The sequence below is a fragment of the Lissotriton vulgaris genome, chromosome 1_1, assembly GCF_964263255.1.
Source record: "Lissotriton vulgaris chromosome 1_1, aLisVul1.2, whole genome shotgun sequence".
Lineage (NCBI taxonomy): Eukaryota > Metazoa > Chordata > Amphibia > Caudata > Salamandridae > Lissotriton > Lissotriton vulgaris.
The window spans coordinates 919,073,958-919,146,046 of NC_141685.1; positions in this window are offsets into that span (position 1 = coordinate 919,073,958).

Below are 72,089 nucleotides of genomic sequence, written 5' to 3' on the forward strand. Positions count from 1 at the left end.
ACGAAACGTGATCTGGACTGATGCCTGTCAAACGGCCTTTGACACCCTGAAAACTGCAATGTGCACCGCACCTATACTCCAGGCACCCGACTTTTCGAAAGAGTTCATTGTTCAGACGGACGCTTCAGAGCATGGCGTGGGGGCTGTTCTAGCTCAGGTGAATGAAGAGGGCCGAGACTTGCCTGTAGCCTTCATCAGTAGGAGGTTACTTCCCAGGGAAACGAGGTGGAGTGCGATAGAGAGAGAAGCATTTGCTGTGGTCTGGGCGCTGAAGAAGCTAAGACCCTACCTGTTTGGGACTCACTTCCGGGTTCAGACAGACCACAGGCCCCTCAGATGGTTGATGCAAATGAGGGGTGAGAATCCAAAACTGTTGAGGTGGTCCATTGCTCTACAGGGGATGGACTTTATGGTGGAACACCGCCCTGGCACAGATCACGCCAATGCTGATGGTCTGTCCAGATTTTTCCGCCTTAGTGATGAGGACTCCCTAGGTTAAGGGTAGTTCTCCCCACATTTCAGCTGGAGGGGACACGTGTTAGACCTGACATCATTGGCTTGAGTCTCTCCTCCATTTTTCTGTTTTGCCTCTACTGTTTTACGATGTTTTGCTGGTATATGCTTTGGGCGCCGTGTCACTGCTGATCAGTGCCATAGCGCAAGTGCTCCCTATGTTAAAATGATGTATCTATTGTATCCATGTTTGGCTTATTTGGTTTACTGTCAGTCCCTAGTCTAGTGCACCAGGAGTGCCGGGGCTTGTAAATACAAATGCCGCTCGTGGGCTTGCAGCACGTGTGGTGCCACCCACAGGAGCGGCTTCGTAAAAGAATGTCTACGGGTCGGTCATTGCGAGACCCACGTGCAGTCCTGTAGTGTCACGCCGGCTGCGCAGGTATACCTACTTGCCAGCCCCTCCAACCTTCCCTTAAACTTCATGTTAGTCACCCCTATGGTAGGCCCCCGGGCAGGGTGCATTGTAAGTGTAAGGTAGGACAAGCCTGACCAAGTTGGCATGTCCTGATAGTGAAGTGCCGCCATCTTGGTGCTTCACTATTGCGAGGTAGCCTGCTCTCCGTTGGATAGAATGGGCCGCCGGGATTATTAACGCTATGATCCTAGCTGGCTCGGAGAGTACGGTGCAATGTCGAGTTTGGTATCCCTGAACTCGGGGTTTAATTACGCATCCGTTGGTGTGGATGGTTTTTGGACTCTGGGTTCGAAAGTAGTACTTTTAGAAAGTGTCTATTTTCTTGTCTAACCATATCTGGTCTCTGCTGGTCTTACGTGTGTGTGACAGGAGCTGGGTGGCTCCACGAGGTCTGGATGAGTCAGTGTGGGATGAGTGGGACATTTACGTTGAGAGTAGGGGGAGAGTAGTTGTTGATAGCCTGCCTTGCCTGATACAATGCTGGCTCCACCTCCTGCCAAGCGACTGATGGCTCTGTGCCTGCCATGGACGATCCTAGCCCCACCTCCTGCCAGGAGGGCGATAGCTCTGCTCCTGCCAGTATCAATGCTGGCTCCACCTCCTGCGGGGCGTCTGAGGACCCGGCCGGCTCAATGAATAGCCCAGGTGCGACTACCTAGCTCCACCCACCGCAGACCCGGGATGTTGGGAAACCCCCGGCATAGACAAAGGGATCAAAGACGAAAAGGGGTATAAGAGAAGGACCCCTGAACTAGGAAATCAGATCACTTCTGACAAGGAACCCTGTAACCAAGGACAAGAAGCCTGCTGATCTAAAGGACTGCCTACCCCTTCTGCCAGTGTGCTGTTGTTGGGGGAATCCTGCAGTGCTTCTTTATTTTTGCCAAGGAACCAGGAGAGAGGAACTGTGTGTGTACTCTCACGCTTGCTAAGAAAATCTCCAAGGACTGGAAGAGTGCCAGTCTCCTGCTGAAGTCACAGGGCTAAAGGACTTCATCTGCTAAGAGTGCTATTTGCTGGAAGTGGGAATCCAGCACCTCTGAAAGGAACAGCAATCACGGCGATCGGACGCTGGGCCCAACCGACGCCAGCAGCAACGCCAGTGAGTAGGAGTACGGCTCTAACTCCAGAGAACCTCGTGTCTGCCCCGCTGCTGATCGCATCAACCGTGTGCCCTTCGACGCCGTGAGCGCTGCTCACTTTGTGCAACTGCATCATCGACAACGCCTGCTGTGGCCTGATCGACACCGAAGACGCGACGCCGGAGTGCTCGACGCCGCTGATCATCGTGTGCTTCAATTTCCTAAGGTACTGTGTTGTTGGGGGTCCGTGTGACTCCAGGCCCGGCGCAGCGCTCCTCGCGGTCGACGCCGAACCTGTGGATTATCTTTGCCCCAGCGTTGTGTAGCTCCCGTGGGAGTTACCCTGTTGCTACGAACTTTGTTTCCAAGAAGAAGATTTGCTTGATACTAAAAGACTTTTGTGCTAAAGAAGAAACTACCTTTGAACTATCCTTTTTCCTTCCCGAACGTATTTATCCGATTGTGTACAGTTTTGCCGTTATTTGGTCTTGTGCTAAGTCTTATATAAAAATACTTATTTTTATAATACTACTGTGTCGTGTCCATTTGTAGTGTATTCACTTTATTACTGTATGTGGTCATAATTGCTTAACACACAGCCTCTGAGATAAGCCTGTCCTGCTCTGCCAAGCTACCAAGGGGGTGAGCAGGGGTTATCGAAGGGTGTGATCCCCTTGCCCTGACTAGAAAAGGAGTGTCCCTATTTGTCAGAAGTGTATACCTCTGCCAACTAGAGACAGCCGGTTCTAACAGGCCCCCTCAGGGGGGCCTTAGGTCCACGGGCACCCTTCCTTTGCATTGCCTAATTTGCGATCAACTAGGTAATCGCAATTTAGGTAATGCAAGACCATTCTCACCTATGGGCCTTGAAGCCCATAGTAAAGAATGGAGTTGAATTTGCAAATAGCGAGTCCTTCATTGCGTTTGCGATTTATAAGAAATCGCAATTAGAGAATCGCTATTTGCTGCTTGTTTAGTTGCATTGCATTTTGCGCTTGCCAAATACGGTTTTCATAAAAATCATTCTTTTGGAATCGCAAAATGCAACTTTGAAGCAAGTGCCCCTAAATCACATGCAAATATTGTTGTTTTGTTCTCTCTACAGATTTGCACCCTCAGATGGCATGCTGGGTAAAACGCTGCATGAAAACAGACCTTGATTTAAAAATTCTGAATGTTACTTCCCTTATTTTCCTTCAATTACTTTTCCCACTTTCCATCCCTGTGTTCTTTCTTTCTTGGAACACAGCCTACCCTGTCACATGTGCGTTTGCCTTAATCACCATTTTGGCCTTTCTAGAAATTGCCCACACCGCCTTTCAAAGATTACAGCAATCTACTTTGTAATACCCCTGCATACCGTCTAGCTATTAATCCATCCAACCATCTGCATGAACTCACATACCCCGACTAATAATCACACCTAAGTCCTGTTAGTACCCTCTTCCGACAAAAGGAAACTTATGTGTATGCATGAAATGGTTTCCTTGAAAGCACAAGATTAATTCAATTAACCAATTATAACCAATACATTCTGGCAAACCAGTAACACTGGGTTCCCAGAGCAGTGTGCCACCCGTCGTAAAGCACTTCAATGTCTCGTCAGGGGTAGTAAGCGCTATATAAATACAATTACAATAAAAATAGACAGAATTGCACATTTACTTCCTAGCGGCAAGTAATACAGACGTCTTTACATTTTAAATATTAATCACCCTCGTCAACGTTTAAAAAAAAAAATGATATTTTGACTTACCACCGCCTTCATTCAAATGATATTTTTAGGAAGGGCTCTGAATGAAAACGTAGGTAAATAGAATATATTTTGCTACATTTTATTGTTAAAATAAAGCTTGCGCTTCAGAACCTCAACATTTTTACTCTCAACTGTTATTTTATTGTTTACCGTAAAGCTAGCTTTACATATATTTAATGTAATTGGTTGTTTCTACGGTAGCAACATTTCTTGCTCTTTTCAAATAATTTTTACTTGGTCCATCATAACATTCAAATGTGCTTTTCACATGGGAAGATGGATTCTCGCTCTGACTGGGTTATCCATTTATGTTCTTGGTGTGACATACCACTTGTGTTTGCAACGTTGTGGAAAGGCTTTAAATGAAAGCTTAGCTGCTTACCTTTTGGTTGTATCAATCATAGACCCCAGTAAAGTGGTATTTTTATTTACCTCGTCCTTGCCCAATGTTCTTTTTCACTGCTCGCGCTTTAGGAGCTACTTTTTTTCTTTTAATTGCAGCACCCCATTAGAATGCATGTGTTTGCAGGCTTTTTCTCCCCCACACCCAGCCTGCCCCATGCTGTTGCTGTTGCCCAGTCTACTTTGCTTCCCCTTCTCTCCCAAACTCCTCCTGCTTTTTGTTACTTAGCCCATCCTTCCACACCTCCTGTGTTGTGTTGATTGTCCCACCCCTCCACCCAGAAAAAAAAATACTATGACGTGACCATACTGAACAGCAGCTGTGCTGCTATACAACATGACTAAAAGACATTGACATTGACCAAGCCAAAAGTTCTCAGATGGGTAAGACCCATTGGCTTTGCCTGTACTTGTTAGTTATGTCCTGGCATTAGAGCTGTCACCTGACCTTATTTGGTCTAAAAACACTTTCAGAGTACTACTGACAGAGGGGTTTAGCTTCCCTCCCTGAGTAGAGGATTTAATTGGGCCAAGGTTGTGCTTTAATTAAAAAGAGTGCTTTCATAGCACTTTTGTGTTGGTTTTTGGCAATCCGACACAACAGGGCTGAGTTAGTTTTGGGTGCAAGCCAATGATAACACCTATAGGCCTGATTGGAGTTCAGGGAAAAAGTTGTGCCAGATGCAGAGGTCTGGCCTGTTTATTATAAAAATGTATGCCAGAGGCAGTGGGCCTGGCATATTTATTGTGAACAACATCTGTGAATGGCAAAAGGCCTTCACCAATGGATCGTTATCACTCTATGTTACAGGCAGTGGACAGGAATTTGGGTATTTGTAATCTAACAAATTACCATAGTAGGCAAGTGTGTTGGTGTTGGTCACCACCTCTGACAAACTCTGGGAAAAGAAGATTTTCACAGTAATGATTCATGTTAGGCCCTATTGAGAGGGTTCTGTCTAATTTGTCCGACTGTATAACTCTATGCATTATGGCTGTCGGTTTATGCTCATACCCGTAAGCCTGGATTGGTTACAGTTAAAGCTCCCAGTTTTCAGTTGTTACTATTTTTTACAGATAAATACAGACCAGACAGAAAACAATCTATTTACTTTTCTATATTTATTTTTTAAATATTTAACCCCTTCGAAGCTAATGACGAGCTGGGCTCGTCATGGTGCTTACCTGCCGTGCGCGGATGACAAGGCCAGCTCGTCGTGGATTATTGTGATTTTCTTTTTTCAGCGCAGGACGGGAAAACGCCTAGCAGCCATGTGGTTAAAAATATAGAAAAGAGGTTGTTTTCTGCCCATTTCTCACTAGTGTCAGACATGCATGCTGGGTCACTAGCTGTGCAGACTAACAGGTATGGGAGTTAAAAAAGGAAAGTATGCCCTAATGAAGCCTAAATAACTGCAGCTGCAAAAACAACAATTGATGGACAGAATGCAGAACAATGTCATACATTCACCCCAGTACAGAGATCTGGGCCTAAATCCATCGTTTTTTGTACTTCACACCACCCCAGTTCCGACATGGCCATATGCAAATCAGCCTTGACCCTGTGCCTCATGGGAACAGTCCAGCCCGAACTGCCAAGCCATGTCTTTCCTGGACCGGAACCAAGCATCCTAGGACCGGTTTCTGGCTATCAGCCGTCTTCAGCCAGGATAGCTTGACTCCAGTGGTGTGGAGAGCATGGGACTCACGTCTGAGCATACCCATCCCACTCGGGGTGACAAATGCAAAAACAACAATTGATGGCCAGAATGCAGAACAATGTCATACATTCACCCCAGTACAGAGATCTGGGCCTAAATCCATCGTTCTTTTGCACTCCACACCACCCTAGTTCAGACATGGCCATATGTAAATCAGCATTGACCCTGTGCCTCATGGGAACAGTACAGCCCGAACTGCCAAGCCATGTCTTTCCTGGACCGGAATGAAGCATCCTAGGACCGGTTTCTGGCTATCAGCCGTCTTGGGACTCACGTCTGAGCATACCCATCCCACTCGGGGTGACAAATGCAAAAACAACAATTGATGGACAGAATGCAGAACAATGTCATGCATTCACCCCAGTACAGAGATCTGGGCCTAAATCCATTGTTTTTTTGCACTCCACACCACCCCAGTTCAGACATGGCCATATGCAAATCAGCCTTGACCCTGTGCCTCATGGGAACAGTCCAGCCCGAACTGCCAAGCTATGTCTTTCCTGGACCGGAATCAAGCATCCTAGGACCGGTTTCTGGCTATCAGCCGTCTTCAGCCAGGATAGCTTGACTCCAGTTGGGTGGAGAGCATGGGACTCACGTCTGAGCATACCCATCCCACTCGGTGTGACAAATGCAAAAACAACAATTGATGGACAGAATGCAGAACAATGTCATACATTCACCCCAGTACAGAGATCTGGGCCTAAATCCATCGTTTTTTTGCCCTCCACACCACCCCAGTTCAGACATGGCCGTATGCAAAGCAGCCTTGACCCTGTGCCTCATGGGAACAGTCCAGCCCGAACTGCCAAGCTATGTCTTTCCTGGTACGGAATCAAGTATCCTAGGACCGGTTTCTTGCTATCAGCCGTCTTCAGCCAGGATAGCTTGACTCCAGTTGTGTGGAGAGCATGGGACTCACGTCTGAGCATACCCATCACTCTCGGGGTGACAAATGCAAAAACAACAATTGATGGACAGAATGCAGAACAATGTCATACATTCACCCCAGTACAGAGATCTGGGCCTAAATCCATCGTTTTTTTGCACTCCACACCACCCCAGTTCAGACATGGCCATATGCAAATCAGCCTTGAACCTGTGCCTCATGGGAACAGTCCAGCCCGAACTGCTAGCAAGACAGCTGTTTACACTGTTCTACAATTCAAAGGATTTCAAGCGACTGTATTGTACTGTAATTAGCTTAAAATTAAATTTGACATTCAAACATGAGTAAACATTTGTTGGTTCAATAAACACAGAAATACACGCATTGCAGCTTCATTTTTTACACTAACCACAAAATAAATGTAAATAAAATACAGATAAAATTTTCAAAAAATATTCATGGATAAATACAGACTGAAATGTCAAAAAATAAAATACCATAAAACTGGGAGCCCTAGTTACAGTGTAAATTCAATGGTAAAGGCTAAAGGTCTCATCAGTTCACTGGGGAAATTTACATCAGGTGCTTTAGGGGGTGATCTGTTTATAATAAAAATGTATGACAAAGCAAGTAGGTCCAACGTACTTATTGTGAAAAGTGTTTGTTAAAAGTATATTGTTACACTAAATTTTGCAAACTACTGTAGTAGGCAAGATTTTTGGAAACCCGCCTGAACAAACCATGTGGATAGTATATTTGAACAATGCCAATATTCAATAGGCTCTATCAGAATGTACTTTATGTTGTTTTGACTACTGTTACTTTGAACATATTTCTAATGTTACTACAGAATATGTAGCAAGCTGGCTCTTTATATGATATATCAAAAGGAGATTTATCGTGCAAAGAGTCCAGGGATTCCCTTATGAGTGGACAGGTGCTTGCTAAGCAATCCCAAACTGCTCTTCTAGGGAGTAGTGTGGTCGAGCAGCTTTAGGCTTATCAGAGGGGAATGTTAGGCATCCGCAATTTATACAATAGCCAATAAATATAAGACACACGACTCAAGAAGGAGATCCACACCAATTTATAACAAGCATTTGCAATGCAATAGGTCTCGCAATCGCGAGATTGTGAGCTCTTGGTATTAAACAATGCATGCATACTATCAGCATAAAGTTTTCTGTGACACAAACAGATCAGACAAACAGATTAGGCCCTTGTGTACCTCAAACCACTCTTTCTACATAGGCAATATCACAAACACACATCTCTCCAAACAACTACCTGTAATCCTTGTGAACAGTTAGCACTATGATGCTACCATTGGTAGATGCACCCTATACAAATGCTAGGTTACATGACATAACTTGTCCTACACATAGAAAGATAGAACAATAACAAACATTTTATGTCAAGACAAAGTTGGGGAAAATCTACATATCCTCTATCTATGTTGAGAATTTGACCCACTATAGGTTTGCTGCTTTTGAGTGCCATCTACTTTTTCTAGGCCTCTGCTGAACAATAGTGCTTCTATTAGCAAGGTAATGTATTATCCACTTAATGTGCTTTTGGTAAGGAACTTTCTCAGAGAGAAAACTATCCATTTGTACACGTATTTCAACTGTAACATCAAAAAGGCATTGTAATTGGGGGGTCGGGATGAGAGGGAACAATGAAATAAAATGACAATGAATATATTTTATTACAAAAAGTGTTGTATGAAAAAGAGATATAAATGCATCTCAAACATCATTGAATTGCACAGTCATAAATGTTGTAAAAGCAATACACTGCTAAATGAATATATTGCACTATTTATCACACATCATGTATCAGGCCTAATTGTCCTTAAACAGAAAACTGATAACCAGTTTGTAGTTTATTGGCCATAGTCGTTATTCCACAACGGATTATTTACCCAATTATTGGTTGGTGTTCTTATGAGTAATAATTAATCTAATAACATTAGTGAATAAAAGAACAGGCAATATAACTAATGAAAAAGCAGCCAACATGTGTTTCGCGTAGTTTGATGCAGTGACACTTCATGGCTATTTATTCCATTCAGAAAGACTCAAAATGTTTGGTATCTTCATTTAAAATTTATCAATATTATAGAAATAGCCATCTTTTACATTGAGTTGCCAAGGGAACCCAAGACATGCCAAGTACTCCTCTTACCTACTATACAGGTATTTTTCTATTTTCAAATGCGACAGTATTCAATGTAAAGGATTAGAGGGTCCGTTACTTTGTCAGAGAGGTGAGAGGTGTACAGGACAGGGTAGAAAGTGGCAAGAGGGTCTCTGTCTCCGCTCTCTAAAGTCACACTCTTCAAAATACAGAGCTTAATACAATCTAAGAAGAAAGCGCTATAAAATGTTCTACTGCAAAAAAAAGTGTGCCAAACAATATCAGCTCGGTATAATTTCACTCTAAACAAATGTATGTGAAAAAATAAGAATTGTACGTGCGCTTACTTTGAAAAGGCTCTGGAGCAAAGACAGACAATGTCACTGTCCTCACTGGACTCATCTGTATGGAGCACAATCTCTGCCCCATGCTCCACCTTTCGCACAACATGCTGGTCCCGTGGAAACCACACGGTTGCTGTGGATTTGCTGAGAGAGTTCTCCCAATTTATTATTGGTTGAATGTTCCCAGAAGACTGCACTCAGCCTCACGATTGGATGGTGGCATGCCCGTTAACTTCTATGCAGCCAGTGTGCTGGTTTGCAGCCCACCTGGCCAGTACTGACGTCACAGGCGTGTCATTTTTGTCTACCTTTCCTACGGCATCTACCTGCCTCTGTACGAGCATCTTTCGTAACTTATGCTGTCGCACCCGCTCTGTGTGCTGTGCCCGTCGCAGCTTTTTACTTGGAATATTCCCTGCAGGATACTGGCGTCCCAACCGGATCAGGTGAGGCTGCTGCAGTAAGTAGTAGCACCTGTTTAAAGGGAGCGTCAGACATCGGACCGGTTTTGATACTGGATGGGGCTAGGCTGCTTGTGATTTAAATCCCTCTCAGATGCCAGTGCAGAGTTGCACAGATACTGTCTGCTAGAAACCGATCGTGCTAAGGACACAATAATTAAAACAAATATATGGCCCCTGCGCCTGCAGATTATGAGGGCATGTCTGGCGTTTCCCTTGCGGGAGCGAGCAGCAAGGGAAACAGATGGTGCAGCTGCTTGCTCCCGCAAGGGAAACGTCACACACGCACGAGAAGACATGGCTTGGCAGTTCGGGCTGGACTGTTCCCATGAGGCACAGGGTCAAGACTGATTTGCATATGGCCATGTCTGAGCTGGGGTGGCTTTGTGAGCAAAATAACGATGGATTAAACCCAGATCTGTGACTGGGGGTGAATGTTTTGCCATAGTGCAACATTCCGTCCATCATCTTGCTTGTTTTGCTGTTCACCCTATGTGGGAAGGGTATGCCCAAACGTGAGTCCCATGCTCACTACGCCACTGGAGTCAAGCTATCCTGGCTGAAGACGGCTGATAGCCAGAAACCGGTCCTAGGATGCTTGATTCCAGTCCAGGGAAGACATGGCTTGGCAGTTCGGGCTTGACTGCTCCCAATTGGCACAGAGTCAAGACTGATTTGCATATGGCCATGTCTGAACTGGGGTGGCTTGGTGAGCAAAATAACGATGGATTAAACCCAGATCTGTGACTGGGGGTGAACCTTTTGCCATTGTACAACATTCCGTCCATCATCTTGTGTGTTTTGCTGTTTACCCTATGTGGGAAGGGTATGCCCAGATGTGGGTCCCATGCTCACTACGCCACTGGAGTCAAGCTATCCTGGCTGAAGACGGCTGATAGCCAGAAACCAGTCCTAGGATGCTTGATTCCGGTCCAGGGAATACATGGCTTGGCAGTTCGGGCTGGACTGTTCCCATGATGCACAGGGTCAAGACTGATTTGCACATGGCCATGTCTGAACTGGGGTGGCTTGGTGAGCAAAATAACGATGGATTAAACCCAGATCTGTGACTGGGGGTGAATGTTTTGCCATTGTGCAACATTCCGCCCATCATCTTGTGTATTTTGCTGTAGATTTTGAGGGCATGTCTGGCGATTCCCTTGCGGGAGCGAGCAGCAAGGCGCTATAATTGCTAACAAATGGTGCCGCTGCTTGTTCCCGCAGGGAAATGCCAAAAGTGCACGAGTTGCAATACAAAGCAATGGAAAACGTGCACGTGTTCAACCAAAAGTGGTCATTGATTGAAAAAGGTCACCTCCTAAGCAGCGATGCGTAGGCGAGACCTAAAAATAATATGTATCTTTCTGCATATTTAGGCACCAGAACCCATTCGATCAGATAAGTACGTTTTGCAATAGAAATTCTTTTGTATTCAATAAGTTAGCACAGTGCAATTTTTAGAAGCTGCAATGTTATCCTATGGGAGTAAGAACAGGTATGACATTCACTTAGAGTACAGCGACTTACAGGACCAGTAACCAGGAGTTAAGGTCAAGGTCCAAGGCAGCACCAGCAGAACATCACCAGCAACACTAGGGCAGCCGGGTGCAGGGGTGCAAAACAGACGTGGGTGCGTCATGCAAGTCTAGGTAGAATGGTCTTCGCATAAGGAGGATGGAAGCTTTGAATGGGGGGCCAGTCGGACTGAACCAACGGTGTGGCTCAGGCCTCACGAAGCTTAGGGAAATAGGGAGAAGGTTGGTCCTCTTCTCCGCGGCACAGGGGTGACAGGTGCAGAGGTGTCTTTAGGCATTGGTTTTTCCTTACCGGGAGCAGTCGCAGTAGAGTGCACCTGCGTACAGAGGCTGCAGGCACTGTCGGGGAGTCCACAAGAGGTGAAACCACATTGGACTTGGACTCTGGAGGACTGGGGGACCACGCTGATATCATTGGCCCATTTCATCTCAGGCATGGACCGATGGGTACAGTGGGGGCTTTAGGCATCAGGTTTTTGCATTTTTGAAGTCCTCTCAGGTCTCTCGGGTTGCATGCAAAGTGCAGGGAAGCAGGTCCGCTGATTAACAGGAGTTCTTGGTCCCTGGGTGAAGTGCTGGCATGTCTCCCATGCTTGGGAGACACAGCAGCTGCAGGACAAGTCATTTTTTGGTGCAACTGTTGAAGTCAGAAGGCATGCCAGCAGGGTTGGCGCCAAGTCAGTTGCTGGGTCTTTGGTTCATGCCCATTGGGACTCTTCACATCCATCTTCTTCTTTCAGATTGGCAGGATCTGCTTTTCTGGTGCCAGGGGCTGGTGTCAGTACTGAATTTTGGGGCGTTTGGCGGATAGTAGCCAATAGTCTATTGACACTCGGGGTGACTAAGCCTCTTATATGACCACCTACTGTGGGAAGAGGGCATATTCCTGTCTCAGAGTTCCTAAGTTTGCCAACACAAAGTTGGCTAACCCTGAAAATAAGAGTGCACCTCAAATTATGCCACAGTAGGGGTGGTACTACCCTGGGGTTGGGCACAACTACCTTGCTTGCTAATATTCACACCTGTCCAGGTGCCACAGGGGTCTGGGCTTCCGCTACTGTAAAGGCTGTACCTTCTTTGAATCTTCACTGCCTTGACATGCTAATCAGCAGGTCATCCTGCAGGAGGGTGTGTGAACACCCTCTTCCAGAGCAGGCTTTGTTTCTGACCTCCTGAGAGCAACGGTTCTCACTCTTGGGGTAAGACACTTGTTTCTGGTGGCAGGTTGGCAGAATCCAGTCAGCCAACACACCAGGGGCTGGTAGGTTTTCAGGGGTCACCTCTAAGGTGCCCTCTGGGTGCGTGTATTGATAAATCCAAGTGTGGGTTTATTAATATGAGATGTTTGATGCCAGACATCCCTATTTTCAGTGAAGCCATCATGTAGCTGGGGAATTCATCCAACATATGTTTTAAAATGGCTTCCCTGTTCACTTGCACTGGCAGTAATGGAACTGACCAGCACAGGTATGCCCTCACGTGTAATATAAACACCCTGCCTTAGAGCTGTAAGACCTGCTATAGGGGTGACTTACAAATATACTGCATGCATTGTTAGGGGGCATGGCACACAGGGATGTGTGTTATGTTGTGTTTTTAGTTTGGTCTGCATCAAAACACACAGCCTGCAATGGCTGTCTTGATTACATTTGGTGAGGGGACTGTTAGGGTGGCACAGTTTGTGCTGTAGCCCTGAGAGACCTTTCATTAGTACCTCATGCCCTAGGAACCAGGGGTACCAATTACTAGGGACTTGGAGAGACTGCTAAAGGTATTGCCTATTGGCAGGGAACAACTATACAGTTTTGGGAAAGAGATCTGGCACTGGGTACCTGGTTAGCAGGAACCCAGTGCACTTCTAGTCGAAATTACATCAAATAACAGGTATAAAGTTGGGGTGACCATGTAAAAAAGGGGCTCTTTCCTACAGTATACCTGATCATTTATTTTTGGGGAAGTTTAATGCTAACACAGTATGACTGAGTTGGTTACAGTGACAAGCCAATGTTAGAGGTTATTGGCCTGATGGTTTTGTTGCATCCAATGAATAATTAGAAGAAGTCCAGTTAATGTTGAAAGGGAAAATTTATTCTTAAAAGAGATACAGCGCTCCTGATCCTACAGAGTGTCTCTCTAGTTAAGCCTCCAGTCTCCAACTGCAGCAAGGAAGCTTACAAGAGATAAACATTCTACATTGCTAGGTAACAGGTAGAATGAAAAGATGCATACTTAGCCAATACAACAAATAACTATACTTAAATATACAAGGAATGTAACAGGTTTATTATGAAAAGTTACGACAAAAGCTGCAGGCGTGACATATTGATCGTGAAAAGCATATGTTAAAGTCAATAAACATTTAATGATGGATTGTTATTAGTCTGCATTAGAGTCTACTAAAAGGTCTTTCTTTCACGGAATCAATCAATCAGTAGATTTATAAAGAACAGCTATTCACCCTGGAGGGTATCCAGTTGCTGACGGCTGTGCTGTTTCAGGTAGAATCAGTTGAACAGCCAGGGCTTGAGTGCCTTCCGGATTTCTAGAAGAGAGGTGGAGGTCCATAGGTGCAGAGGGAGGTCGTTCCAGTTTTTCTCTGCGAAGTAGGAGAAGAAATGTCCTTCACAGTTGCCTCAGAGAATGCTGGGGGTGTGAGCAAGGAAGGGGGAAGCAGACTCTGAAGAGGTGGTGGAAGTTCAGGCGGTGGTTGATGTATGCTGGTCCTTCGTTGTGCAGGGCCTTGTATGCGAGGATCATCAACCTGAATTGTCATCTCTTCTCTATGGAAAGCCAGTGGAGACTCCTGAGGTGAGGGATTATTTATTTTATTATTTATTATTTTATTTTAGAAACGTATAAAGCGCACAGATACCCCCAACGGGGGTGTCCCGGGGCTAAGACAGGCGGCAGATGCAGGTACCAATAGGGGGCTAAGGGCTGAAAAATAGCCAGTTTTTCAGAACACGTCAGAAAATTGTTTCAGATTCAGCCATGCACAGGGACAATGGCAGGCTATTCCAAGTTTTGCAGTAATCACTGCGAAAGCTCTGCCACCCTTACTGGATCGGCGGAAACGGGGAGTCATCAAGAGGCGTAGATGATCCGATCTAACTAAACGGTTGGAGTGAGAGTGCTTAAGTCGAACTCTAAGGAAGGCTGAACCCCGGTCCTGAATTGCTCTAAAAGCCAAAACAAGAGACTTGAACTAGATACGTTTGATCATTGGAAGCCAGTGGAGCTTCTTCAAGCAGGGTGATATTGAATCGCGATATTGGATGTTACAAAGCAGCGTTTTGAACGATCTGCAAGCATTTTATCACGGAGGTTGTTGTCCCGCATACAGACTATTTGCATAGTCGAGATGTGAGGTGATCAGGGCATGAATAATGGTCTGGCGAGACTCCAGAGGGAGAAAGGGAAGGATTTTACAGAGCATGTGCAATTTACCAAAACAGGCAGAGGAGACCTGGTTTATTTAGGATTTGCAGGATAACTCATTGTCAAACCGGAACCCAAGATTCCTAGCCGAGTCCACCGGTTTCGGACGGGGATTCAACTCAGATGGCCACCAAAGTAGTAGCAGAGGTTTTTTTTTCAAAACAACCCCTCGGTTTTGCTAAAGCGTGTTTAATGACATCCAGGTGGAGATATTACACAGATAGCGACTGAAATTGGAAAATGCTGCTTCACAGTGATCTTTAAATGAGAACACCAATTGTGTGTCATCAGCATAAGAGATCACTCTGACTCCGCAGGATTCAACCAATGTATCCAAAGGAGAGAGATATACATTGAAGAAGAGTGGTCTCCGAGCAGAGCCCTGGGGAACCCCACAACTCAGGGGTTTCTCCTTGGAGTTAAATGGCTGAAGGTAGACTTGTTGAGTGCGGCCGCTAAGGTAGGATCGTATTCAGGACAGATGGATGTCCTGCATCCCAAGACTGCAGAGTCTCTCAAGCAAAATAGCATGAGAGACCGTGTTAAATGCAGCAAACAGGTCGAGAAGAACCAACTGACTTGCGGCAGAGTTCAGTATGGGTTGGAGCCTCTGCAGGAGGTGAGTGGTGTTTCCTTATAGAGTGCATTGCCATAGTATAGTCAACTGGTGTCTAGGGTCTGAATGACTGTACATCTAGTGTTGATGGGAAGCTGTATGAAGATCTTTCGAAGCATGAAAAGTGTGAGAAAGCAGGCGAGGAGACGGTGCTGATCTGGGATTCCATGGTTAGTTTAATGTCCACGAATATGCAGAAGTTTCTAGCATGTCAGAGGGTTTGGGTGAGGGTCCTAGTTCTAAGGGCCATCAGGAGCCATTCCAAGGGGAGGTGTTGTTGCAGAAGATCAGCGCTTCTGTTTTGTTCATGTTGAGTTTCAGGCAGTTGTTTTTCTTCTAGTCGGCCACGCTAGTTATGCAACTCTGGCAGTTGGTTCTTGTGGTTGTAGGATCTTCTGAGAGTGCGAGGGTGATCTGGGTGTTGTCTGTGTAGGATATAATATTTAGTCGTTAGAGATCTGAATATGTTGGCCAAGCAGGCCATGTAGGTGTTGAACAGTGCAGGACTGAGGGCGAGCCTTGAGGGATGCAGCAGATGATGTCTTTGGGTTTTGAGGTGAACTGAGGTAGGTGGACTCTCTGGGTTCCTCCGATGAGGAAGGAGCCAATTCACTTGAGGGTGTTTCCTTGAACTCTAATGTGATGTAGCCTCTTGATCAGAGTGTGGTGGGAAACTGCATTAAAAGCTGCTGAGAGGTCGGGGAGGGTCACATCGACCATTTCTCCCCGGTTGAAGAATGTGCTGATGTCGTTGGTGGCTGCGATCAAAACGGTTTTAGAGCTGTGGTTGGTGGGGAATCCAGATTGGGAGGTTTCTAGAAGAAGGTTCTTCTCCGGGTGCTCCAAGTGAGCCACCTAGATCACCACCATAGGCAAGAATTATTGTATTGGCTGTGTCGTGGGGAGGCTGAAGGACGGGACAGTTCTCTTATGTATTGCAATGAGACAAGATTGTGCTATGAACCGCACCACACAAACTGACACTAATCCGGACGATGTGTGCTGTTACTGTGTATAATATAACACTTGCTGATAAGTCTGCTGAGGAATAGCTAAACTGTGATTGTTACCCTCTTGTGCTAACCTGTAAAGTTGCGGAAATGTGTCATGCCTCTTGGTAATGATGAAAAGGCCAATAAAGATCTTAAAAAAATAAAATAATAATTCTTGTATTGGTTACCCGCTCAGAGTCCAAAATGTGAGCATAGAAGATTTGCACTTTAAGAATTCTTTTTAGGTTGAGCCTAGAGCATCGCGTATATGCTGCACTAAGAGATGACCTTTAGAAATCGGTCAACTTTTTTCAAGCACTCGTGCTTGTGGTGTCATCCACCTTGCTGGAGCGAGCAGCGGTGCGTAGGGGCCATCTGTTTGTAATTAGCAAGCCCACGTTGTTGGCAGCGCTTGTTTATATTTGCCTGTCTCTTTCCCTCTCCTCCCTCGCCCCCTGTGTAGTTTTGCCGTTTCCGACAGCACGTGCAGCTCACGTGCACCACTCGTTTTCTCATACAGTCGATAACACACAAGGGGATGCAGCGCGCGGGCACCACTCGCGGGCTTGTTCAGCAGAGCTAGCACGTAAAACGTCTTTGAAGTGACCCGGCTGCTGGAAGCGAGGCCCTGTCCCTTGAGTAGAAGAACAATTACCAACATGTCTCTGAAAATTGCGTACTATTCCGGAACGCACAGCTCGTGCTGTTATTGAAGTTACTGGCTGACATCACTGCAATCACTCCAGGTTGTGTGTTGGGCGCCCAAATGCTGCCATTTCATGTATTGCATGATAAATAGCCGGCCAGAGTTGCTAAATGTATTACCTTCCAAAGCCAACCTCCGGTAACATTTCTGACATGCAATCTCCCATCGCATGAATATTTCACAGGCTGCTTCCCTGGGGCTCTGGCCTTATCTCTGGGGCTGGAGATGCAATGTTCTGCTATTCAGCCTTTTTGACATATTGGAGGAAATGTCATTATCCTCGAGCTCGTTTAACTTTAATGAGCGGGTGCCCGCTTCACGGACACCGCGCTCTGAACGAAGCTTGCGGTACGTTTTTGTGAATGAAGCTTAAAACGCAGCTGCACATCTAGTCGTTTATACACTAGGCTGGCCTCGTTGCTGAGTATATGTGCGCTGGCCCCTCCCATTGTGCCCTTGTTGATTAATGTCCATATCTGCTTTGGGGGCACAGGAAGTGAATACCTCTGGTGACAAAAGGCAGAGGGTTGCTTATCAGTTCACAGGCATCATTTACAAAGTCACTCATTCACAAATATTGTTTTCCTGAGTCAATATGGGTTAGAAATTGCTAAAGAAGTGCACAGTTGATTGAGGGTAAAACACCCGGAAAGAAACATTTGTAGTAAACATCTACTCATTTCCAATTGCTAGTGTGCACTGCCTGGCGCTATAAAATAGTCTTCCTTGACGCTAGCCTAGAAATGTGTAGTAAAGATGCTTTATCTATGCCTGTCAAGCTGGCTCTGAATAATATGGGTGGCTTTTGGCTTCCTTGGCGAGTACAACCCACTTCTCCAGGACTGTTTATAGAACGTGCTATATAGCCACTTTTTATGGACCCGTGTGAGCATTGCTCTTGCTTTCAGTCGCGCTGGGGAAAATACGTAGCCCGGCTTCATCCTCCCCACACCCCCAGCAGACATTTTACCTTTTGCACTTTGAACTCCGCACGTCCCAAGAGGCCAGGAAGGGGTAGTACCTACCGTATCAGACGCAGGAGCTCACCCACCCGATAGACTGTAACCTCGGCCTCGCCCTCCCTCTTTCATGAAACTCGACTTATTTACCACCCCTTCCTACAGATCTGAAGTATTCTGAGTAACAAGTATGGGGTTTTAAATCATAAATAGATACACAAATGCTATATGTCACTCAGCGCTGTTCCTTCGGTCGCTCTTTTCTTTTCTACCTCGCTTTCTTTTCCCCTCGCCTCTTTCCTGATGCGCCCTTCCTCCTCTCACCCGTCTCCCTGTAGTTCCTTCCTCCCACCCCTTGCCTGCCACTCAAACTCGGGAAATTACAGCCTGATTCATGTAGGTAAATTGCACTCGCAAAGGGCCAGATTCTCAGAATCTGGCCCTTAGCGAGTGCGATTTTTGCATTTGGTATTCATGATACCAAATGCAAAAATCGCTATGTAAGAATTCGCATATTTGCGTGGAATGGCATTTAAGGAATCTCTAATAGAGATTCCTCAAATGCTATTCATGACACACAACAAAATTGCGATTTTGGACTTTTGGGGCCGCTATTTACCGACAGGTCAGACCTGTCGGTAAATAACAAAAACTCAGAAAAATGCTTTTAAAAGCATCATTCAAAGTTGCATGTAGCACACACACATGTCCTTTGGACATGTGTGTGCGCAACACCTGTCCAAAAGTGCATTTTAGGGGTGCTACAGGGCGTCCTTTGGACACCCCTGGCACCCTTAAAATCGCTATCTCAGTTGCGAGTAGCAAATTGCTACTCGCAAATCCCCATTCATTCCAATGGGCCTCTTGGCCCATAGGAATGATTGGGGAGTATTTGCGAGTAGCAAATTGCTACTCGCAAATAAAGAACATGTAGGAATCGCTATTTAAGTAGCAATTCCTACATGAATGCCGTTTTGCGTGTCCTCAATAGCGATTCGCTATGATTCGCTATTAGGGACACGCAAAACGGCATGTACATGAATCAGGCTGTTAGTGCTTTACTTGAGCCAGCTCTGCATGAGATGCCCGCCTCCCCAATCGCAATCGGCTTTATTAAAGTGAATTAAAAGAATGTGGGGCACCTGATTCCTGAAGTGTACTTCAGACCATTTTTATTCCATAAGAGCAATTTCATTTTTATTCTGACTCAATGGAACATACCAGAGAGCTTGTGCATGGTATCATTTCTTTTCGGAATTCCGACCCTAATGAATTCTAACTGTTCATAAAATGGTTTTTAAAATCGTAATGAACTCAAAGACATAAGAAATGTCGTTGTCGGAGGAGCTGCAGTGTCTACGCACTTACCAACCATTTTTAGGTTTTTGCGAGAGTTTAAGATATTGCATTGTAAATGACAAAGGGCCATATGTATCAAACACTAATGCGTTCGCAAACACCGAAATTCGCATTAGTGCAAAATGGTATGTATGAAAGAAATCTACGTGCAAAATAAGCTGTATGAAAGAAATCTGCGTGCAAAATAAGTTATTTGCGATTACATTTAAGGAATCACAAACTTTGCGATTCCTTAAATGCAAAGTAAGAAGCATTAAAAAAATGCAAATTGGCCTTAAGGAATCGCAAATTACCACCAACTTCAAGTTGGTGGTAATTTGTAAATTCCTTGAAAAATGCACTTTGTTGCATTTTTCAAAGTGCAATGTGAAGCACATACATGCCCTTTGGGCATATATGTGCGCCACATGTGCACCCATTCTAATTTCAGGGGTGCAACAGGGTGTCCTTTGGACACCCCTGCACCCTTGAAATTATTCTCAATTTGCGATTCTCAAATTGCGAATCGCAAATTGAGATTGTTATGTTATATATATTCTTATATAGCGCACGGCTGCCCCAGCTAAGGGGCGTCCCGGCGCACTGAGAGAAGTAGAAGAGTCGGCCACAGCAGATGAGGACATGTGGTAATAACATTACAAAGCAGTTTAGCGGAAAAGATGTGTCTTGATGGCCTTCCTAAATGACAGAAGGTCATTTAAGTTACGAATTTGGAGTGGAAGGGCATTCCAGAGTTTTGCCGAGAGATACCGGAAGGAGCGTCCTCCCATCCGAGCTTGCTTTATACGAGGGACCACTACAAGGTTCTGGCCTTCTGAACGTAGTGTCCGCAGAGGGATGTACGCGGTCAAGAGGGGACAGAGCATGGGTGGCGAGGCAGTTTTCAAGATTTTGAATACAAGGCATAGAGTCTTAAATTGGATCCTATTTTCCACCGGAAGCCAGTGGAGTTTGGTGAGGGTGCTTGCAACCGCGTGACAGCGGGGGAGCCCCGTCAAGGCTCTAGCCGCTGCATTTTACACATGTTGCAACCTTCCCCTCTCTGTCTGATTAACCCCCAAAAGTAGGGAGTTCGCTTAGTCCAGCCGCGAAAGAATGGCAGACTGTACCACGAGCTGCCGAGTGCGGGGATCAAAGAACTTTAAAATCGGCTTCAGGTTCGAAGGATCCCGAAACATGTGGCGGCAACCTTTTTAGTGTGATGGATAAAATTAAGAGATGAATCAATCCAAACTCTGAGATTTTTTACCTCATTTTTGGGCTCAGGGGGATTGCCGAGAATCTCAGGCCACCAATTGTCTCCCCATGCCGTGGCCTCCTTCCCTACCAGCAAGACTTCGGTCTTGCCAGCATTTATCGGAAGGTAGTTAGCTGTCATCCAGTTGGTTTCTGCTGTTAGGCCCTGTTTAAAGTTATGCGCGTTTAGTCCGGACTCGTCGCTCAACAGCACCACTAACTGAGTGTTGTCCGCGTATGAGACTATCAATAGTTTCCATTGTTTGGCGACCTCAGCCAGTGGTTGGACGTATATATTGAATAACGTCGGACTGAGCGCAGATCCCTGAGGCACTCAGGGATCTGCGAATTTGAGAATAATCTGCGAATCTGAGAATAACTTCCCATTCATTCCTATGGGCCTCCTGGCCCATAGAAATGAATGGGAAAGTATTCCCTAATTGCGATTCGCAATTTGCTAATCGCAATTAAGGAATACTAAGAAATCGCAAAAAATTGCGATTTTGTACATAGATCCCTATTTGCGATTCTCAAATAGCGATTTCTAAAAAATCGCTATTTGAGAATCGCAGATCAGGTTGTTGATACATATGGCCAAATACCTTTTATTTATCTGTTTTAAAAACAACACATAAATAAAAGGCATTGTCATTTACGATGCCAATAGCTCAAACTCTCATAAATGCAAGACCTATTGTATTGCAAATGCTTGTTAAGCTCTCTTAGGAGATATAGTATTTTGCTTAGCTAACTGTAATTTATATACATTTGTAATTTTATGACTGTATAACTGATGCTTGCCTTGTGCAAAAGCTTATGCTCAGTACAGTATGCCTGAGTTGGTTATGGTGATAAGCCAATGATAACACCTACAGGCCTGATTGGTGTGCAGTGAAAAGCTATGCCAGATGCCAGAGGCCTGGTCTGTTTATTAGGCAGTTTATGACGAAGGCAGTAGGCCTAGCTTATTTATTATGAAAAGCATATGTAAAAAGACAGTATGCCTTTAACACTGGAATGTTATCACTCCATTTTATAGGCCATAGAGAGGTATTTTGTTAAATGTAGTCTCAAAGACTGCTGTAGTAGACGCATGTTTTGGTGATGATCGCCCTCTGATAAAACCTGGGAGCAGAAGATTTAGACTGTGATGATTCTTGTTAGGTCCTATGGAGGGATGTTATATATTGTGTTACCAGCTGTAATTCTATGCCTATTCGTAATCTTGTAACTGTAAGCGTTTTGGTTGCCAGATTATGCAGACTTCACTGGACCTCTATTAGTTATACTGTCAGGCCAATGGTAAACGTTATAGGCCTTATCGGTACTCAGAATTATTATGTCAGAGTCTGTTGCGTGTTTATCTAGGGTCCTGATCGATACTGTGACCTTATGCCCCTATTCGGCTATAAATCCATTTTATTCCCTATATTGGCATAACCGTTCAAGTGCGATATTCAGAAAGTCATCTCTGACCTCACACGAACAGAGCCACGTTCAAGGATATCTCTCTCTGCCACTTCCTTTGCGACCAATTAGTGCAATGACAGAGCAGAAGTCACTATCTGATATTCCTAGATTAACACTCCGAGTTCTTCAACAAGATAAAAACTCAGCAAACTGGGAAATCCCCCTTGCTATGTTTTGATTAGTAATAGAACTCTAATGAGCAACTGATAGCTATCACTTCCTAGTGATATCTTTAATTGACGTCTTATGTCCAGCAAACTTGCGTCAAACCCGGCACCTGTCAGGTATAAATACTACCAACGTTGCCTTAAGCAATTGTGGTCGAGAGCTGTTGTGCACCCTGTTGTGCATACCGTTGCTGTTGCCGAGCACTGTAGCACTCTGTCGCTGCAGCCTGCTATCCCTGTGGTGGTGAAGCTACTGATACCATTATCGCTGCTAAAGCGCGAACGATGGTGCAGTACGCTTAGGAGCCGAACAGACGTCCCTCTGCGAAGAGCCTAGCAGATCCAGCTGCCCGCGGACGCTGTCCCCCGCCTCCTCCTCTCGACGCGCTGAAGAAGAGCCGCTGCCTTTCTCGTGCAGAGAAATCCAGCTCCGGCTTTCCCGGTTTACCCTCGCGGGTGACAGGGAAATCGAGCTTCCCCTGAAGGAGATACCAAACCTCCATCATTCTATTCAGAGGTATGGTGCTGACTAAACCCTTAAATGAGAATTCTTGAAACAAACCTTGGCAAAACCAACTTAACTTAAAGCTACTTACTTACTCCCCTCTCACGTGTTAGGCTTAGGTCAGGCACACTGGGGTAGGCTTAGTTAGAAGCACCAGTTGAGTATTTTAGCCTATTGTATATATGACTGTATATATGTTTTATTACTTTTAACCATTGTATGGCTAAGAAACCATATCAATGATTTTACAGTATTATTTCGCAATCCTTATCTTACTGTACGTACTTTTTATCATAACAAGTCTTGCAATTGTGGCAATACATTTCTCTTGTACGAGAAGAAAGACTGTTCAATAAATGTTAACCCTTTATTGACAAACGCCCGTCTCTCTATTCTCTACATCTCGTGAAAGTAAACTGCACTAGACTGACTGAGTGAAATACATGTCTATTGTTTCACACGACCCTAGAGATCGACTCTTGATCTGAGGAGCAAAGTTGTCATGTTGCACGGTTGTTGGAAAGCTGAATCCCTTCTTGTCTGTGCCAAGGAAGCTGATCACTTCCTATGCAGAGAAGAAAGTTTCCAGTGACCTCTGAGCTAGTTGGTAACACAACCCAATTAAGTTTAGCATAGTCAGTGGAGGCCTGGAATATCCGCAGTTCCACGTCGATACTACTGTTTATGTTATTCCAATGCGCAGGGCCTAGTGGGAAACTAGGAACTACACTACATGGCGCCCAACGTTTGGTAAGGCGATAAACTAACGCAAGACAGTTAGAGTAACTCAGTCGTGCATATTTCACACAGACCCCTTTCTCCCGTAAATACTCCAATAGACGTCTGGAGTGGGTGAAAGGTTAAAATCCGCCCGACCTTAGTAGGAAGAGATTCCTATGTAAAGCTCTGGTTTATTCAACGTTGAAGGATACAGTGTTCCAAAATATTGTGCACCTAATCTTTGTCTCCTTGGAGACCTACTCTGCAAACTTCGCATTTTAACAAATGTCGGTAGAAAATAACGGAACCTCTGGGGCCGCAGTAGATGCGACTCAGCAAGGTCCCGAACAGGCTGACCCGGATGCTATCGACATCCCGGTCCACTTAAGAAGATCTATAACTTTAAAACTTATAGAAAACGGACTGACACCTCAAGGTGGTACAGTAATTTTCGTGATAGAGGCTCACGAGTATCGGCAGACAGAGGTATTCTATTCATGGATAAACTTTCCAGCGGTAAACGCTAGAACAAAAGAGTTTCACTATTACAAAATAGAGAAACCTCCGGAAGAGTACGCTCCTTTCGAGGAGATTGAAATTCCACTTAAATTTCAAGAGCACTTGCTCTGGTTTAATGGCGCCCTAAAACACAATGATCACATAACTAGGCTCGGTCCTCTAGGTAGACCAGGAGCCACGTGGCCGGTTCTAGCCAGCTACACACCACATCCTGACATTGCAAGAATGTCTAAGGAAGAGCTGTTAGCACAGCTCAAAACACTAATAAAAATACATAGGCAATTAGTCCAATATGTAATGCGGACTGCAACAGTCCAGCCAGCTGTTAATTCACACCAGCTGACCCCTCACCAGGGGAACACAAATAAAATTACACCACAGAACATACAATCATGTCTTGGTAAAACACCCGTAAAACGGGAACAAATTCCTTTCTGGTTAGCACAGAAAATCACTCAAATAGAGGCAGTATTTTCTGATACTACCCCTATTGAGAAACACAGAATCTTGACCATCTGCCTTCCTATGGGAATCGCACCACACGTGGAGGACTGTGACACTTGAGGTACAGTCTTTGCTTCCATTTATACAAAAACACACGGTGTTCCATCTATGGCGGTAATACCAGAAGTGCTAAAACAGATTCAAAATGAATTTGGTCCAGAGCCCGCTTTAAATCTAGGTATGAAATTACTGAAAGACTTCAAGCAGGTCTCGGCTATATTATTAGCCAACATAAAAGGAGAAGCAGCATCTGTGGCGATTCGCCAGAAGATGAGGGAAACAGATATAAAAGATCCTGTTGAGCTTGCAAAAATCATAGAAAAATGCTATGAAGAATTAGGTAGAGACAGCTTGGGTGGGAAACCAGTAAAGCCCCAACTGCTCGAAAGTCCTGAAAAATTATTTATTAAAAATAATTCAAACACTCCTAAAAAGAGCTGGGATGGAAATAAACAATCCACTCCCAAGGAAAAAGTTTTCCAGTCCAGAGGAAGGTCTCCTCGACGGAGGGAAAGAACTCCGACTCGAGAACGCCAGTCTCCCCAGAGGGAGCCCTCTGAGAAAAGATATAACCTTAGAAATAGGGATAATCTGAAAAAACCTGATAGATATCAAAGTATTGATACACGTCCCTCTCGATCTTCTCCACAGAATTCGGAAAGAAGAGGACGATCAGACCCAGGAGAGCACACCAAGTCCAAAGACAAGGAACCTGCTCAAAATAAGAAATCTCAATTTCAGAAAAAGAAGGTAGCCAGTATTAGAGTAATCAACCATGCCGAGAATACTGAGGACACAGTTGAAAAACGGGGAGTGGGCATTGACAATGTTGGACAGTGCAGCAGAGATCAGTATAGCACGCAAGATCTTGATGAGTCATCTGGAGACAGTGGACACGAATGAATACATTCAGGTTGAAACTGCCGACACCAGACTTAGCGAGCCCCATAAAATATACGAAATAACATTGCGTATGGAGGGTGATAAGACTAGGAAAATTAAGGGTCTATTTTGGGATAAGCTCTCAAAAGGCTATGATATTCTGTTAGCTGAAAAAGATTGGCCCCCGGAGTTTGTCAGGGAGTGCCCTCGTGGCGAAGAAGTGATTATGCCTGCCTTCTCGAATCACATTCCGATTCACAAAAAATACACATATGCAAGGAAATGGGCAGTAGCCCAGGCACCTGCATTATATAAAAATCATGTAGGATGGGATGAGGACTCTCCTCCTCACAAAATCCAGTTAAAAAGTGAACCAACTGCCCAAAGGCAGTATCCCATAAAGCAAGAAGCTAAAAAACAGGTCAGGGAGATCTTAGATCAACTTGAGTACCAGGGGGTGATTGAAACATGCACCTCTCAAATGAACAATCCTTTGTTTCCTGTCTCCAAGCCAGACAATTCATATCGTCTAGTTTTGGACTACAGACATCTTAATACATGTTGTAAAACTTTTGCAGTACAAAACTCGCATAGTGCAGCCCTAATGAATAATATAGTTAGGAAAAAATATAAAACGACATTAGACATATCTAATGGTTTCTTTTGTCAAAATATTGCACCAGAAAGCAGATATTTGACCGCTTTCTCCGCATTTGGGTCGCAGAAAAAATTCTGTCGACTCCCACAGGGGTTCAAGAACAGCCCAGGACTATTCTCAGCTAGGGTAACAGAGTTACTACAAATCTATGATGATGAAGCATTATCTTACGTAGATGATATTTATCTCACAGACGACAACTTGGATACTCACTTGAAAAGAGTGAACACCATTATACTTGGGTTTGCAGCAGAAGGTTACAAATTCAACTTTAAAAAGTCCCGAATTGCCCATCTGACAGTACTGTTTTTAGGGTACGAATTATCAAGTGAAGGGAAAAGCCTAGCGGACAACTTCTTAGAGAAGTGTGCTGTATTCCAAGCTCCAAAAACGCTGAAGAATTTACAATCCATTCTAGGTTTTCTGAATTTCGGAAGAACTTACATCCTAAATTACGCAGAGAGGGTTAAACCTCTCTACGAACTAATTAAACCCGATTTTAAACAAATAAATTGGACTCAAAAACACACAGAAATTTTGAGATCACTGCAAACAGACATGTTAGCAAAAACAAAATTAGATACACGTGACAACACACGTGATCTTGTAATCCGAGTCATCCCAGGAAGATGCGGATTCACATACCTAACCTCTAATGAGGGAGAAAAGGTACCGATTTCAATTAAATCTCACTTGTACACACAAGCAGAAAAAACATTCAGTCACACAGAAAGAACTGTGAACGCAGTGCAAATCGCATTAGCAAATGAACGAGAACTAGCACACGGCAAAAGGATTAACATCCTCACAGCGGAATCCGCCTTCGAAGCGCTATTCAGCCCAGTAAACCTGCCTACAGTGTCACTGGATCCGAAATGGATACAGTGCATAGATTCTCTAGGAGCGGAAGACGTGAAATACTATTTCGCCCCAAAATACGAAGAACTGAATGATTTAGAGTATGAAGAAGAATATCCTCTGCCAATCGAAATTCTGCCTCTCCCACAATATGCCTGTATAATCTATACAGATAGCTCTGTACAGCATTTCAACGTAGAGAGAAAATCCTACGATACAGCATGTGCGATCATTAAATGTCATTGGCTGTGCGGTAAAATCAGACCAAAAGTAACAAAAACCGAATCAGTAAAGTACTGTTCGGTTCAGAGAACTGAAATTAGATGTTTAAAGATGGCGCTTGAAAATGCAGAACGTGAATTCCCGACACTTATCGTGTGCGATTCTCATTTTTGCGTCAACTCTTACAATAACAAACTGCAGAGTTGGATTGAAAACGACTACAAAGATAACACAGGTGCCACAATAAAGCTTAAATTGCTCTGGAACGAGGTAGCTCTTTTAAGTAAAGAACTGCAAAAGACTCACGTGATTCACGCACAGAGTCTTCAACGTGATGGCGTTCACGTTGCAGGGAATTCATTGGCTAATACAGCCACCGCGGAAGCAACTAAACCAGCTTCCGTAGCCACAAAAAAGCGTACAGATAAATATATTGACGGGGAAACCATGCTGGCAGTAAAAACGACCGTAAAAGGCGACTGTGCAGCACTACCCGTAAACTATCCACTCAATTATGCATACATAATCGATGCAAACTCCGTTCCTTTTGCTCGAATCCCTGGAGTGGGGGATAGAGTAATTCCAAACAGGAGCAGGAGGGGCTTCCTCTTACTGGAAGCACACATGGGGTTGGGTCTGAGACACCAAATAATCAAAGCCTCTCTGAAAGAATTACAATCAGAGTACTGGTGGTCAGGAATGAGTATAGACATTCAATGTTTTGCTCAAAATTGTGAAGACTGCAACAGAGATCACAGTAATGAACAGGCCAGTGTAGTTTCAGGATCCCTGCTAGACAGCATAAGGCGGTCTATCTGCGCAATCAAAGAAGAGAAGCGCGTCCCAGTGTACACCATTAAGACGAAAAGCACTTAAAAAATGAGGCCCCAAGCGCTCGGCTGACGCTAGAACGGTTATAAAAGATCTGCGAGTCTTTATCGGCACATACGCAATTACCACGTTCCATTCTGACCAGGGTCCTGCTTTCAGCTCTCGAGCTTATAAGGAGGCCATGGCCAGCATGGGAATTGGGTTGCGGTATTCTTGTCCGTCGCACCCCGAAGGGAATAGTGTGGTAGAAAGAAAAAACCGTGACATAAAGCAATCTATAACAGCGAAGGTATTAGGTTCAGGCGCTGGGTGGGTCAAACATTTAACAAGTGTCCAGACTAGTCTTAATAACATGCCAAGAAATTCTCTAAAAGGTTTCAGCCCATACGAACTATTGTTCGGAATTAGAATGCGCGTTCAGGACCTCGATAGTCAGATGTCAGTGGTACAAGAAGAAACAACGCACTTTGATGTAAAGGATCGTTTGGCTGTTTTACAGGAACTGAACGAAACAAGAAAATCCTTAAGCAACACAAAGTTAAAGCAACAGCCACCTACCACTGACGAGGCACCACCAGCAACAGCACCAGCAAGGCCTGTCTGGATTCCAAAGATTGGGGATCTAGTCAGAGAAAAGATCGCGGTTAAGAAGGAATTTGGGCCTTCTTACAGAAAAGCAGTACCTGTCTTGGCAGTCACCGGAACAAGATCAGTTGTGCTACCGCCCCTTGCTGGTAAAAAGGAGAACAGAGTCGTGTCAATCGAACTGGTAAAACCACAAGCATGTGGCCTATAATCAACAGTAGGCCCAGTGGACTCCCAAGAAATAACAGAATACCCAAACTTGCAACAATCCAAGAGGTTCAAACTGAAAGACTCATCACATTCGATCAGCCTGCAGTGCACAATGAAGGACTATGCAATAATACCCTGGAACTCATGCCTCTTGAAACACAGATTGAAACAGTTCGTCAAGATACAACACCAGTCTACACTAATGTGGCATCAGAAAGTGCTACCGAGAGACAGATTGAAAGAACAATCCCATCAATTGACAGAACTGCCTCTGGTTATTTCATCAACTTTGACAACTTCTCTGAAGATTTAAACGACCCCGAAGTGATGCCAGAAACAAAAAAGTATTCTAAAGAAAATACAACAGGACTCCTTCAACAAATCAAAGAATTATATCTGGATTCACCGTTAATTGAGCATTGGATTATCTCAGGGGTATTCATACTCCTACTATGCCTAATTTTAGTTTTAATTTTAGGAAAGTTTATTACAATTGAATGGACACAGCAAGTCAGAACATCAACCTAGTCCTGAAACCACACAGATCATCACACGTGAAGAAAAGAGAACTGTCAACAGTAAATGTCACAGCAATTCCAATACCTGGTGGGGTTGTTTGGGAGAAAACAGACTATGAGATCTATGGTCCGGTCGAAATCCTGAAGTATCCTCATCAACTAAAGGTTTCCTTAAGTGACTTTGTGACACCTAGTACATTCTCTGAGGATTGGGACTTTAACAGTATTAATGACATGATGTCTGATTTAGTAATGTCAGCCAGATTCACAGATCATGATTATTTACAAGGTTCATCTAGTTATGAGCAGTTATTCTGTTACACCCACTATGGGGATCATTATTTGTACAAATCTGCACAGCCTAGAAATGTTTTTATGTATAATCAATGGGAGCATTGTTCTACACCACCTAAAAGCAGTTCTAAAGCATTTTTTGAGAAATTCAAATACTTCTCAGGGTTTAACACCAGTAATGCAGAAACGTTTTATTACAAACTATTAGATAAAACAGGAATGAAAACAATGCTGACAAATTCTAAATTGACATATTCAGAAGCATTTTATGACAAAATGATGACATTTGGTTTTGATTATTGGAAAAATAATATTGAAACGAAAACAATCTGGGGTACAAAAGATTGGCAGGTACAAGGCATTGAAGCACTATTTAGAACCTGCATGATACCAGAACAAATGTTGTTTTTAAATGACACAATACACCAAACATCTTGTCTTGGCCTAGCTAAGATCAAAGACCTTAAAACACCGTCTATACCAAAGCCAATACCTGAAAATGCAACTGCAGATATTGAGTTAGACGTAACACAAATTTTAAATTTGAACAGAACACATCCTGATTGGAAAAAGTGGTTAATCTGGCCTACTGACACAAACAGCTGTCAAGATAGATTCCTGAATAAAACACAGGGGTTAAAAATGACCAGATTAGACTCGAGATATTCCCAGAGCCAACATCCAGGGATTATAACAACATACAGTGTAGGGAAACTCTGCCTCGAATGGCTAACAATATCCACACTGGCTGAAATTAAGCAACACTTATCTTTACTAAAAGAAGGTGCTGATTTGCGCGATTTCATTCTTGGACCACGCAAACAGCGTCAAAAGCGTTTCATAGCGACCAGTATCTATGCTGCTTACAACGAGGCTTGGAAAGTCAAACAAATTGAAACTGCTGAAAAAATACGAGAAATTGATCGTATTAATTTGGAGAAATCACTTTCTGTAGTAGACAATGGGTTAATGACTCTGTCTTCCAGAATATATTCGTTGGACAATATTGTATCCTATGCCTTTGATGTGATAGACAGAGATTTGCTTATGTTACAACATGGCCAGTCTCAATTACGCTCTATTATAGAATTAGGCTGGACGCTGCAAAATCTTCGTTCAGGCTATGTGCCTTGGCGTTTAATCAACACAACGTCATTATTTTCCAGTTTTAACCTTACTGATAAACAGATCAGTTTGGCACAGAAAGGAGCAGACTATACAATCCTGAGCATCGAAAAACTCGAGAGATTACCATTGACAATGTCAGAGAGTCCTGTCATTGAATGGATAATACACGGAATTATCACAATTCCGATAACAACTTTCCGATTTAAAAAGTGCCTTGAGTACATACCTGCTGGCCAGTATGAACAATTGGGTAAAGGATATGTAAAATCTGAATGGAAATTACCATACACTCATTCTTGCTATAGTGACAGCGACAAAAATGTATTTCTTAGTGGTAATAACTGTAAACATTCACTAAGCGGTATACTTTTGTGTCAGGGTATTAATTTACACGGAGCATGTGATGGAAATTCTAACAACCTTTCATGCCACCAGCTAGTCACACCTGCAACTCAGATAGAGCCCTTCTTTATGCAACTCGCAAACGGGAGTTACATTCTTAGAACGGATCACAGATGTTGTGGCCTCGTGCCAGGGAAAAGTTATCTAGTAGAAGTAACATCCATGGTCAAATGCTGTATGCAAGCATTGTTTCCGAGTGGGGCTGCAGACTCAGTGACTCCCATCTGGCCTCGTCTGAATCTCTATTCTATACGAATTGATACTTTAAGCAAAGTTAAATCTGTACTTTTACAGACAACAGTGCCTATAACGTCATCAAAAGAGACGTATGATCTTCTAGTTGCAAGGACAGCTACTGAAGTTCATGACCTTTTATCAACAAATTGCCCCGTGCATTTCGTACAAATGCTAAGCCAACTCCTTAACATGTCTAGTGCCACTAGCGTCCCAGGCATATTCAAGACAGTCTTTACGGGACTGCTAACGCCTTTTCAAGCAATTTTGGGAATCGTTCCTAATTTTGTGCACTCTGTTTTTGGCGGCATACCATTATTTTTGGGACTTGTAGCAGGGATTTTATTTTTGACCCTCCTACTTCGTTATGGCAAGCCTCAGCTCAGACATAGCTCCCATGGGAATGGAAGAGACAATCCTAGCAATGCGCTACCGGGACAGGATAACTAACGTCCTCGGATTGGCCAGGCTGAGAGATCTAAACATGACCTGGTTCCTTTCATTCAGACCTGTATGGCAAAATTGCATTTTACCTGTGCTACGATGTATGCTTTGCGGCGATGAATGCGTGTTGGACATCTGTCTTTCACTTCCATCAGCAGTACCAATGGACGTCGATACTTTGCTCAGTCCAATAACGGCTCACGCATTGTGTTGTCCCCAGCGGCTACCAATCCTGATGACGGCATTTGTGGAGACTCCTGTGCTACAACCAAGTGGTAACAGTGGAGCGAGTGACAAAAGCAACATCATCCAGGTACAACGTTCAGTGAGCATTACTGATCCTGCCTTCGATGACAGCAATCATTCTCACACTTGCCAAGTTACAGCGCTATCAAATTTGGTTGAACTGTCACCTGAATTTGTAGACCAATTCTTTGCGAGCCTGTCTGATATGATGTTCCCACCTATACAGAAACAATAACTTTGAGAAGCTTTCCGACACACAGCGTTCCCATTAAACTCTGAATTCGGCCTTCACTTCTAGTCAACAAACACTGCTAGCAGCGTTGGAACTCTGTTTCCCCGTTCAAGCATTAATTCTCTTTGGATTGGATATTTTTCAAATATTGACCTTTTTTTGGCACGAACAAATCTTTGCTTGAGGTAAAATCTATTCTTAAAGAACAGAAGTTCATACTTCTATTTTTTACACACACCTAGAGACATAACAACTTACATTAGCCTCTAGCACACATTTTGCAAATGCATTTATATGTGATGATTTATCTCGCCCTTCTTCTGTCAGAGATACTTCATGTGTAATTTTAATGCATAATCGTTCATTGATTTCACATGCCATAATTTTTGAATGATTTCTATGCTTCAAAAACGTACAGTACCTAAAATCCATGTATTACAAGTACGCCTATTTCGAATGCATTTATGTATTTTGGGGTGGGCAATGTTACACATGCATCCTATTGCTTTAGTTTTAGTAATTTGATGGACATGTAAACGTGGAGTGGGTGTTGCGTGTTTATCTAGGGTCCTGATCGATACTGTGACCTTATGCCCCTATTCGGCTATAAATCCATTTTATTCCCTATATTGGCATAACCGTTCAAGTGCGATATTCAGAAAGTCATCTCTGACCTCACACGAACAGAGCCACGTTCAAGGATATCTCTCTCTGCCACTTCCTTTGCGACCAATTAGTGCAATGACAGAGCAGAAGTCACTATCTGATATTCCTAGATTAACACTCCGAGTTCTTCAACAAGATAAAAACTCTGTTGTGCATACCGTTGCTGTTGCCGAGCACTGTAGCACTATGTCGCTGCAGCCTGCTATCCCTGTGGTGGTGAAGCTACTGATACCATTATCGCTGCTAAAGCGCGAACGATGGTGCAGTACGCTTAGGAGCCGAACAGACGTCCCTCTGCGAAGAGCCTAGCAGATCCAGCTGCCCGCGGACGCTGTCCCCCGCCTCCTCCTCTCGACGCGCTGAAGAAGAGCTGCTGCTCCGGCGTTCCCGGTTTACCTCGCGGGTGACAGGGATATCGAGCTTCCCCTGAAGGAGATACCAAACCTCCATCATTCTATTCAGAGTTATGGTGCTGACTAAACCCTTAAATGAGAATTCTTGAAACAAACCTTGGCAAAACCAACTTAACTTAAAGCTACTTACTTACTCCCCTTTCACGTGTTAGGCTTAGGTCAGGCACACTGGGGTAGGCTTAGTTAGAAGCACCAGTTGAGTATTTTAGCCTATTGTATATATGACTGTATATATGTTTTATTACTTTTAACCATTGTATGGCTAAGAAACCATATCAATGATTTTACAGTATTATTTCGCAATCCTTATCTTACTGTACGTACTTTTTATCATAACAAGTCTTGCAATTGTGGCAATACATTTCTCTTGTACGAGAAGAAAGACTGTTCAATAAATGTTAACCCTTTATTGACAAACGCCCGTCTCCCTATTCTCTACATCTCGTGAAAGTAAACTGCACTAGACTGACTGAGTGAAATACATGTCTATTGTTTCACACGACCCTAGAGATCGACTCTTGCTCTGAGGAGCAAAGTTGTCATGTTGCACGGTTGTTGGAAAGCTGAATCCCTTCTTGTCTGTGCCAAGGAAGCTGATCACTTCCTATGCAGAGAAGAAAGTTTCCAGTGACCTCTGAGCTAGTTGGTAACACAACCCAATTAAGTTTAGCATAGTCAGTGGAGGCCTGGAATATCCGCAGTTCCACGTCGATACTACTGTTTATGTTATTCCAATGCGCAGGGCCTAGTGGGAAACTAGGAACTACACTACAAGTCCTTAGTAGGGATCTGCTTATATTTCAAAGTTATAAGAAAGCAAGAAGGCTTGACTTACTTATTGTGAAAAACTTATGTTAAAGGCAATGGGCTTTTTATAGGTGGGTTGCTATTACACTGTGCTAAAGCCGGTCTACAGGCTTTTTGTATCTTTGAATCTCACAAATTACTGTATAAAGAAAGGGTTTTGTTGTTGACCCACTCAAACAAACCTGATGACTAGACCATTTACACTGTGGTAATCTTTATTAGGCTCTTTTAGAAGGGAATTTATATTCTTTAGCCAACTGTAATTTTGCAAATTTTTGAAATTGTATGATGGAATACCTAATGGATGCCTTGCGTGAAAGCTCATGATCACCGCAGTTGGTCTGAGTGATAATGGTGACAAACCAATAGTAAAGGTTCTAGGCCTAACTTTTTATAATGAAAAGTTAGGAGAAATGTAGTAGGTCTGGCATACTGATCATGATAAGCATAAGCTAAATTCATTAGGCATCTAAGGGCAGATTACCTTTTAATGAACTTGGGATATTCCATAGGGGGTAGGTACCCGCCTCAGGTATTAACCACAGTCCTTCTCAGGGTGAAACCTCAAAGTCACTAAATTAACCTCAGCTCAACCCTGTGGCTATGGCACAGAGCAGGAAGGATTACCTTAGAGCATTTATATGAAGTACTAAAAAAGAAGAAATGCAAAACATTAAAAATCCCAAAATGAAATAGAATAACAGAGTAAAGTGTAATAAACAAAAAGACAAAAATGTAATGAGGGGAACTGGAGATATTAATTTTTATTTTTTTGTGTACAACTAGCATGAAGAAGCGCAAAGTGCCAATTGTAGTCAATAGTTGTGGTGGACTGGGACACAGGTGCAATTTGTCACTGACAGCTGTGGAGGGCGGGTCAGGTACACTAAGCAGGTTGTTTTCAGGGATTGTTTAAGGAGGATTTAAAGGGTTGGGATGGGTTGCTGTAACATTTGCCTGGTTGGCAGTTGTTTCTACTGTTGTCTGCAACAGATACTTCCATTTTTTCAAGTATTGTGAGTGAAGGGGATTTACAAACTGTCCAGCAAGATTCCATTCCCCCAGACACAGACCCCTGAATCAAGATGTTGGGATGCCACTGATCCCCTTTATCAGTTTGCTAGTCACTTCACATCTTTGGCACTCCCCCCCTAGGGATCCAGGGACTCTCCTATTGACAGAGGCCAACTCAAGCTCCTCACCTAGAATGTTGATAAGCGTGGCTCAAATCCACCTGAGTGACTTACTGCACTCACCTATAATTACCAAGTAAGAAGTCAGCCGGACTGTGGAGAAGAATAAACAAAGTATTTTATTAGGCCACAAACTCCCATATGAGAGGGCCCTGTCCGACCTCACCCCTAGGAGTGCGCCGAGAGGCCTGACTCATCTCATCACAGCAATACATTATAACATGGTACAGCAAAGTAAAACACGCCCATACTGGAAAAGTACTGGACCCCGAGAGGGTGAACAATGGCCTCACACAAGAGGCATCTGCACCTGCAATAGCAACATTTGGTTATCTCTGCCCAAGCCCGCGGAGCCGGGCCTCAGCATCTCCAGCGCATGAGAACATTACTGATTAGTTTTTTGTTATTAGTTTCGGTCACAGTTAGCTAAGAAACGAAAACTGCTGCGTTCAGGGTTTTTCCTATTCCTACGGGAGGAGGGAATGAGCGAGTGCGACTCGCACGCAGAGAGAAGCACCCCAAAATGGTGGCACAAAAGCTAAGCTAAGAAAACTGAATAACATCACACGCATAAATGAATAATGAGATGGAGAATATAAACGTAAATGCATAAATGAATACATCATTAGTTAGACACATTATGCTAACTCATAAATGTAAATGTAAGTGGGCCGGGCATCGGAAAATTAAACCTATCAGACCCTCCTTTTAGCATTGTGTGGCTAACATGGGCGTAGCCTTTATTAGCTAAAAGATAAGGTCTTTACACATCATGCTAGTGACGGGGGAAACATATCAATCAAAAACATCATCATCAATAAGCATCAACCAGTGAACATCATGGAGCTCCATGTCATTAGAAACTGGATAGTGGCGGGTCGGTCTTTTAGGAGATTGCAAATTACTGGCACACATGGAGCAACAAGGGGGAAGGCAATAAACTCATAGGCAACAAGTCAGTAATATACCCACTACTCCTACAACACCCATCAAAATCTTCCACCCCAAGAGGAGAAAACACCCCACAGCCATTTCTGTAGTGACCAAGTACCAGTGTCCTGATGAAGTTCAGTCGCTAATCTATGAAGTTTCTGTACAGCTAATTTAACAGTGGGGGCCGAGTCAGGAATGTGCACACAGCAAGACGTCCCAATGACACGACAGGCTCCACCCCTATCAGCAAGAATGACGTCAAGCACCATCCTATTCTGAATCGTAAATAATCTCATAGCCTGCATCTCAACAGACATATTAGCTGTAATGTCTGCCTCAGTATTCACTACTTTCTCCATCACCCTTGACAGTCTCCGAATAGCCCTACTGTTAAATATGGGACCCCAGAAAGGCAGTAGACCCTTAGAAAAGCCTGTCCATTACTGCAAAGAAGTATCAGTCTGATCCACATCCTCAACTTGGAGTGCACTCCTTTGACGCTGTCCAGGCATTATAGCAAACCAACGATGAGTCTTATGATAGTCTGAGGGTGCTACATAGACAGGAGGAAGCAGGTAAGCCAGATAGCAGACCCCACCCCAACCCTCAGGCAACCACAGGTATCCATTATCTCCACAAACAAAGTAAATATTCGGGGGAGTGACAAAAAAGGACTAAGGAGCAAGCAAATGGAAGCAGTCACATTGCAAGAACTGTTCCCAACCTTTATAGGGCCTCTCCCCAGGATACAGAAGAATGGTGAGGGCCCAACAAATGCCAGGGGCACCAAAGAATGACTACTACCATTTGTCACAGGAGGGTGTCTATAAGCCAGAGAAGAGTTCAACGGTAGAAAACTCTCCCTAACTTTGTCAGTGTCGTTAGGAGTCACAAATCGTCCCACTTTCTTCGAGCATGTTTCCAGAAATGTCTGATCGAAACGTCCGTCAGTAAACAACTGTCCAAGAGAAGAGGTGGGCATAGGGCGTACTCGCATTGTCAAAGTAGATCCTTTACTAGGTAATCGAGGATCTAGAAAATCAGGTTGTTGAAAGAATTTCACCATGCCAATTAAAGTGTACCATCCCACACAACTATTCTTAGGTGTTAAAGGGAGTGCCAGCAATCTATCCTTTTTATAGGCAGCAGAAGGTAGCAACCCACAAACCCAACAATCTGTCACATTATACACAGCATGGGCATGATGTAGAGTCTTGATAAAAACATTATCACGGTAACCTTTTCGCAAACATTGTTCACCATAATCAACAGTAACCATATTGTGCTCGGGAAGGGCAGAAGGAGTAGGGATAAACATATGAACAGGATAGGCTTCATCTAGGAAAAAACAGTATTCCAAGAATTATTAGAAATACAATGATGAATATCACAATGGCTACAATTTTTCCTTTTCGTGACAGAGCGAGCCATGGAGAGTCGTGTTCTGGTCTACGAGGAAATGCAAAAGGCTGCTCCTCCTCAGGAATGGGACGGCAAAGGGGTACATGTTCCCTAACTAAAAGTCTAAAATTAAACTAAAAAAAGTAATCAAACAGTCACAGTCACACCGAAGCTGGCCAGGAGGTTCTTCACCCTCAGAAGGGATCTTCTCCCTGTGTCCTTTAAAGCCTCACAGGCAGGCTTCTATTGTTCGTTCCCTAATCCCACGACGGAGTCGCACAGCTTTTGCAACTCAGAAGCACCTAATTCGGGTCCAGGCGCAATCCTAGTGTCCCATCTGACAATGTCTCGACAGTGCACCAGGGCTCTTACCAGCAGTCCGTCCCTAACACTTAACTATTCTTCAGCACAGTTCTCTTCTAAGTCCCTATCTCAGCCCTTCTTCCAGTGCTCAGTTCTCCTTCCTTCCCTTCCTGGGCCGCAGATTATAACGAGTGCTCCCTCGCACCTCTGGATCTGTATACAGAATGGGGGCTCAATGGCAGGGGACTTATCCGCTGATGTTTGCTCACTGTGATCAGGAGAGGCCTCACCACTTGCAATCAGAGCTGGCCTCTCCTCTCTTTGATCCGGCTCCTCACCCCTCAACAAAGCATCCGAGAAGGGTATGTACCGAGGAACTACTTCACATTCGTCACCAGCTACGCCGTTTCTCACCCATTCGTCATATGGCAGTGGCAGTGGGACGCACTTGACGTGGGACGCATGTGTCCACGCCTTGCGGCCCTGGATCCGGGGTACGGTACGGGTGTTGAGGAGAACTTGCATTGGCTCCGACCACCTTGGATCCAAGCAGGACTTCCGCTGGTACTTCTTAACCACAACCCAGTCCCCGGGTTGTATAGTGTGTCCTTTCCCCTCCGGCCGTGGCTTCAGGGTGTCTGCTACCTGCTGATGAACAGAACGGAGATCTTTAGTCAAAGCATACAGGTAATCTATCAACAAAGGGTATTCTATTTCCGAGAAACATTTAGGTCTAGGGACACCCCGCACGTTGGCCGAACCGCCGAAAATGACCTCGTGGGGTGAGACACCTGTCGTGGAATTGACTGTCACTCGAGTGGAAAGCAAAGCCAGGGGGAGTGCGTCTGGCAACGTAACCCTGTACTCTCTTGTATCTTGGCCAACTTTAACTTCAGAGTCCCATTGAACCTCTCCACCAAACCCTCAGCCTGGGGGTGTCGTGCTGCATGAAATTTCTGTGATATCTGTATTCCCTTACATATCTGTGTCATCAATTCGGCATTAAAAGATGTGCATTTGTCACTCCAGATCACCCGGGGCAATCCGTAGCGAGAGAAATATTCCTTTATCAACATCTTAGCTGTTGAGATAGCCGTACAATCCTTAGTTGGGAAAGTCTCCACCCACCTACTAAAGGAGCATACCACCACCAGGACGTACTTAAGGTTATTGACTCTCTCCATTTCAATATAATCCATTTGGATCACTTCAAAAGGAAAAGAAGGAGGAGCAAAATTGCCAACCGGAACAGGTGTTCCCTTTCCAGGATTATGTCTTAAACAAACCATGCACTGCTGCACTAAATGGGTTTCCATCTTGAAAATGTTCTTATTACTCCACACTAGGTCTAGTAATTTACATATTCCTTTTGCACTAATATGAGCTGGCCCATGAGCCATTGTCACCGCTGGGAGGACCGGGAGTAACCATCGTCTTTTGTCTGACACATCCGTCCAACACTCATTCAAGTCCAACCGTCCCCCACCATCCTTCCATGTCCTCAACTCATCCTCAGTTGCTTTTTCTTGTATGTTCCATACACTTTGTACAGTATTCATGAACATGTCAATGTCCGGTACCCACCTAGCTGGTCCTGCCACAAACATTCGTGGGAATTTTGTCCTAGCTGTCTCCTTAGCTGTCTGATCTGCAAATGCATTGCCCCGTCCTACATCATCCACCACCACTTTGTGTGCACTACATTTGATCACAGCCAGTCGTCTGGGAAGCGTCAATGCTGTCAATAGTCGTAATATCAACAGACCATTCTGGATCCTTTGTCCGTGTGATGTCAAAAACCCTCTCTCTGCCCACAGTCGCCCATAGCTATGAGCCACGCCGAAGGCGTATTGGCTGTCAGTGTAAATATTCACGTCCAGTCCTTCACTCAATTCACACACTCGCATCAATGCTATTATTTCTGCAGCTTGGGCTGAGTGGTACGGGACCCTAGAAGTCTCACCACTGTTTTCAATGTTGTGACTGCGTATGCTGCAGTTGAGGTACCATCTGCAAGTTTAAAACAGGAACCATCAACATACAGCTAAGCATGAGCGGATTTTGCGGATTGGCAATCCGCGAATTTTGCGGATTTGCGGATTCGCAATCTGCAAAATCCGCGAATTCCCGCGAATTTGCGGATTTTTTTTTTTGTGTTCGCCCGTGTTTCTGCCAGTTCGCGAGGGTTTTTACAATTTCGCAATTTGCGAACTTACCTGTCGGGTCGCAAGTTTTGCGAACTTGTTGTTTCTACGTGTCCAGCCTGTTTGGGACACTCTTCTTCATCACTGCCACTCTCTGTCACCACTGCCACTCTCTGACTACTCATGCCACCCTCTGGCCCACCCATGCCACCCTCTGTTTCATCACCACACCCTCTGGTTGTCCAGTGTACATTATTTTCGGCAAAGCAAAGCACACCTTCCCTGCCTCAAGTGACCTGAATTAATTTGGGGCTGATTAATGTGTCACAGAATATTTTTTTAGCTGGCACCTGCTTCCTTAGTGCGCCCTGATTAGTGATCTTTTGCACTTGCTAAGTGCTTTCATTGTTGCAAAATTAGTTACAACACCTGCCCTGCCCCAACTGACAATAATGAATTAGGGGCTGATTAATGGATTTTAACTTCCAGCCTGGCTCCTGCTTGTCTCCCTTAGCTGTAATTCAGGACCTTTGTGGCATATGTGTAACTATTCTGAGGTTCAGAGCAGGGTCACATAATAGTTTCAACTGGCAACTGAACTCTGGAGGGGCCCCTCAGGAAGCACTACAGGAAATGGCTACTAATGATGTGCCTGAACTTTTGAACCTGGTAAGTAGTTACTTTCAGTTTTGCTAAGATCGTATTTCTGCAATTTTGCACTTATTCGCGGGGCGCGAACTCACGCGAACAGTGCGAGCAGCGCGAGCAAAATCCGCTGCTCGCGGATTTGCGGATTTGCGGGAAATTCGCAAATCTCGCGGATTGCGGATTTCCCGAAAATCCGCAAAATCCGCGAGCGTAACGGATTTTCCGCCCATGCTTACATACAGCTCCCCGTCGGGATCATTTAGGGGGATGTCCGTTAAATCTATCCTTCCCCACGTCTCCTCCTCTGTCCGAAACAAACAATCATGGACTTCATCGTCCTTTTCATCTGACGTGGCACATCTTTTATTCGTAACATGGGGTGCGAATAATGTGAGCTCATAACCAGTAAGACGAACACTAGTTAAATGCTGCGTCTGCGTTCTGTTCAATAAAGTGTCCACAGCATGCGGTACCATTACTGTGAGATCAGAACCCAGCACGAGCCCCGCCGATTGTCTAATTGAGACCGCAGCAGCCGCTGTAGCCATTACACAGCTTGGCATTGCTCTCGCCACATTGTCAAGCATAGCAGAAAAATAAGCGCAAGGTCTCTGTTTCCCTCCAAAACATTGAGTTAGGACAGACAACGCGCAACCTTCCTTCTCATGTACATAAAGCACAAAAGGCTTCTGGTAATCAGGAGTTCCCAAAACAGGTGCAGAACACAAAGCAGTTTTTAGTGACTCAAAAGCTTCGTGACATGCTGGAGTCCAGGGTAGGGGTTTTCGCACCTCCTTAGTAGTCAGATACAGAAGGGGTTTGGTTAGTAAGGCATAATTGGGTATCCACTGGCGACAATACGTGGTTATGCCCAAAAACGCGCGCACCTCTCGCTGCGTGTTAGGTACAACCATGTTAGTTATCGCCTTGATGCGCTCCGGTGTCAACCTCCTCCCCTCCTTCGATAGGAGATGACCTAAGTAGGTAACCTCCTGTCGACAGTATTGAAATTTAGAAAGGGATACTTTGTGTCCATTTCGAACCAAATGGTGCAACAATTTAACCGTGGCATCTCGACACCCATCTTCGGTGTCAGACGCTATTAAAAGATCATCTACATATTGCAATAAAACATTGCCCTCGGGGAGTTCCAAATCATCCAATTGAGCCTTCAAAGCCTGACTATAAATGCTGGGGCTCTCGGTATAGCCTTGAGGAATTCACCAAATCTGAAGCTGCGGCCAGCCAATGAGAATCCGAAAAGATGACGGCTGTCAGGGTGTATCGGGATACTAAAGAAAGCATTTTTCAAATCCAAAACAGAGAAATATCTGGCGGTGGGAGGGATCATTGTAAAAATCGTTGTAATGTCAGAGACCACCGGATATTGGGGTTCAACCACCTTATTAATGTGGCGTAAATCAATCATGAAACGATAAACATCAGGTGCACCATCACCTGCATCAGCAGAGGGTCTTTTAAGAATCGGGAGAATGGGGCTATTACAAATGTTAGAGGCCGTCTACTCCACTACACCCGACCGCATCAAATCCTGTATTATTTGTAGCAAAGCCGTTTCACCATCCCTAGATATTTTATACTGCGGTATACGGGGCATTCGAGCTCCCACCTTAACCTTGATGGACACGGGGCAATATCCACCTTTCCCACATCAGTATCACCACTGGCCTACAAAATCTCCGGGATCCCCACAAACTCAGCTGGAAGAGGCTTGTCTTTTGAGAAGCACTGTTGCGCACGCGCGACAGTAGGACCCAAAGTGACGTACACACCGTCTGGAGAACAGTAAATGGTGGAATGCAATCTCTTCAACAAATCCAAACCCAGCAAATTCTTGCCACAATTCGAAATCAAAAGGAAAGGAGAGTCAACGGTGAAAGGACCAATCGTAAATGTAAGAGGCTTAGAAATGGGGCTAATTACCGGAGTACCTGAGAACCCAACGGAAACATTATTCCTGCCAGACAGAGCCGCCCCTGGGACCTGAGAACGTGCTACAGAACTTTTCATAGCACCCATTTCCACCAAAAATTTCTGAGGAGACCCCAACAAATCCGCAGTCACATAGGGTCCTCGTTGATCAACATCCACAGAAACTGGTCCCATGCTCTGTCCTATGCTGTCCTAGTTATGGGAGAAGCCAGTCATGTCATCCAATGCGTATGCGTCGTGGTAGTACTGTCTGTCTCTGTCATGGTCACCCTCAGTTTGAAAATGTTGTCGATCCCTCTCTCCGTCAAAGCAATTTCTCCCTAGTCGCCTTCCTTCATCAAACTGTCTCTCATCCCTGCGAAATTCACCACAACCTCTACCTCTGCCTGGTCCAGCATTGGACTGAGGCTCCGGACAATCTCTCCACCAGTGCCCCTCCTTTTTGAAGTTCGCACACTGATTTGGCCCCAGACTCTCTCTCCTCTCCCCTTCCATAACTACTTCCACCTCGACCCGCTACCATAGGCGGGGCTCCACGTCCCCGACCCTTCGACACCTGCTGCAGCAGCACCCTTGTCTTCAAGTCTTTGGCTTTCTTTTCCTGTCTGTCTTTGTTCTCGTTCTTGCTATGTTCATAATACTGAGCCATACTCAGAATACCAGAGGGGGTGGACGTCGTCCACGTACTCTCCGATGCTTGCAATCTAGCCGCTATTTCTGGTAACAAGTTAGTTACAAACCTATTCACGAAAAGTCACAAGCCCCCATCCTGAGAGAGATCCTGACCACTAAAATCCAAAAAGGCTTCCTCGAAACGAGTGAAGAAATCCGAAACCGCTTCATCCTTCTTTTGTCTACATGCAGTCAACTTATCCCAATCCACCTTCTTTAGAGGAATAAGAGAGTGCATACATTTTATTATTCGCCCCGGTAATGCTCTCAGGTTTCGTTTTTTCCCCTGGCTTCCGTTCCTTATCCCAGTCCTTAAATTCCTCCCAAGTACCTCCCAATTCCTCCGCATGACCTGTACCCTTCACCTGCCTCCACACATCCACCGGAACCAGTAATCCTAAGAACAATTCTATCTCAGCTAAAGTCATGACCGTCGAGGAAGCTGCTTCCATCAATTCTTTGTAATAAGCAGTCTGGTTTTTTCTAGAGTCGGGCAACTGCGCCTTCAGCGCCAACCCCTCGCTCCGTTTCCAAGGCGTGTATACCCACTGTTCCTGGTAACGAGTCTCTACACGAGCTCTGGTCACATTATTAGTTACTGGGTCTACCACTTCAGGCACTTCAGGATGGAAAATAGGGTGAACTTCGCGCATTGGATGCGCTCCAAAAAAAAGGGCCCTCCTGCTGACGGCAATTCATTTCTATATTCCAGCAAAGTCCGCAGATTCTGTAACACATACCTCATACTAGTATTAGCCCTATAGGCTCTGTCCTTAATGTCATAAAGAACCTGGGGCGCCGTTCCACCATAACCCTGCTCCCACAACGATATCAGCGTCGTTGACATATGCCATAAAGCATGCTGCTGCATCAGAGGCTCATAATCCTTCATTGTGGACCAGATGTCTTCCAGTACATAAATAGGACTTCTAGCCCACTGACAAGCCTGATTACTCACTATCGTTTTTTCATCCAACCCAACAGTAGAGCGTGTAAGCAATTTACGTACTTGGGTAAGTATCCCACTTCCGGCACCTCGAGTCGGGGTCGTCAACTCGCCTTGGGGGGTAGCGCTAGCAGAAACAGTGGGAAGTGCAGAAGAGATAACAGAGGGGGGCAGGTGAGCTCGCCGCAAAGAAAGAAACCAAGGGCGCGGTCACGGAAGAGGTGACAGAAGACAATGCTTGTTCAACATCTCTCAACAAAGTAGGGGCCGAAACAGAGGAAGTGGGGGTGCCGAACAAGGGAGGAGCAACCGTTTGTGGAACTGAAACCACCGCAGGGGAAGCAGAACCTGTCAACACGGGGTACAATGATTGCGGAGCATACGGGGGAGGGGGCAGAACATTCAAAATGTCCTCCATCTCATCTTGCTCTTCCTCTCTTACTACATAGCTTTTATCTGTCTGTAACCTATGAAGTCTGTCTGCGCACCCAATCTGTATCTCATTCTCTTTCTTAGTATGTTCTCTCGCCTTTTGTGCCATCGTCTGCGCTGCTCTCTTCTGAGCCACATTCTCCTCTCTCATCTGTCGTTCCCTTACTTCTTTTTGCCACATCCTCAAGGAATCGAACATACTCTGCTGGCTACGCATAGCAAATAATCTGTCCTGCAAATAATCTAGTTTTGCCACATCGAAAGAACCAGTCAATGGCCATTACAAATCTACGTTACCCTTGGTATACTTGTGCCACAAAGTATTAAACAAAATTGGAGTCAATCCATGCTTAACATACATCTCGAAATTAGGTGAGCCCTCCACTGGGGTGGGTTGGCTCTCAGCCAATCTAGTGTCCGAGGCGCCGCAGCAGCACCCGAGGCACCGTAGCTTACTGAAACACGGCATCTTCACCCACTCAATCACACACCAACACAAAATTCACACTCACCCTCTCACCAACACCCAGACCGCACAATCACTACTAAACACACACACATATATTCACATTTCCTATGCGTCAAATCCCTGCCAAACACGTGTTACCAAAATGGGACAAGGCCCGTCGACCAAGTCCTGGGGAACCTGGACCCTACCGCAGACCAAACAGTACACTCACTGTTCCGAGATTGGGGAACACATCCGCCACCCGGGTGGCACTACAGATCGCTGCGCACTTTACCACGGGAGACCCGGGACCCACTCTCAACAAACCACACAAACTAGGGGTTCGGGGTGAGTCCCAGAATCCGCCTTCAATGAGCATCGCCTCGACCGCACTACCACCCGGTCGGATGACCACAAACAAACGTCCACCCAACCTCCGCCAAGTCTGTCAGAGCACCACTCGCACTCTGAGTTCCCCGGAGCACACTAGACCCAGGCGCACACGGGCTCCTCCAACCACTAGAGACACGCCGGTCTCGAAGACACACCAGTCTCTTGGAGCGTCCCAGCTCCCTCAATCAACAGTCGGACCACTCACCTTCTATACGCGGTACCGACCTCTACCATTCTCCACCGCCGGCTGCTGGGACCAACACGGTCAGCTCCAAAGTTCCGCCTTCCGGACCCCGGCGCAGGATCATGAACCGGGACCTCTCCCGATCAGTAGGGTGGGGCAGCGCTGCGAGAACCAAGCTCGGCATCAAATGGGTACCCAGACCCACCGTGCCGACCAGAGGGTCCCCGGCCTTCTGCTACCCACTTACGGGTGAGAAAGATCCTTATCGCGGAGTTCCTGTTCGGGCGCCATCTGATAAGCGTGGCTCAAATCCACCCGAGTGACTTACCGCACTCACCTATAATTACCAAGTAAGAAGTCAGCTGAACAGTGGAGAAGAATAAACAAAGTATTTTATTAGGCCACAAACTCCCATATGAGAGGGCCCTGTCCGACCTCACCCCTAGGAGTGCGCCGAGAGGACTGACTCATCTCATCACAGCAATACATTATAACATGGTACAGCAAAGTAAAACACGCCCATACTGGAAAAGTACTGGACCCCGGAGAGGGTGAACAATGGCCTCACACAAGAGGCATCTGCACCTGCAATAGCAACATTTGGTTATCTCTGCCCAAGGCCGCGGAGCCGGGCCTCGGCATCTCCAGCGCATGAGAACATTACGGATTAGGTTTTTGTTATTAGTTTCAGTCACAGTTAGCTAAGAAATGAAAACTGCTGCGTTCAGAGTTTTTCCTATTCCTACGGGAGGGGGGAATGAGCAAGTGCGACTCGCACGCAGAGAGAAGCACCCCAAAATGGTGGCACACAAGCTAAGCTAAGAAAACTGAATAACATCACACGCATAAATGAATATTGAGATGGAGAATATGGGCCCGATTCACAGAATGAACTTACTACTTTTGGCATTCACAGAATGCACTTACTACTTTTGGTATTCACAGAATGAACTTACTCATTTCGGTATTCACAGAAGTTAGGACTACTAACTTTAGGACTCCTAAATGCCTTCTGTGAATACCGAAAGTCTTAAAAGTAGGATTTTTCTCAATTTAGTAGTAGTAAAGTTAGGACTCCTAACTTTAGGACTCCTAAATGCCTTCTGTGAATACCGAAAGTCTTAAAATTAGGATTTTTCTCAATTTAGTAGTAGTAAAGTTAGGACTCCTAACTTTACTACTACTAAATTGAGAAAAATCGTAATTTTAAGACTTTCGGTATTCACAGAAGGCATTTAGGCATCCTAAAGTTAGTAGTCCTAACTTTACTACTACTAAATTTAGAAAAATCGTAATTTTAGGACTTTCGGTATTCACAGAAGGCATTTAGGAGTCCTAAAGTTAGGAGTCCTAACTTTACTACTACTAAATTGAGAAAAATCCTACTTTTAAGACTTTCGGTATTCACAGAAGGCATTTAGGAGTCCTAAAGTTAGTAGTCCTAACTTCTGTGAATACCGAAATGAGTAAGTTCATTCTGTGAATACCAAAAGTAGTAAGTGCATTCTGTGAATGCCAAAAGTAGTAAGTTCATTCTGTGAATCGGGCCCTATAAACGTAAATGCAAAATGAATACATCATTAGTTAGACACATTATGCTAACTCATAAATGTAAATGTAAGTGGGCAGGGCATCGGAAAATGAAACCTATCAATGTGAATGGCCTACTAGATAAGATCAAGAGAGGGCAGTCCTGAAGACTGCCAGACACATCTGGCTTGAGATACTCCTGTGCAAGAGACCCGCCAGGCAGGTCAGGTTTCGGGTACTCACAGGTTTACCATGCCCGATTCACCAGGGGCTCTACAGGAGTTACTATTCTGATCCACACCACAACTCCGTTTCAGAAGTCATGGGACTTGGGGGACAAATGGGGTAGAAACGTAGCTGTATCCAGACTACCATGGGGAAACCATGCTATTTCAGAGTTCCTTAAAATTTTGGGGGGTGTCTTGTTGTAGCTTCCCAGGATGTCCTGGGTGCTGGGGGGGAGATCTTAACAGAATGGGTGATCTCTTTCTTGTCATTTGCGAGGAAGTATGTTCATTGAGGAGATGTGTATTTGCGACTCAGTACCTCAGTAAAGTAAATGTGAAAAAAGAAAATCATCATCACAGTGTTCACTTTTTGTGAATACCACAGATACCTCTAAGCAGGATGGAGGATTTCCACACCTAAAGAGGAAAAACATAATTATGTGTGTGAATTAGTCATGAATTCATGACTAATTCAAAGACACTGTGATGATGATTTTCTTTTTTCACATTTACTTTATTGTTTCGTGTGTTGCAGTAGCGAACATATAAGCAAGGTCCTGAAGAAAGCCAGGGCAGGGTGCCCTATTGGCTGAAACTAGTCGACCTAAGACCTGTGGCACATTTGTTGGAAGCCGCACCTGCATCATCTTTTTAATAGGCATGGGAGTGGACATTAATAAAATTGTTGGGTTTACTGCCATGTCCTTTTTAAATTCTTTCACTAATACTGCACTGCAATCTTTTTTGATTTAGTCTGAGTACTTGGGACTATAGGCTTTCAGTCATCTAACACTGTTTTGTAAGGTGTTCTGGCTTTCTGGTTCACAATCCTAAATCACGGTATCATCCCCTGAGTTAATGGGGTGATGTGACAGGGAAGCTAGGATTCCAAATGATGACACTGGCCAAGAAGGGCAGTTGATGGAAATCCTTCTTTCATCTTCCCTGAACAGGGCTATATTTTTTTCTCAGGGTGTTTAAATTAGAACTTAACTTGTCTGTAAGTAACCACGTTTTTCTTTCACTCTCTTCTTTAATTACATTTCTTTGATTTCATAGACCACCAGATTGCTTTGTTGATATTGAGTATAGGATTTGGGGATTCAATCTGTTGTAGGTCTTTAAATATGTTCCCTTTGACCCTCACTTCCTAGTGGTGCTATTTTCGTGTTACCTCCTCACTTCACAGCAGTTGTAGTCACTAGAATATCTTCATAGGATCCATACTACCAAGGCTCCAAGCACGACTTCTTTACATGGTTTTTCTTCAAGAGGCAGTCTCCGGGACTAAGGGAATGGCACTGCTCCTGGTGTGGGGGGATGTAGCAGCTTCAAACTTTTGAGACACAGGCATCACGTCTGCAAGTCCTTTACAGTGGTCCAATTTCAAGTCATCTATGCTAGTAACTAATGCATTGGCAGGCACAGCTGGCAATCTCATTGCCCTTCCTTTGAGGATCTCATGAGGAGGCAGTCCTGTTCTATGATCAGGTATGCTGTGCAAACCTATCAACAAATGCATTTCAATGACATTGGAGCACACACTTTGACAAGTCTGGATTTCAGGGTTTCATTTACTTATTCTACCAGGCCTGAAGCCTCAGGTCAGTAACTACAATGTACCCTTTGGTCAATTTGTAGAGCAGAATACAACATCTTCAACACTTCGCTATTGAAGTGTGTCCCTCTGTCAGATTCCTTTTTTTTTTTTAAATTTTTTTTTTCCATCAACATCAGAATTACATATTCATAATACATTGCCAGAGAAACAGAAACAACAAAAAAAAATATATATATATTCTTGCAATTCAGAAAGCATTATCGCCAAATTTAAAACTAATAAAGCATTTTTTTCCAAATACACAAAGAACTTTAGACACAATAGAAGACCATCATTAATAGATATCACATATTCTTAATTGCGTCTGACTTTCCACCTATTTCATCTTAAGTCTCTCCCAGCCTCCTTTTCCATTCAATTATTGGGGCCCATATCCTCCGTCCAGCCTCTTTTTTTCCCTACCTCTTTTTTCATATAGAGCCATTTCTAATATATATATGGCCAGTACACGAGAGATCCATTGTTGTAATGTTGGGGGGTTTGGGTCTTTCCAGAGTGTTGCTATACATAGTCTGCTGAGAGTCATAGCTAAGTACAGAAACTCATGGTGAAGAACGTCTACACCCGCCCTCACTACACCCAAAATCATGACTTCATCTGTCAGAGTTAAATGTATCCCCAGAGAGTCGGAGAAAAATTGTTCCAAAGATTTTTTATATATATGCAGAGAGGAGCATGATGCAAACATATGGATTGTATCTGCTTGTGTGGATTGGCATCTCGGACAGATGCCCCCGTTATTTCCCCCCCACTGCGCTATTTTATGAGGGGTGTAATAAAGTTCAAACATAGTCTTATATTGCTGAGATTGTAAATTTGCCACTCTTAAGACCGAATTTGACAGTTTTAATGACTTCTCTGCCTCATTTCCTGTTAGACCTAGTTTGACTCTCCACTTCACATACATTCTATCACAATCATCCTTTTTATATTTACAGATTTCCTCGTATAATTGCGAGATGGAGGATCCCCCTTCTTCCCTTACACATTCCAGCAGTTCGATCCTCTGAAAATTCATATCTCCTCCCTGTTTCTTTACCAGAACTGACCTCACTTGTAAGTACTTAAAAAAGTCTCTGCGTCCTAAGTTATATAAGCGTTGTGCTTGCTCAAACGAGATCAGACCGGTTGCCCCTATAAGGTCCCCGATAGTTTTAACCCCTAATGCATCCCATCCCCTCATAACTGGGTCGTGAAATACCCCCGGCAGTGATGGGTTCCCATACAGAGGGGTATAATAATTCATTCTCCCTAGTTTTAATTTTCTCCTTATCCCAGACCAGACTGATCTTGCGGCCACCAAGGTCTTAAACCTTATTTTTTTGTGATAGCTCCTCTCCTCATAAGTGAGTAACCATTGATTAGAGTTTTTTACTACAAGTTCATATATGTCTGGGATCCCATCTCTGCCTCTCCATCTGTCTATAACACTCCCCCCCAGCATGCCTCTGGTATATTGCAAGACCGTTACCCAATAATATGCCTTAAAGTCTGGAAGCGCCAGCCCACCTCTCTCTCTTGGGAGTGACAGAAATTTTTGGCTGCGACGTGTTTTTCCCTTGGCCCAAATAAATCTGTTTGTTACCTTTTCTAGCTCCCTGAACCAGCTATTGTTAAAAATTAATGGTATGGTCCTAAATAAATAAAGCACTTTAGGCATAAACACCATTTTGATAACATTGCAGCGACCAATTGTTGTTAGATGTAGGTTATTCAGTTTGTCAAAATCAATTTTGGCCTTATCTATAATAGGGCTTAAATTCTTCGATACCACTTTCGAAAGGTCTGAGGTTATGCGAACCCCCAGATATACTGCTGTCTCTACCACTCTTGGATCGACCAAATATATATTCTGATTTATTACTACTTGGGTCTTATTTACATTTAATTTGTACCCAGACAGTCTTCCAGATGTAGCCGCTTCCTGTTCTATTTCTGTTAGGGCTGACATTGGTTCGCTTGATGTTATGGCCAAGTCATCCGCATATCCTAGTATTTTAGTTTCATACCTGTTCAATGCTATGGGCAAGATGTTTCTGTTCTGCTCTATCCTCCTAATGAATGTATCTATGTATAGAGCGAAGAGTAGCGGGGAGCAGGGGCACCCTTGCCTAGTTCCTCGTCCAATAACTATTGTACCACTCAGCTCCCCCATGGTTCTAACTCTTATTCTTGGATTGTGGTATAAGGCTTTCAGAGCTCCCACATAGCCCTCCCCCAGATTCAGCTCCTCCAACGCAGCCTAGAGGAATCCCCACGAGACCCTATCAAAAGCCTTCTCAGCATCTAAAAGGATCAGTGCCATAGGGTCTCGTGAGGATGCCGTACCATCAAATAACGTGAGCACTCTTCTGACATGTTCCGCTGTTCCTCTCCCAGGGATAAATCCGTGCTGCCATTGGGAAACAATCTTGCCAATTACTGCACCTAGCCTATTTGCCAACATCTTTGAGTAAATTTTCACATCGCTGTTCATTAGGCTTATCGGCCTATACGACCCAGGATTGGTTGCAGGTTTATCTTTTTTCAGAAAGACAATCATAGTTGCCTCTCCCCATGACTCCGGAGGTATCGCACCCTCTTGTATATTTACAGCCAACTCATATAGTTCTTCTTCTATCTCGGGCAAAAATGTTTTGTAAAACTCCAAGGGTATAGAGTCCGGGCTTACTGCTTTGCCAGATGGTAAGTCATGAATTGCCCTCTGTATTTCTACTTTATTAAATGCCGTCTCCAATGTCCCTCTGTCCTCGGTCGTTAGTTTCTCTAATCTGACACTCCCAAGATAATTATCTATATCCTCGCTAGATGCCATATAGTCAGCTTCATATAGCTTCTGATAGTAGTCTCGAAAGCTAGCACATATACTCTCGGGTGTTGTTGCGGCACTTCCATTCTCAGACCTGATCTCAGATATATCCCCCTTTGTAGCAGCCTGCCTTGTTCGAACAGCTAGCGTGCGGCCTATCTGCTCACTATACTCATATTGATCTTTCCTCCAAGCCAAATATTTCCCTGCTGCTTTAGACGCAAATAGTTCCCCAACCGCTGCCTTAGCCATAGCAAGCTCGTATGTTATTCTAACAATATCCTGATTCGCCCTAATTGCGCTACTGAGTTCATGTTCTAGTCTAGCAACTGTCCTTATTCTCGTTTCTACTTCCTCCCTCTCTGCCTTATTCCGCCTAATCGAGTATCTGATTGTCTCCCCCCTTATACCTGCTTTTAGGGTGTCCCATACTACTGCAGGGGGAGCAGAACCTTTGTTTAGTACCAAAAAATTTCTTATCCATTCTTTCATTAGGGCAGTGTATTCTGAGTCCTGTAACAAAGCTCTCTCAAAAGTCCAATTTGTCATCTTCTTTTGTTGGGCAGCGGTTGTTATATCTAAGATAAGCGGGTTATGGTCGGACATTACCCGGGGTAGTATACTAATCTTTGCGGTGGATGCTCCTGCTGGTGATACCAGAAAATAGTCTAGCCTTGCTAAAACCTTATGAGGGGCAGAGTAATATGTACTACTGGTCCCTAAATTATTTTGCAGGTCCCATATATCTACTAAGCCATTGTCACACATCAATTGAATCAATGCTCTGTGACTTCTCTTCTTCCGACCGGAGAATTTCCCCGGATCATTCTTCCACAGGCCATTCAATCCATTCACATTTAAGTCTCCACAGACTATTTTTTTTTTTTTTTTTTTTTTTTTTTTGTAAGACCTTTATTGGTAAATACGCTCACATACACAGCAATGTGCCTACAACCCATATAGGGCCGGCTGCCAATATGACAACAGTGTGGATCTGCAAGCATATATTGAGGATAACAGGTAGGGACAAGTCTAGTCTGTGGAGAGCAACAAATGTCCGTAGTCCAGATAGAGATGAGCCTCCACAAGCGTTCCCCACTTAAGTCCTGTAGGTCTTATTTTGTATTATTTGCAAAGAACAGTAACAAACCCCCCACCCCCAAACAAACTATCCCGGTCTCAGATCATGTAAAGTGCTCAGTAGTAGTGCAGAAGTAAAAACATTGCAAAAGGTACGCATGTGACTGCTGATAGGCAGATAGGTGGTGGCATCTCAGAGGCACGAGAAATCTCATGCCACCAGTCGGTGTGCAGGACCGGGGAGATTCTAAACCCAAACCGCCCCCCAGGAGCACATTCATATCCAAACCAGACATCCCAGTGCAGCATTCATCAACAATCAAGCATACAGGCTAACCCACAGGTATTTCGTCCACAAGCAAGCATCCCCCATCCTCATCGTCAGAGCTGTCGGTGTCTTCCAATCCAAGCATATAGGCAGAGTACGAGGCCCAAATGTCCCGGGGCCGGGACTTCGCCGGTAGCGTTTCTGCATAACATGTCAATTGGTCCCTGCAATAAGCCATATCTTTCAACCACAACTGTACATCCGGCGCCCTCCTACCTCCCCATCCCACAGCCACTCTCCGCTTAGCAAGCTGTAAAGCCAGCACAATCAGTTTCCGCTCCTTACTCGGCACTCCCGAAGCAATCCCCAGTAAACATAGGCGTACATCCATCGGCACCTCCGTGGCCGCCATCTTAGTGAGGGCGTCCGTCACAGCCAGCCAAAAATCATACACCTTAGGACATCCCCACGCTAAGTGCACAAAGTCCGCATCATGCGCTCCGCACCGAACGCAAGTCGCAGTATCTCTAAGGCCGTACCGAACCAACTGTTTGGGAGTGTAGTACCACTGATGGAGAAATTTATAATGAAGCAGGCGGAAATTGCCGTTGGCCACATAGCCGCCGGTCATGGAGCAAGATTCAGACCACTCCTCATCCGTCAAAGGTTCAGGCAAGTCCCTGTCCCACCTGGCCTTGGCCAGCGACGCCCCTCCCCCTTCATCCTCCTGGGCAGCCCTGTATAGTCTGGAGAGCAATTTTACCCTGTCCGTCGTGGTGTAGAGCAGCTGCAATGCGCTCAATGTTGGGGGTTCGTCCGGGAATGTAGGGTATAAGGAGCGCACGGCCGCACGGAGCCGAACATATAGGAAGGTGGCCATGACCTCATTGGTGGACTGGTCCGCCAGTGCTCGTTGCGGCAGGAACTTAGCCCCGGGGAAAAGAGCCCCCACAGTGTGGAGTCCGGCTCCCTGGAGAACTTGTAGGCCACCGATCTCGCTCGTCACCGAAATATCGGAATGATACAGCAGCGGCATGTCGGGGGCATAGAGCGGCAGTCTATCGGCCCTCCTGCCAAGTTCATGCCACGCCGCCGCCGTGGAGCGGACTGTGTCCACCTCCCCTTTTTCAAACACCGAGTGGGTATTGCCCAGCATGGCTCTTAAAGGAAAAGGCAGAACGGCACTGGCTTCAAGCGCCACATGGGGGGTGTACGGGGGGGCAGATATCCAATAGGAGGCGAAATGCGCCTGTGCACAGAGGTAGTACAGTTTCATATCCGGTACAGCATAACCGCCAAGTGCATAAGGCTTAGTTAGCACCTCCCACGTCACCCTAGGTTTCTTACCCGCCCAGACCAGAGAGATCAGCAGTGAGCGCAGCTGTGCAAAAAAGTGAGAAGTCAGCCGAAGGGGAATGTTAACGAAAAGATACAAAAATTTCGGCAGCACAACCATTTTGATTAAGGACACACGATCCGCTAGTGTGAGAGGGAGCTTGACCCATCGGGCCACTTGATCCTCCAGCTTGGACACAGCCACCCCATAGTTGGCCCTGATAACTTCCTGACTATTCCGGTGGATTTGGATCCCAAGATACCGTACCGAGTCCTCAGCCCACTCCAGAGGGAACTCCAGGGGGAACGGCACAGTTATATCCGTAAGGGGCAGTAGGATAGATTTATCCCAGTTAATAGTTAAGCCGGAATGGTGCCCAAACCAAATAAATTCCCGTAGGATAGGTTCCAGATATAGGGCAGGTTCACGCACATACAGCACCATATCGTCAGCGTACATAGAAACAGCCAACGAGCGGAGGGGGAATTTCAGGGCCGCCGCAGCATACCTCTGCCTCAAAACGCAAGCCAATGGTTCCATAACAAGTGCAAATAGTAGAGGGGAGAGGGGGCAGCCCTGTCGGGTGCCCCTCCTCACCGGGAACGCGGCCGAAACATGGCCATTAACTCGGACTCGCGCCATAGGGTCAGCATACAGAAGAGCCACCAGCGAAGTGAAAAAAAAAGGAACACCCATACGATGCAAGATAGCTATCATGTAGCACCATGCCACCGAGTCAAACGCTTTTGCAGCATCTAACAACACCGCCACTGCAGCCAGGTCTGGTTTGAGGAGATGCAACACAGCGAAAAGGGCCCTGAGATTGTGTGTGGTCGAGCGAAGTGGTATAAACCCCGACTGGTCCGGTAAGACCATTACCGGGAGTAGTAGCCGTAGCCGGGTGGCCAGTACCTTAGCAATAATTTTAACGTCAGTATTCATGAGCGAAAGGGGGCGATATGACTCACAGCGATCCGGAGGTTTCCCAGGTTTCGGCAACGCAACCAACAAGGCTTCCCTCATTGTGGACGGGAACCGGCCCCGTTCCACAGATTCCTCCAGTACCATCGCCAAGTGCGGGAGCAGAAGATCAGCATATTCTTTGTAAAATTCAGCCGGTAAACCGTCAGTGCCGGCAGCCTTCCCGTTAGGTAGAGCTGCTATCGCCTCCCGCAATTCTGCCTCGGTGACGTGATGCATCAAGAATTCCTGCTGCCCCCGCGAGAGCCACACTAAAGCTATGTCAGCAAAGTAGTCAGCAATTTCAGCCTCCGACGCCGTCTCAGCATACCCATATACGCCTTCATAGTACCTGGTAAAGCATTGCAAGATGCCAGGAGTGTCAGTGACGACCTCTCCACCCTCCACAATCTCCTGAACCGAACAGTGCTTGGCCCACGGCTGCCGTATGCGGTCCGCAAGCCCCTTGCCCGGTCTTCCCCCCTCGCCATAGTAGCGTGCCCTGGTATGCTTAGACAAGAATTTAACCTCCTGATCTGCCAAGTCATTGTATTCGGTCACTTTTGACCGTACATCAGCCAGAAGTGCATCCCCAGAACATTCCTCCAAGCGCCTTTCCAGCCCTTTCAACTCCCTCTCCAACCGGGACATGGAGTCACGCAGAGACGTGAGCACACCAGAGCGCAGGCCGATACATGCCCCTCGAATAGTCACCTTGAAGGCCTCCCACACTGTACATGCGTCATCAACCGAGCCGACATTTTTATCAAAAAACTCCTCGATAATCGTCCTGAGCCTTTCACAGAGCACTGGATCAGTCAGGGTACCCGGCGATAATCGCCAAGTGAACGGAGCAGGCGTGCATAACGGCATCTGCAATAGCAGGCGGACCGGCGCATGATCGGACAGTGTACGTGGCAGATGCGCAACATCCAACACCCATCCACTCACATCTCGAGTCACCAGCCAATAATCTAGACGCGACCAAGTGTCATGGGCAGAAGTATAGCAAGTACCCTCTCTCCTCCCGGGGTGTCTCATACGCCACACGTCAACCAGTCCCAGTTCATGCATACCCCCTACAATCTCAGCTGCCGCCCTCTTTCGCACACTTGGCCTGTCCTGCTTCCTGTCCAGCTCCCCATCCAGGACCACATTGAAATCACCCCCGCAAATCACAGCCGACTGAGGTAAACTATGCACCTTATTCCAGAGCGTGACATAAAAATCTGGGTCATCGATATTAGGTCCATACACATTGACGAGCGTAATCGGTGAGCCACATAAACTGCCTTGCACAACAATATATCGTCCCCCCAAATCCACTTCTGCATGTTGAACAAGAAAAGGCACAGATTTTTTGACCAGAATCATTACCCCGCGTGCATATGAGGAATAACTGGAAGCAAGACGAACTCCCGCCCATTTCTTACCCACAGTGTCCGCTGCTGCACCCCACAAGTGCGTTTCCTGCAAAAAGGCAACGTGCGTGCCATGTCTATTAAGAAAGGCCAGCACCTGTCGCGATTTTTGCGGGCGATTCAACCCCCTGACATTCCATGTAACACAAACGAGTTTACCCCCCCCCCGTCATGTAACCATCCCAGGAACCCAAGCTGAAGGAGATCAATCCACCCCCCAAATGCAGAGCAAGCACCTCTGACAGAACCCACCAGTGCAATCAAAACAGCACACCCTTTGGAAAAATACCAGGCCTCACCCACCCCCCGCCAAGGCCTATTCCACACGTACCTCCCAGCACATTGAATGTAATACCATGATCAAACCCAGGACATGAACACCCCTTCCATTCTCCCACCACCCACTTCAGCATCCCCAACCTGCCAAAGCCGACCCCCTCCCCCGTCCCCCAACAATCCCAACTGTGAATTCAAAACTGTGTGGGGATCTCCCATACTCGGGGACGTAGCGACGCACTTCTCCCGCCAGAAACCTGACGAGAGAGCGGACCGTACAAGTGATAGGCATCATCCCCGACCTCCCCCCCCACCCCCAAACAGCAAAGCAATCAACATTCTTGCCAAAGATGACCACCCCGTGGTTCCGGTCGTGCAATTGTCCCTCTCAGCAAGAGTTCTGCAGGGTCCCACGCAAAGCCTCCGCCCAGTGCAGCACAAATATGACAAAAAAAATGGGTTCGAACAGTTACCTAGAAGGGCCGAGTCCACCATTGCAGCAGCAGTACATGTCGACACAGCACAGGTGGCCCTCCCGCCCATCCAAAACAGGGAGAAATGTAAGAACCGCTAAGATCTCAGGAACCCATGCGCCATAACGCCTCCAATCGGCACAGCAAACCCCCTCGGACTACGCACAGCTATTCGACATCCTCCATGACGTCCTCCTCCGCATCTTGTTGCACATTAGCGTCCCTCTTGCGTTTCTTTTGTTTCTTCGCATAGTCCATGGCCGCCTTGGGAGTAGCAAAAATTCTGTTGTCCGTGTGCGGCCCTATCCGCAGACGCGCTGGGTACAGCATGGCGTATGGAATATTCTCGTCCCGCAGCAGTTGTTTCACCTGAGCAAATTCCTTGCGTGCGGTTTGGACCGCCATAGTAAAGTCCGGGAAGAACTCCAGTCGGGCGCCTTGGTAGTCGATGGTGCCCTTCTCCCTGGCGAGACGCAGCACAAGGTCCCGGTCTCTGTAGTTGAGGAGCCGGGCGATGATTGGGCGCGGGGTAGCGCCTGGCGCCGGCCGCTTGGCCAGCGATCTATGTGCGCGCTCCACAATGAAAACTTTCGAGAACTTTTCAGCGCCAAAAATGTCCACCAGCATTCTCTCCATAAAGTCCTCCATGCGGCCCACGTTCGTGGTCTCCGGAAGGCCCGTGACGCGGATGTTATTGCGCCTGGACCTCCCTTCCAAATCCTCGTTCTTAGCCTGGATGACCGCCAGCACCCTCTCCATGTTAAATACCTTGGTGGACATTGTGGCCAGTCCATCCTCCGTCGCCGACACCCTCTGCTCCACCTCCCCCATCCGCTCATTTTGGCGATCGAATTGCGAGGCCAGATGGTCGAGTCTGTGGTTGACCGCCTCCATGGTGCATTCTATGGATTGCAATGTTTTCTGCATGGCAACCAAAGTATTCTCCAGGCTCGGGGCCCCGCCAACGGCCCCCGAGGACCCAGCGTCCGGTGGCGACTGCGTTAAAGAGGTCGCCGTTTTCTTCGCCTCGAAGTTAATCTTGGGTTGGGTACGATCCTGTCTACCCATGTTGCGGCTATATCGGCCCTCCGGTTGTAGGAACCACCGTCCACGTGGTCACGGGCCCCCTCGGACTGTGCGCCGGCAGCCGTCGAAGAACAAGCAAGGCACCAAGCGCGATGAGACTGCCGTGGGTGAAGTCTGCAAGATTCTTTAATGCCGTGTGCACTTCCAGCCAACAGCCGTTGCAGCCCGCTTCAAGTCAAGTCAAGTCAAGTCATAAAATTTATATAGCGCACTACATACCCAGAGGGTTTCAAGGCGCTTAGGAGGGGGAGGATGTTTATTTGTCAAAAATCCACGTTTTAAGCTGTTTTCTGAACGCTAGGTGATTCTGGGTGAGGCGAAGGTAAGCGGGGAGTGAGTTCCATGTTCTGGCAGCCAGGTAAGAAAAGGATCTGCCTCCCATGGTGGTCTTGTTGATGCGAGGTACAGTGGCGAGGGCTTGGCTGGAAGAGCGAAGTTGGCGGGAGGGGGTGTAGAAGGACAGTCGAGAGTTGAGGCAATCTGGTCCGATGTCGTAGAGTGATTTGTGTGCGTGGGTAAGCAGACGGAAAGTAATTCTCTTATTGACGGGTAGCCAATGGAGGTCTTTGAGGTGACCAGAGATGTGTTCGTTGCGTGGGATGTCTAATATGAGCCTGGCTGAGGCGTTTTGGATTCGTTGTAGTTTCTTCTGAAGTTTAGCGGTGGTACCTGCGTAGAGGGTGTTTCCGTAGTCCAGTCGGCTCGTGACCAGGGCATGGGTGACTGTTTTCCTTGTTTCGGTGGGGATCCAGCGAAAAGGTCGATTCCCCACTCACCGCCGCCCGCCGGACAGGGGCTCCACTTCTCCAGTCTCCAGCTCCCGGAGGCCGTCAATCCGCTGTCGATGCCGTACCCAGACTCCAGGCAGCACTGGAGCAGTTGCAGAGGCAGGAAGTCAGAAGCGGATCGGAAAGCTCCGGCCGGTGCGTAGGCAGCGCCACCAGCCCGCGCAGCTCCGGACGTCCAACCGCCAGCCGACGGTTAGACCAATATCTCCTCCGCACAGTCGTCCAGGCGAGTGAAAAGTCACCAATCGTGCCCCCGGGGTCGTAGCTGTGCTTCGCCGTCGAGTGGGGGGGAGAAGGCAACGGGAAATGCAGGATTTTAATGCAAATTATAGACGGTCCCGGCAGAGCCTCACATACGTGCGGCCATCTTGCTCGGCGCCCTCTAGCGCCCCCAAGTCTCCACAGACTATTAATGGCAGAGGCCAGTTGGCTATTTCTAGGTTAACAGAGTCCATAGCTTCCGGGTCGTCTACAGTGGGAGCATACAATGAGCATAGTGTGAAATTAAAGCTCTGTACCTGGCACTCCACCAAGACCCATCTACCATAGCGATCTGATTTTTGCCTATTTACAACCACACATCCATGCCTAGCTAAGATCGCTACCCCTCTTGTTCTTGTTCCTTGTGTCGTATATGATACTAATTGGTATCCCAGCTGTTCTAAGAGCCCCTTTTGAGAGGCCTCTATGTGTGTTTCTTGTAGACAGATCAGCTCAGCGTGCAATGTTCTTAACCCCTTCGAGGCTATTGACGAGCCGGGCTCGTCATCGCGCTTACCTGTCGTGCGCGGATGACAAGGCCAGCTCGTCACGTAACGCGGTAATTTCAAATCTGCCGCGCACAGCGGGAAAAGCCGCCGCAGCGATGCGGTTAAATATTCCTTCATTGCTCTTCGTTTTTTTCCATCATTTAGTCCGCAGACATTCAACGAAACTATCCACATAGGCATTTTTTTTTCATTTTCACTCTTCCCCAATCAGTTTTTGTTAACCTGGCGTCTTTAATTTCTTCTATAGCCTGATGTGATGGAGTTTTCCCCCCCGCTTTCCCCTCCCTGGCCCTCTCTTATTTCCCCCTGATCCCTCCCACATATTGCTCCTCCCCCCCTCTACCAGTTCCCCTCCCTCGGTCCCCCTCCCTTCCCCCCTTACCATCCTATGAGGCTTGCTGGGTCCCCGAGTACCCAGGTGTGGGCGTCAGTGTGGGCAGAGTGCGCCTCAGTGCGTCCCGCGGGCAGGCCCTCTATACTTTGGTGGTATCGAGTGGGTGGGGTACACAAATATTCATACCAAATTTCAGATGCACTTATTCCCCCCACCCCCCTTCCCCAACCCCTTCTGATTGCTCCCCATGCTTTTGTGTTCATGAACTGGTTGCTGATTTGCATTTATGTTCCTGATTTCCCTTTCTCAGTTACTGAGATTTCTCTTAGGTAAGCTTCGGCTTGAATTTCACTTGAGAAGGTTCTTGTTGATCCCTTGTATATTATTTTTAGCCGTGCTGGATTTTGTAGGTAGACTGTTGCTCCGACTTTTTCAAAGGGAGTGATTAATTGCCTCATTCTCCACCTTCTCTCAACAGTTGCGTGGGCGAAGTCTGGTCTGGTGAAGAACATAAAATCTTTATGTTTCCTCTGCTTTGTTGGCCTAGCCAGATCATAGAGCGCTTCTCTTAAAAGGAAATTCCGAAAGTAAACCAGCATTGCTCGAGGATATTGACGTGATTTTTGTGAATGTTTGGGTAGCGTCAAAGGAAATCGATGGGCGCGCTGGATTTCTCTGTCCATGTCCCAGGTACCAAGTTCCGGGAAGGCTGATTTCAGCAGATTAATCATGGAGCCCCTGGGGTCGTTCTCCTCAAAGCCTTCTGGTATTCCAAGGAACCTCAGATTGTTTCTCCTTGATCTGTTTTCATGATCTTCCACTTTCATCATGAGGTCCTTTATGATTCCATCGTGCTCATTCTCCTGTTTTTGCAGCTTGGTTACATCCATTTCCAAATTTTCTGCGCGTGCTTCCACTGAGGCCATTCTATCCGAAATCTCGGTGCAGATGTTGCCGACTTTTTTAATTGCCCCTTGTAACTTCTCAATGGCAACGTGGTTCCTTTGGGTTTCCTTTTTAATGTCCTTATGAAAAATTTTTATGGAGCTCAGCACTTCACTCAACAGTGGCTCTCCTGGTGTTGCTGAGCTATGTAAATGAAAGAAGGGGGTTCCCCGGTGGGTTTTTAAGGATGTAGGCAGGCCATGAGGGGGAGAAAACAGAAAATAGAACAAAGAACGTAACCCCGCCTAAAGATGTAATGGTCCTAACAATAGGATCCCAATATATATGGGGTGATTAACCTAGGAGTCTAGCAATGCACATAACAAAAATTAGTCAATCCAATTATACTCAACAAAACATGTTTAGAAAATATATATACATATTTTAATTTTTTTGTATACTCTTAGAATTGATATAAAAAGGATCGTACAAAAATAGATAACATTTTAAATCCACAAGGTATCAAACAACATACATTGGTGCAAAGTGAGGATAAAAATAAGAGAAATTCATCCTGTTTTAAAGCCTACCCAGTAATTAATCGTGTTTCAATCATACTCTCATACGCACAAAATTCCAAAATAATCTATCTAATACGCTTTCATTCAACTTTCATTCTTCCATGCATTCCTATAGTCCTGGCATATGTAACACAAAGATGGTAGGTTTGTTACATAAATCAGGATATTATTCCAGATAGTTAACATAAATACGGCATATAATGATTGTAACGCAATGTGCCGTATTTCTGGAAACAAAAGCCGACGCGCGTTTCGGTGACAGGCCAGAGGGGCCACACCTTCGTCAGGGCTGGGGGTTGTTGACTGGGAGGGAAAGGAACAAAGATCTGAGATAATCTTTAGATAGTTCCTTCGTAGCGGTTAGGATTCTATATGTCTCCAAGGGCTGAAAGTCTAAAATTGATGGTTATCGGATGGTGGAGAAGAGGGGCACCAGTTCCAAGATTCAGCAATTTATAGTACGCCGCATTTCAAACTTTCCGGATACGTAGGAGTGAGAAGCAAGCTATCGTTGAAACGATCCCGTGAGCTTGATGAAGCTGAGTTCACGGGTCATAAGTATGTGGATCCGCCGTATTAGCCGCTAATCAGGTATGTTGCTGTCGTTACAGAATGAAGCTGAATGCCATGCTTTTTTCCGCTGTAAGAACGATGTGGAGCTGTGCACGGAACTGCCTTCGAGGGTTGCAGGTCAATCGGTAGAGGGGGTTCCGTCGATAGACCGCATCGACCTTCACAGGACCGGAGACAGGACTCTCAGACTCTCCTACGTATCCGGAAATCACCCCATATATATTGGGATCCTGTTGCTGAGCTATGTCCATTTCCGGATTGTTTCTGACTTTTTCCTTCTGGCTCAGCTGAGGTATAATCATGCTCATGCTCAGTTTCTCCTGGTAGCTTTGGAGTCGGGCTTTTTCGTATAAGTTTAGGTCTTGTTATGGCATATTCATTGTTACTGCCAGGATCCGTGGTCTCATCATTGATTAGGTTAGCTCTTCTCCTTTTGTCTCTCGCCCTCTTTTTCTCCCGTTTTTTCTTTGAATTCGAGTTTTGACATGTTTCACTAAGTTTCCTGGTTTCATTAGGGTCTGGAATTTCAGAGGCTGTTGCTTCTAATATTTGTTCATCATTTGTTTCGCTTATTTCGCTTGTTTTGCTTGAGGTAGACATCCCTGTTTCATATATGTCTGAGTCCGAGTCCGTTTCGGAGAGTGCCGTATTACCAGGCTGTGGAACTGGCTCAGGTGGGGATGTTTGCGCGCGTAGTGAGGTGGAAGTTTGTGTTTGAGTTGTATTTTTCTCCTCCACGGTGATTTGCTCCACAGACGTGTTTGGTTCGACCCCTCTGATGCCGTTCTCAATGCCTGCTCGGTTGCTTTTTTGTTTTGTAGCTTCAATAGGCTCACTTGGTCCCTCCTTGGCTACTGAGATGAAGATGTTAGATATCCGAGGCTGAGAGGAGGTCGGGGGCCCAGTATTTTTAGCGGCAGCTTTCAAGTTTTTTATTGTTTGCAGCCTTTGAGCCTTTTTAGCCATTAATTCCAAATTAGCTTTGTCCGCTATATCGTTTTCCTTCTCTTTGTCGTTCTCTTTCTGTTTTTGTTTCGCTTTTTCCTTGTCCTTTTCAGTGTTTTTGCTTTTATTTTTAATTTTACTTTTATCAGTCTCTTCAGGTGTAGCTTTCTCCACAATATCTCCTTGGCCTTAAATTCTCTGGTTTCAGGCCGTCTTTGTATGTCCTTGTGTTCCTGTGGGATGTGGCTTTTTATACTCTGTGTAGTTTTTTGTTCTTCCTTGTTCCCTAGGTTTTCCGGACTCTCTGTACTTTCTAACTCTCTGTCTGGGTCTTCAAGATTTTGCGCCTGTGTCTGTATTTCTTGCATATTTCGGGTTGCTGAAGCTCCCTCCTCTTCTCTTTCCCCTCTTTCTAGATTAAGCAGTGATGAGTTTTGTGCCGCTGTTCCATTTATTTCAGCCATATCCTTTATCTGTGTTTGCTCAGGTGTTGACGTCCGAAGCTGATCTTGTGGCTGATTTTGACCTTTTGTTTTTCCGAGGGGCTCCGGCACCCCTCTTTTATTTGATTTTTTATTTATTAGCGATTTTAGAACAGCCCAGGCTTTTTTTTTAGGCACTGTAAAGGATCTGCTGTGGGTTTTGAGGTGGCTTGGGGTTTGAGACCCTGTAGAATTGCAGGTTTGCTCAGTTATGTGGATTTTAATTCGCAGCTCAATTTTGATCACAGGTTGAGTAGAAGTATCTGTGTTATCTAAGCCTAGCAGTGCGCCGACCCCCCTCAACCCCACAGCTTGCAATGCTTGCACCACCGTTCCTGTAGCTGTAGCTGGGCAGCACTTGCACTCCGGTTCCTGCTGCTGTAGTTGCTGGGGCTGCTGTAGTTGCACTTCTTTCATTTAATCTTTTAGTCTTCTCTGTCAGATTCCAAAGAAGTCTAGAAGCCAAACCTCGGAATATGGTCCCTCAACAACGACTTAGCTTCTGTGAGACTATCACATATGTGTGCAGGATATGCCTCAACCCATTGTGGAAAGATAAACACAACGACCAGCACATATCTCAATCTATTGCACATGAGCACTCTATGAAGTCCAACTGCATCCTGTTGAAAGGACCAGCTGACCTCCCTATATGACTCATGGACTGCAGTTCTTTTCCCTACATTGTTCTGTTGACACACAACACATCTGTGGCACAACTTTCTAACTTTAAAATACTAAGTCTATCAAAGTGCAAAGGAGCAGAGAAAGTTAAAATACTAAACAATACCTAATTCTTTTTAGAAATGTTGATGACCGGTCACAAAAGAACACCCAAAAACAGTCTTCATACAAGTTCCATCCACGGAGGTGCATTAGTAATTTGAAAATAAATTTCGATCACTGATTGTCACTCACTATACTCATTGCTGCCATATGGTTTAAGATACAAGTGGTGCAAATATTCAACACTGGGCCCTATAAAAACTGTATAATTTTATCCACACAGCCTTAATAAATCTGTGCTTTCAGTAAAATGAGATATATCTCACATGATTCTCAACTGTGTGAGACATTATCTTTGGGGCCAGGGCGGTTCATGATCAGATTACTGCTCTTTTAAGGATCTGACTTGTATCTTAGCAGTGTGTCTATGATATCCAGAAATGTTATGAGTTTGTTAATCACCTGCGGTTGTGCACTGTTCATTAAGTGGCTAACGGCAGATGATGTGGCATAACGCATCAGCCATCAGCCAGAACTTTTGGTTGAACCACGTCTGCCAAAACAATCACACCATAGCATCTCTCCCTACATGTGTCGGGTCGTGATAATGCCATTCCATTGGAGGTAACAAACTGGTTACACAGGTCTTCCATCCATTGAAACCCAGATTTCATCCTCATCCCTTTTAACACAACCTGAATTCACCCAACTCTATGGTTCTGACTCTGTCACTTCCTCTTGCAACCGTTTAACTGTAAGCAAAGGTTGTAATTGGTCTCATCTGTTCCCTCATCTACATACTTTACATTAAATATGCAAGGATTGTAAACACAGTATGTCGTAACCTCATCGGCATAGCTGTTGCCAAGAGTCACATAATTATCTCCTTTGCAATGTGCGGAACACTTCACGGCCACAACTTGCAAAGGTAAATGCAAAGCCTCCAACAATTTTATCACTTGTTCACCATTTCTAATGGAGTAATCGGATGATGTATTGAATCCCCTGTGAGACCATAACTACACCAATGCCATACTGACTATCTGTAAATATAGTCACTCTCAAATGATCTGAGACACAACATGCTCTAGTAAGAGCAATCAGTTCTGCCTCCTGTGTGGAGACTACCCCTTGTAATCAAGCAGCTTCCACCTCTCTCGAATCAGTACAAACTGCATAAGCAACACTCAAATTGTCTTCATGGTCTCGTAAACATGAGCCATCCACAAACATTATGTAATCAGATTGGGACAGTGGCTCATCTTGTATATCAGGTCTAGGCTTGGTGCATAGTTCAGTGGCATCGAAACAGTCATGCTCCACTTCATCTGACACATTTTCAGTGTCTGGGAGAGGTAACAGAGTAGCAGGATTTAACACAGAGCCCTTTTCAACATTACATTGTCAGCTCCCAGTATGATCTGCTCCTACAGAGTCAGGTGGTTATTCGTAAGATGCTCGGTCCTCATTTTGGTCAACAAAATCTCAACAGAATGTGGAACATACACAGTTAAAGGATGACCCATCACTATACTCTCACACCTTTCGATGCTGACACCTGTCGCCGCCACAGCCTCAAAGAAACCAGGCAGCGTTGCTGCCACTGGATCTAATGTGGCTGAAAAGTAAGTAACTGGTCACCGAGCTCTCCCATGGCTCTGCATTAACACTGAAAGAGCACAACCTTCTCATTCACTACAAAAGAGCAAAAGTGCTTTTTTGTAATCAGGAATTCCCAGTGCCGGAGTGCAACAGAGGCTTTCTCTCAACTCTAGGAATGCAGCCAGACAATCATTGTCCCAAGGCACCTGATCGAACACATCTTTGTATGTCAGCATCAGTAGAGGCTTAGTTAGCCACAATGGAAAAGTTAGGTATCCCCTGATGACAGTAGCCCACCTTTCCCAAAAACATCCTGACCTATTTCTGCGTTATTGACATGATCACCAAAATTATCTCTTGCTACAGCTTTCTTGCACCTTTCTCAATGTGATGACCAAGATACAAAACTTCTTTCAAGCAGTACTGTAGCTTATTTGGGGACAGGGTATGTCCATTCTTAGCCAAGTGGTTTAGAAGGGCAATAGTGTCAACCTTGCAAGATTTCTGTGTATCTGAAATTCATTCCACTTACATTGCAGGAGCACTTTTTACAAAAGTGCTCATTGCCAGCAGGGCAGGCATGCATTTTCACATTTTTATTACTTTTTCAAGGACAGGCTACTAATGGGTGAGAATGTATTTGTTAACAAAAGTAATATCTTTGACACTATAAGAATTTTCCCCCAGTGTGTCTGGGACATTGTACTTTTTTCCTGCCTGGCACTTCTATGCTGGAAATAGCAGGCCCAGGTGAGGAAAAAAGCAGTAGAAGGCCCATCCTACCTGGAGCGGTGTTCCTTTGTTATCATATCAACAGTTATTTGGTGGTTGGCCATTAGGTAAGGGATTTGGGAAGCCAAGTCGGCCGAGGTTCTACCAATAGAAACAAAGAAGTTACCCCTCTAAATAATGCAAGACAACCATGAGTTGGGCTTTCCAGGTATTAGTTGATTTTTGGTGGATGCTCCAATTCCTCCCATTTCAAAATGAGCCTCTTATTCTAGGAAGTGATCAGCTGGCAAGGTTGTTATGGAGATTCATTTGGGTTGTTCTAAATGAGATAGATGTGCACAAGAGTCAAGCCCTGGGATCAAAATCTTGAAGAATGGGTTGAAGTAAGAAATGGGAGGTGGGTTAGAAATGAAGCAAAGACTGAGCAGACACTTACTACCTGGACAGTCAAGGTGATGATAAAAGCTATGGTGGAGCAGAGCAAACAACTGGCAGACAGATGTAACTGAAGTACTTGTGAAGTCAGTTTTGCGAACGGGGAAAGAGAGTCAGGGGTGGTGATGCCTATGGCACTGTCAGTTGATGTGGTAGATTAGGTATTCTTTGTTAAGTAATAAAACAGTTGTATTTAAATTTAATTTAATGTGTTCCTTTGTTGCAGGGGTTGTTTCTCTGCATTCTAGCACTGCTTCCCACTGACATGTATCTGAGGATTTAAGAAGTGTAATTGCCCAAATTGAAACAGTTATTGTTATTAGTGGATTTCCTAACCCACTCCTGAGGCGGAAGCCGGGATGTGGCCGGGATGTGGCGGTACGATTTCGTGTTTCTTCCTAGTTTTAAAAATTGTATTGGTGTCACTTAATTTTGCTATGTTTTAATTGCGCACTGACAATACAAAGCTTACCGCCCTCATTACTCTGGTTGGGGCAGCAGCCATTCGCTCCTTCCTCTCACGCACAGCCGATTTGAACGCTGTAGCGTTTGTTTGTTTACTCGAGCGGCCGCCATTACCACAGGCGTGCTCGCTGACCACGCCCCCTTGAGGCCACGCCCCCTTCACAGCCTATAAAAACGCTGATCACTAGCGTGCACGTCGATTTCCTAACCCACTCCTGAGGCGGATGCCGGGAGGTGGCAGTACGATTTCTTGTTTCTTCCTAGTTTTAAAAATTGTATTGGTGTCACTTAATTTTGCTATGTTTTAATTGCGCACTGACAATACAAAGCTTACCGCCCTCATTACTCTGGTTGGGGCAGCAGCCATTCGCTCCTTCCTCTCACGCACAGCCGATTTGAACGCTGTAGCATTTGTTTGTTTACTCGAGCGGCCGCCATTACCACAGGCGTGCTCGCTGACCACGCCCCCTTGAGGCCACGCCCCCTTCACAGCCTATAAAAACGCTGATCACTAGCGTACACGTCGATTTCCTAACCCACTCCTGAGGCGGAAGCCGGGAGGTGGCGGTACGATTTCTTGTTTCTTCCTAGTTTTAAAAATTCTATTGGTGTCACTTAATTTTGCTATGTTTTAATTGCGCACTGACAATACAAAGCTTACCGCCCTCATTACTCTGGTTGGGGCAGCAGCCATTCGCTCCTTCCTCTCACGCACAGCTGATTTGAACGCTGTAGCGTTTGTTTGTTTACTCGAGCGGCCGCCATTACCACAGGCGTGCTCGCTGACCACGCCCCCTTGAGGCCACACCCCACTCAACTTGATATGTGCATGCACAGGAAGCACAGCGGACGAGCGCAGCGGGAGCGCCGTTTGCGTGCCGAAGGCGCGCCTAAGGCAAGCCCGTCTGCGCCCGTCCGCGCCAAGTCCGCGACAGGCGCAGGAAATTCTGTCCTAACTCCCCCCTTAGTAAGGTATCTGCCTAACGAACTATACCGCCTACGCGGGATGTACAATTGCAAACTTGACATGAAGAACCTATATGGTCCCTTCAGCTGTAAATTCTGCCGTTGGTCCTCCGACAGCGACTCAGCTAAATCACCTACTTCCGTAACCAACTCCACAGATTACTCAACACACTTTAAAGGAGGGCTGATCAACGCCCGATCCATGTGTCGGCACAGCCAAGACATAAGGGACCTTATCCAAAATTTAGATCTTGATTGCCTCCTGATTACTGAGACTTGGCTAACGGACGATAGCAACCCGGATCTAGCCATAGCCCGTCCCCAGGGCTTTTCCATCTTTAGTCAAGACAGACTTAAGGGAAGAGGTGGTGGTGTCGCTGTAGTACTCAAAAACAGCTTCAACTGCCACATGTTTAACTTAGACCCCCTAAAAGACGTGGAAGGTCTTGGCTTCTCTATCAAAATTAACGACTCTTCGTCCTTCTCCGGAGGATTGATATATCGTCCCCCTGGCAATGCCACCAGATTCCTAGATTCGTTGAGTGACTCCTTGGCTCACCTCCTCCTCAGATACCCACATTTCACTCTCGTCGGGGACTTTAATCTACACCTTGAGTCCAAAACCGATGTACAAGTCAACAACTTCCTTCAGACCTTAGAAATCTTCAATCTCCATCAAAGAGTTAATCAGCCCACTCACTTACTAGGGCATACACTTGATGGGGTCTGCACTAACCTCTCCCCCCTAACAACCCTACCTCCTGTCCTTCAAATATGGACTGATCATAGCCTGATCCCGTTTCATATTAAAACTTCACGAGTGCAAACTACCTGTAAACCTAGCTCACACCCGGATAACCTCGTTAACTGGAAAAAGGTACAGGAAAACATCGACCTAAATCCCATCACCAACTCTCAGATTCCTAACTTCACCGGTAACGTCGAACATGACGCCAACCTTTTCCACAGTTGGATTCGTCAGGAAATTAAAGCTTGTGAACCTCCCAATCGTCCCCGAAGAACAGATAAAAAATCCAAGACCAATGCCCCCTGGTTCACCCCAGAGCTAGCAATAGCCCATCTAGCTTGCAGAAAAGCTGAACGCAAATGGCGTAGAATGTACTGCACGGCAGACAAACTTTCATATATCCACCTGAGGAAAACCTATCATTCCAACATTAAAACAGCTAAAAAAAATTTCTACACAAACGCCATTAATGAGTCCAAACATAAACAGAAAACATTGTTCTCAATTGTGAAGACAATCACCCAGCCCAAAGCATTACAACCTGAAATTCCACAATCCCAAGAGTTTTGTAACCAAATATCCGACTTCTTCGAGGAGAAAATAGATGCAGTCAAAAAAAATTTCCTCCTCCCCAAGTAACACAGACCTCAAGCAAATCCGCCCAGAAAGAAATTCCTGTTGGAATTCTTAAAAACTTCACTCCAGTTAACTTAGATCAAACCAGAGAAATTATCATGGCATGCAAATCTAGTTCACCCTCTGACCCCTGCCCCCCTAGAATACTCCATCAACTCATTGACTTGGTGAACCCAATTATTAACAAGATTGTAAATTCCTCTCTTAGCACTGGAATTGTACCTCGCCTGTGGAAACAGGGAATAGTCAAACCCCTGATGAAGAAATCTAACAAATCCCCCTCTGAACTTACTAATCTCCGCCCAATATCTCTCCTTCCAGCATTAGGAAAGATCACCGAACAAGCGGTTTATAGAGAACTTAAAGGGTGTCTTGAAGCACACAATGTACTCCATCCCCAACAATCAGGCTTTCGCCCCCATCACTCTACAGAAACTGCACTGATTGAGTTAACAGACTCTATAAAGCTGCTGCAGGATCAGAAGAAGAATGCCGTCCTCATTCTTTTAGACCTCACGGCAGCATTCAACACCATCTCGCACTCCATTCTGATTAGCAGACTGAAAGATATTGGTATCTCAGAGGTGGCTCTAGCTTGGATAACGTCCTTTCTAACGGACAGATTGCAAACGATCGCCCTAGGTCCTTTCCTCTCCAAAGAGAAGAGGGTCTCATCTGGAGTCCCTCAGGGTTCCATCCTGAGCCCACTCCAACATTTATCTAATTCCACTCATCTCTCTGATCGAGTCATTCGGCATACTCGTAACATCGTATGCCGATGATACGCAACTCATTGTACCCCTAGAGGAACACTCGACTGAGGCGGAGCAGAACCTCAAATGCTGTCTGAAAGCTGTTTTTCATTGGATGGATCTAAACCATCTAAAATGTAATTCCAGCAAGACCGAGATCCTCCCTATGGGAAAAAATGTCAATTTCTGTCCTAGCCTATGGTGGCCCGAAGACTCAGCTGTTCCCCCCCAGACTGTAACAACTGCTAGGAACCTTGGAGTCCTGTTTGATACTGATCTGTCTTTCGACCAACACGTGAGAACTGTGGCCGGCCGTTGTTTCGGAATTATCAAATCTCTAAAAAAGTTTTTTGACTTTTTACCAATAGACTCCAGAAAAACCGTCGCAGTGGCCCTAGTTCTTTCTCGCTTGGATTACTGCAACGGCCTTCTTGCCGGAGCCAAGAAAGCTACACTTAAAAAACTCCAAAGTGTACTTCACTCTGCAGCCAGATTAGTCCTGAAGTTACCCAGAAAATCTTCAATATCCGCTGCCTAAAATCTTTACATTGGCTCCAACTGCACAAAAGAATATTCTTCAAGATTCTGATTGTAGCATTTCGGGCATTTAATCACTCCGGCCCAAAATATCTTATCAAGCGTTTCCTTCACTACAACCCCAGCAGATCCCTGCGTTCCTCCAAGGACAATCTAATCCATCCTACTAGGTTCTTTTTGAAAACCAAAGGCGGAAAAACCTTAAATCATCTTGCCACAAAAGCTTGGAACAGCATGCCCAAATTCCTGAGGTCCTTAACCCAAGAAAAACACTTCAGGAAAGAACTAAAAACTTGGATTTTTAATCTTCCCGA